At 44.2% G+C, this 63,995-nt stretch overlaps 1 protein-coding gene across 4 annotated transcripts; it reads right to left on the bottom strand.

The window, feature by feature from the left end:
- Positions 1–27,429: 27,429 nt before the first annotated feature.
- On the bottom strand, positions 27,430–63,603 carry LOC139410944 (transcription factor COE2). 4 transcript variants are annotated; one of them, XM_071156632.1, is made up of 16 exons: positions 62,948–63,603; positions 59,913–60,069; positions 57,847–57,904; positions 56,674–56,729; positions 56,484–56,557; positions 54,905–54,973; positions 35,959–36,040; positions 34,357–34,498; positions 34,041–34,171; positions 33,665–33,791; positions 33,443–33,531; positions 32,269–32,334; positions 30,038–30,212; positions 29,657–29,842; positions 29,331–29,498; positions 27,430–29,111 (listed from the first exon to the last, which is right to left on the bottom strand). In XM_071156632.1, the coding sequence occupies exons 1-16, from the start codon at positions 63,079–63,081 to the stop codon at positions 29,080–29,082; spliced, it is 1,746 nt and encodes a 581-aa protein (XP_071012733.1). In that variant the 5' UTR covers positions 63,082–63,603; the 3' UTR covers positions 27,430–29,079. The 4 variants fall into 4 exon arrangements, with proteins under 4 accessions (XP_071012733.1, XP_071012734.1, XP_071012731.1 ...); XM_071156633.1 differs by having other exon boundaries at positions 27,430–29,137; positions 62,948–63,595; XM_071156630.1 differs by having other exon boundaries at positions 27,430–29,137; positions 57,847–57,910; positions 62,948–63,585.
- Between the last annotated feature and the right edge of the window lie 392 nt (positions 63,604–63,995).

Below are 63,995 nucleotides of genomic sequence, written 5' to 3'. Positions count from 1 at the left end.
GAGAGCAGGAGGGGGAGAAAGGGAATGTAGCAATTCAATTCAGTAGAAGAGTTTTTTTGTTTCCTTCGTCATTCTCTCAGACTGTCCTGTGGTACGGACCTCTGGAGGGTTGTGCGACATCATTGGCACAAACACAGGATGCCATCGCACCATCATTATTGACATTCTCTCTCTTGCTCTCTCCTTCTCTTTATCTCTCTCTCCTTCTCTTCTCTCTCATTCTCTGAATTTCTTACCATCTACCAACATTTCTTTCCATTACTGCAGAATGATAAACGATGCTGTACCAAATGTGCATACGACTTATTCCTTAGAGAGAAGGAAAATGACGTTCCTCACGTGAATTACATCTTTATGTAGTGTCAAGGATATGCTTTAAGATCTTTCAAACGTTGAACCCTCGCATTGTGCTACTACATCCCTCCTCAATTCATCAATTCATTATCTCTCTCTCTCTCTCTACCCCCCTTTCTCCTGCAAAGGCATCCCCTCACCTGATATCAGCTCACTATTCTACAGCAGCATACAAATGAACAGGACTGGTGTTACTGTCTTCTGTCTGCAGTGCTACTGTTCACATCACTCTCATTCACACAGCACCAGGCAGACGCACACATTGTCTATCACACAATAGATTACAGGTATTGGAAAACATGGAGGCAAATTACTACAGCCCCAAACATGTGTAAGTTGTGTGCTGTGTTTTCTCTGAGCTAATAGCCCTTCATGTTTATAGAGTAAACCCACTTAATGTACCCTGACCATCTCAGACTGAACATCTACCCACTGTCCTGACCCCGAGGAGGAGAAGCCTCACCAACACATTACGTCCTGATACACAATATATCACACGATCATTCGATATAACCAAGTTGAGAAGCTACGATTACACCAAGCATTGTCTCTGTGGTTTGTACCTGTGGTTAGATGGTCCTACCTAGGTTTGAGTCTGGGACTGAGGGGGACAGCACTGAGTCTGGGGCAGAGGAGGACAGAACTGAGTCTGGGGCAGAGGGGGACAGAACTGAGTCTGGGGCAGAGGGGGACAGAACTGAGTCTGGGGTAGAGGGGGACAGAACTGAGTCTGGAGCAGAGGGGGACAGAACTGAGTCTGGGGTAGAGGGGAACAGAACTGAGTCTGGAGCAGAAGGGGACAGAACTGAGGCTGTGGCTGAGGGGAAAGGACTGAGGCTGTGGCTGAGGGGGACAGGACTGAGACTGTGGCTGAGGGGGACAGGACTGAGGCTGTGGCTGAGGGGGACAGGACTGAGGCTGTGGCTGAGGGGGACAGGACTGAGGCTGTGGCTGAGGGGGACAGGACTGAGGCTGAGGGGGACAGGACTGAGGCTGTGAATGAGGGGGACAGGACTGAGTCTGTGGCTGAGGGGAACAGGACTGAGGCTGAGGGGGACAGGACTGAGGCTGTGGCTGAGGGGGACAGGACTGAGGCTGTGGCTGAGGGGGACAGGACTGAGGCTGAGGGGGACAGGACTGAGGCTGTGAATGAGGGGGACAGGACTGAGTCTGTGGCTGAGGGGAACAGGACTGAGGCTGAGGGGGACAGGACTGAGGCTGTGAATGAGGGGGACAGGACCGAGGCTGAGGGGGACAGGACTGAGGCTGTGGCTGAAGGGGACAGGACTGAGGCTGTGGCTGAGGGGGACAGGACTGAGTCTGGGGTAGAGGGGAACAGAACTGAGTCTGGGGTAGAGGGGGACAGAACTGAGTCTGGAGCAGAGGGGGACAGAACTGAGTCTGGGGTAGAGGGGAACAGAACTGAGTCTGGAGCAGAGGGGGACAGAACTGAGTCTGGGGTAGAGAAGGACAGAACTGAGTCTGGAGCAGAGGGGGACAGAACTGAGTCTGGGGTAGAGAAGGACAGAACTGAGTCTGGAGCAGAGGGGGACAGAACTGAGTCTGGGGTAGAGAAGGACAGAACTGAGTCTGGAGCAGAGGGGGACAGAACTGAGTCTGGGGTAGAGAAGGACAGAACTGAGTCTGGAGCAGAGGAGGACAGGAATGAGGCTGTGGCTGAGGGGAAAAGGACTGAGACTGTGGCTGAGGGGGACAGGACTGAGGCTGTGGCTGAGGGGAAAGGACTGAGGCTGTGGCTGAGGGGGACAGGACTGAGACTGTGGCTGAGGGGGACAGGACTGAGGCTGTGGCTGAGGGGGACAGGACTGAGGCTGTGGCTGAGGGGAAAGGACTGAGGCTGTGGCTGAGGGGAAAGGACTGAGGCTGTGGCTGAGGGGGACAGGACTGAGGCTGGGCCTGAGGGGAAAGGACTGAGGCTGTGGCTGAGGGGAAAGGACTGAGGCTGTGGCTGAGGGGGACAGGACTGAGGCTGTGGCTGAGGGGGACAGGACTGAGGCTGTGGCTGAGGGGGACAGGATTGAGGCTGTGGCTGAGGGGGACAGGACTGTGGCTGAGGGGGACAGGACTGAGGCTGTGGCTGAGGGCGACAGGACTGAGGCTGTGGCTGAGGGGGACAGGACTGAGGCTAGGCCAGAGAGGGACAGGTTGCGTTGCCCTGTTGGGAGAGAGCACGCTGCTGCCCTCCTTCAACGTGATGGCTAGCACCGCCAGCACATTAACCGCTCCACTGGCCCTGTTAAAACACAGGCCACAACGTGACAGGCCCTCACACATGCACAACCAGTTCTGCCCTACAGAGAGAAAGAGAGAACACAACATCAATATCACACCCAGTCAAGCCCAGCAGGGTGATGGTTCATAGTTTAGCATGACACATAGGATACTGTCAATCAGTCACAAGTTAACAAGACCGAAATAATACAGCGTTTGTGCAGCCATAGAGAACCAATTCCCTCTCTTACTGGCACTGACTTTTCTGATCACTACAATGTTGAGGGAAAATGTACTTGCTATGATTGTGATATGTTGTCTCATTTAGCTATCTTAAGATGAATGAACTTATGTAAGTCTCTCTCGCTAAGTGTCTGCTAAATGACAAAATACAACATTTAAAAAAATTATCCAGAGAGAGTGGTGTTAGTGGTTAGGAAAACTGACCTGTAAACATATACTGTAGGGTTGCTAAATCAGTCATGAACCTTTTACTGCAGTGGCTCCCAAGTGGCGCAGCGGTCTAAGGCACTGCATCTCAGTGCAAGAAGCGTCACTACAGTCCCCTGGTTTGAATCCAAGCTGTATCACATCCGGCCGTGATTGGGAGTCCCGTAGGGCGGCGCACAATTGGTCCAGTGTCGCCGGGGTGGGCCGTCATTGTAAATAAGAATTAATGTTTAACTGGACTTGCCTAGTTAAATAAAGGTTAAATAAAAAGTTATAAAATAATAAATTAAATCAGTGTCACACAGATTGTTTCTTGCTAGTCTTAAACAAAACTACTTTGAAACAAAAGTATACACCTCACACACATGGTTATGGGCTTAAAAAAAGAAGACACCTATGTACCATGTCAGATATAGAGTTGAAATGTATTACATTTTGCATCCCAATATTACACTTTAAATACATCACAGAAGACTGAAATATAACAAAACTATTGACATAGAAACAATTGACATTTTTTGTTTTGTTTTCTTCATTTTTTTAATTTGCTGAGGTATACCAAACCTTTTTTGATGTACTCAGAGGACTGTTATTTGCATGTTTTAGCCACTACTATAAAATGGTAGATTATCAGACACTCAACAAGGTCTGATTTCATTATTACTGAAACAAGACTCAAGTGGTAAATATAAAGATCCTATAAGATCTGTAAATCTATTGTATGAATCCTATGAATTGAAATAATAAATACTTGAGGTAAAAAAATGAATTAGATAAATAAATTAGCCTCTTATTGCCAAATTGTTGATGCACATTCATGGGTGTAAAGGCCCATTGGTTAGGAGTTCAGAAATGTCCACCGCTGATTTTTTCCATGTGTCCAGAGTGGACACCTTGGCCCTGTGGATCCTGGCCGTGGAGAGTGGACACCTTGGCCCTGTGGATCCTGGCCGTGGAGAGTGGACACCTTGGCCCTGTGGATCCTGGCCGTGGAGAGTGGACACCTTGGCCCTGTAGATCATGGCCGTGGAGAGTGGACAACTTGGCCCTGTGGATCCTGGCCATGGAGAGCTTCACAAGTACAATTTCCTTAAATGTGAGCAGCCATTGTTGCAATGGTAACTGATGAGGTGGAATCCACCTTGGTACAATCATTTTCTCAGCAGCTGTGGTTCCTGCCAACCACACTCTCCGTTGGCGTTCTGACAAGTGCCAATCAGAGTCATCACAGAGCAACATCACTATTGGATCTAATGACATTATTTTATCTATAAGTACAGAGATGACATTGTTAACTTTCCCCCAGAATTCAACCACCCCCTGGCATTTCCACAGCACATGCTGAAAAGTACCAAGGTCCCCTGTGGTGCAGAACTCACATAATGGCGATGGACTAATGCCCATGTTGTCTTTTTTGAGGTGTTAGGTTCTATGGCAAAGAAATATATTCATTCATTGGTGATTGGGGTTTCTAGATGAGCCACATATATTTTTTCATACTGTCTCCCAATTTATTTGTCTGTCATCAAGTGTAAAATCCATAAAGTGGATAGAGTTAATGGTTTTTGTGCTGCTATAATTAATTGACTACAGTTATCAGAAACAACTATTTTTGAGGGGCGTCTGTCCGTTAGAAGTTTGACCAATGGGTGTACTACTAGTTCTGCTCCCCAGGGGACCCCATAGGCTTGCATGGATAGGCGGAGTTGAAGGTAAAGACAAAACGATGAACCTGGGACATTAAAACACTGGCAGATTTCCTGGAAACTGAGGAGTCCGTTCACATTGAATATGTTAGCTATTAAAATCAGATCCAACAATAATATGAAGGGGCTAGAAATCCATGGTCTAGAAACAAAGGTGTCATTCATGTGTTCTTTTAAAACCACAATCTGGATCCACAGCCTCATAGAGGATCTAGATGATGTTTCTAACCTCTCTGGATTACAGCCAAATGATGATAAGTGTACTATATTACGTAATAGATCACTAAGAAATACAACTTTTACATTACTGTGTAGTTTACCAATAAAATGGTTAGACTGTGTAGTGGACATACTCGCCACCATGGAAAGGAAAACACCTGTCAATTTGTGAGAAAAAAAATCACCTTGATTAACTATTTAGTCATATCCCAGTTTACATATTTGCTTATGGCCTTGCCTACACCTAGTGACCTGTTTTTTTAAAATTACATGAGCAAAAGGTATTACATTTTATTTGGAACGGCAAGCCAGATAAATTTAAAACGGACCTATCTATATAATGAATATGAATTAGAGGGCAGAAATGATTAAATATTAAAGCATTAGACCTCTCACTAAAGGCTTCAGTCATACAAAGGTTATACTTAAATCTGAACTGGTTCTCCAGCAGATTAGTAAAAATGTCTCACCCCATGTTTAAGAATAGCCTTTTTCCCAATATTCAGATTACAACCTCTCCTTCGCTTATTTGAAAATGAAATAATCTTCAAAAATATTACTATTTTAAAAACCAGCCATGGAAAGTTGGTTCCACCAGAAAAGACACAACAAATATTCCATGAACTGGTACACAATTACTGGTACACAATGAACTGGTACACAAAACAACGCTGCATTCAAAACATTCCCAAAAATGATTGCAACCAATAGAATAGTGGTATATATATATTGGGGATACAACCATACCAGCTCTGCAGATTTCACTGCAAGAATCATTAGATCATTTGTTTTGGTACTGTCCATATGTAGCTTGATTTTGGTCGCAGGTTCAGGAATGGCTGAAGAATTGCAACATTTACCTCAAGCTAACTCTGCAAATAGCACTATTATTTTTTAAATAATAGTAAATTAATAATATAATAATACTCTTAGCAAAAATGTTTAACTTATATTTAAAATCTGTATAAACAATGAAAATAAAGGTTCAGAAGTTTTGTGAAACATCACAGCACAGCAGTTGAAAAATATATAAAATAGAAATCTAAACTGGATGGTGTCAGAGATAGATGGGAGTTTTTATTTTTTACCTCTATTTAACTATGCAAGTCAATTAAGAACAAATTCTTATTTTCAATGACAGTCTAGGAACAGTGGGTTAACTGCCTTTGTCAGTTCGGGGATTTGATCTTGGAACCTTTCAGTTACGAGTCCAACACTCTAACCACTAGGTTACCTGCCGGCTTCCTGCCCCGGCTACCTGCCGGCTTCCTGCCCCGGCTACCTGCCGGGTTGAGTGGAACTGAAGGGTGGGACTAAAAATAACAACGTCAACAGTGAAGAGGCGACTCCGGGATGCTGGCCTTCTAGGCAGAGTTGCAAAGAAAAAAACATATCTCAGACTGGCCAATAAAATTTAAATATTAAGATGGGAAAAAGAACACAGAGACACTAGGCAGAGGAACTCTGTCTAGAAGGCCAGCATCCTGGAGTCGCCTCTTCACTGTTAACGTTGAGACTGGTGTTTTGCGGGTACTATTTAATGAAGCTGCCAGTTGAGGACTTATGAGGCAAATTAGACACTCTAATATACTTGTCCTCTTGCTCAGTTGTGCACCAGGGCCTCCCACTCCTCTTTCTATTAGTACAGAGCGTTGTACGAGATCTTCAGTTTCTTGGCAATTTCTCGCATGGAATAGCCTTCATTTCTCAGAACAAGAATAGACTGATGAGTTTCAGAAGAAAGTTATTTGATCCTGGCCAGCTTGAGCCTATAATCGAACCCACAAATGCTGATGCTCCAGATACTCAACTAGTCTACAGAAAGCCAGTTTTATTGCTTCTTTAAATCAGCACAACAGTTTTCAGCAGTGCTAACATAATTGCAAAAGGATTTTCTAATGCTCAATTAGCCTTTTAAAATGATAAACTTGGATTAGCTAACACAACATGCCATTTGAACACAGGAGTGATGGTTGCTGATAATGGGCCTCTGTACGCCTATATAGATATAAATCTGCCGTTTCCAGCTACAATAGTCATTTACGACATTAACAATGTCTACACTGTATTTCTGATCAATTTGATGTTATTTTAATGGACAAAAAATGTGCAGACAATGAGATTGATGGAAGCCACAATCTATCTTCAATATTAAAGCTGATCTACCCTCCCTTCAAAAAAAGAAATATATATATCTCTATATATATATATATAAAATGAAAAATATTAATAACATTCCACCCATGAGGCCACTTTGGTCATTCGACTGCAGGAAAGGCGTAGATTCATATTTTTTATTGAAGAGACGTTTTGAAATTGCTGCAGTGTCCTGCGTTATTTTCATTGTTGATCACATTAGGAAGGAAAAACAAATGTGGGCCATTGGGAGTTTGTGGTTGTGCAAGTCGATTTGGCGCCAGCCATTTTCTTTGCGACTCCACTAGTAGATAGTTACTCTTTACATTCATGTAACTACAGTGCCTTGCGAAAGTATTCGGCCCCCTTGAACTTTGCGACCTTTTGCCACATTTCAGGCTTCAAACATAAAGATATAAAACTGTATTTTTTTGTGAAGAATCAACAACAAGTGGGACACAATCATGAAGTGGAACGACATTTATTGGATATTTCAAACTTTTTTAACAAATCAAAAACTGAAAATTGGGCGTGCAAAATGATTCAGCCCCTTTACTTTCAGTGCAGCAAACTCTCTCCAGAAGTTCAGTGAGGATCTCTGATTGATCCAATGTTGACCTAAATGACTAATGATGATAAATACAAGCCACCTGTGTGTAATCAAGTCTCCGTATAAATGCACCTGCACTGTGATAGTCTCAGAGGTCCGTTAAAAGCGCAGAGAGCATCATGAAGAACAAGGAACACACCAGGCAGGTCCGAGATACTGTTGTGAAGAAGTTTAAAGCCGGATTTGGATACAAAAAGATTTCCCAAGCTTTAAACATCCCAAGGAGCACTGTGCAAGTGATAATATTGAAATGGAAGGAGTATCAGACCACTGCAAATCTACCAAGACCTGGACGTCCCTCTAAACTTTCAGCTCATACAAGGAGAAGACTGATCAGAGATGCAGCCAAGAGGCCCATGATCACTCTGGATGAACTGCAGAGATCTAAAGCTGAGGTGGGAGACTCTGTCCATAGGACAACAATCAGTCGTATATTGCACAAATCTGGCCTTTATGGAAGAGTGGCAAGAAGAAAGCCATTTCTTAAAGATATCCATAAAAAGTGTCGTTTAAAGTTTGCCACAAGCCACCTGGGAGACACACCAAACATGTGGAAGAAGGTGCTCTGGTCAGATGAAACCAAAATTGAACTTTTTGGCAACAATGCAAAACATTATGTTTGGCGTAAAAGCAACACAGCTCATCACCCTGAACACACCATCCCCACTGTCAAACATGATGGGGGCAGCATCATGGTTTGGGCCTGCTTTTCTTCAGCAGGGACAGGGAAGATGGTTAAAATTGATGGGAAGATGGATGGAGCCAAATACAGGACCATTCTGGAAGAAAACCTGATGGAGTCTGCAAAAGACCTGAGACTGGGACGGAGATTTGTCTTCCAACAAGACAATGATCCAAAACATAAAGCAAAATCTACAATGGAATGGTTCAAAAATAAACATATCCAGGTGTTAGAATGGCCAAGTCAAAGTCCAGACCTGAATCCAATCGAGAATCTGTGGAAAGAACTGAAAACTGCTGTTCACAAATGCTCTCCATCCAACCTCACTGAGCTCGAGCTGTTTTGCAAGGAGGAATGGGAAAAAATTTCAGTCTCTCGATGTGAAAAACTGATAGAGACATACCCCAAGCGACTTACAGCTGTAATCGCAGCAAAAGGTGGCGCTACAAAGTATTAACTTAAGGGGGCTGAATAATTTTGCACGCCCAATTTTTCAGTTTTTGATTTGTTAAAAAAGTTTGAAATATCCAATAAATGTCGTTCCACTTCATGATTGTGTCCCACTTGTTGTTGATTCTTCACAAAAAAATACAGTGTTAGATCTTTATGTTTGAAGCCTGAAATGTGGCAAAAGGTCGCAAAGTTCAAGGGGGCCGAATACTTTCGCAAGGCACTGTATGTGCAACTACGAAGTGATCATATTTAAGAATTGAATCTGTGTGGTTAAGTGAAATGTAGATCAATTGCTTACCTGTTAATTGTGGAGTGGTTTATCATGATCAGAGTTTGACAGGCCAATGGTAGTGTGTTAGCACAATGTAAACTGTGGTTTTACACAACCTGTTGGGGGGAGACGGGATAATTGGTGAACATTGAAATGTACTGTATATAACGGAATGTTCCACGGTAAAATGCATAATTTCTTGTTGTGGCCAGACATGGGAATGTTGGTCTATACTTGTGCTGCTTATGCTAATTGATATGGTGTTATTGATGCCTGGGTTAGGTCAGTGCTGTGAAATTGATCTCAGTCCAGTTTGTTGCGCCTCGTCCTATTTATTATTTTGAAAATATTGTAAGTACTTTAGCAACCTATTCTTTACTCTCCACGTTGTCAAATAAAAGCCCTCAACTTTGGTAGGAAAATGTACCGTTCTTATCTGCCTCATCACTGCAACATTCACCGCAACAACCTACCACACAATGACCTTTGTGCCTTTCCAGCTATGAGAAAGACAGAGAACTGGCTTAGATAGAGAGGACCTGTGAGTCCACACTTTATTGATGGGGGTAGAAACTTAGTGTCATTTTTACACTAATTCATATTCACTCCACAGGGGAAAAGAGACATAGACAGAGAGAGAATGGGACTTGGGGGAATATCTCATTAACTTACCTAATTTAATCATGTTCTTCATCAAAGGTGATCACATGGCCATAGGGGTCTGTAGAGTATTTTTGGAATAAACACTTCGTTAAGGTCAGAATGAACCAGCCCGATAACAGACGAAACAATAACACCTCTTCCTATCAGTAGCTTCTTACATGTTACAGTCTTTGACCTCCTACACACACTGTATACAGACAGATCAGTGTGATGCGTTTGTTATGCTGCTCATGTGGAGTCCGCATCACATTTCTATACAGTGTCTCTAGAGTATAGTGGTTGTTCTGGCAGAGGTCCATCAGCCTACAGTACATGGTGCCTGTCATCCTCTCTCTGCACGTTCAGCTGCAGCACTGCTGGATACCACAGTTATTTTTAGGTAGTATTAGTCACCATTAGGCAACCAAAATGTGGCATACAATAGCCCTCGTGTATTTCACAAAGACTGACTGACTGAATTGGTTATGAATTGCAGTGAAAACAGCCTTTCATCAAATTATTTCAGTTATGTCCAGTGGATCAAATGATCATAATCCTGCCATTCCTTAGAATAAAATAAATATAGTTGTTCACTGCATTTCCCCTCTCTCCCATTATATTACCCTCAGGGACTAACAGTGTGAGTTGTGTAGAGTAACTGGCCCATCTAGTGGTGAGTGTAAGCATTAATGAGACAGGGGGTACAGGACAGAGAGAAGACAGTATTGACAGAGTATACAGTACACCAGCTGACCAGCCCCAACAGAATAAAAGACAGACTGTTTAATGATGCATTTATCTCCATTTGTGTTATCACAGAAAACCTGTAGGCCTACTTCTGATCAAGAAAATATGACTTTTCAATGAATCTGTGATCTCAGTCTGACTTTGACTGAAAACGTAATTGAAAGAGCAGAGAAAATGTGTGTTGCAGTGGCAGGAGTGTTTTAACCTGCTGTCTGGCTACGACTCCTTAACCATTGGCGCCCCCTGTGGACAATACTGGAAGCGTTATCCGATGGTGTATTTTAAACAGCAGGAGGCTCAGCACTGCACTGCACCACACAGCAAACCCAGAGCACAGTTTCAGTAAAGAGCACCGCTTAACCCAGCCAGAAAAATACATACACACCGTGTCCTTCATAAAAACAAACACACAAAGTTAGACTAATCAAACACTATAAAGACAGTACAATATTATGACATTATTAAAACAGAGGTGAAGCCACGACTGGCCCACCAAACTGGGCTGGCTTAAAATATATATTTTTTATAAATCATAAATAAATAATAATTTGATTTGTTGTTTATATTGTCTCTTGACTAATCAGAAATATTGAAATGCCATAGGTTTATGGGATCTAATTGGAAATATCGTAATCATAATCATATGGTACCACTAATCCCCCCCCCCCCCCCCCCCCGGAGAGGAATTGTCAAAGGGGTTCTGGACATTGTTATGCTATGCGCTGAACAGGTCATAGCACTATGTGGAGGCAGGGATAGTGAAGAGGCCCTTAACAAGTGCAACGTTTAGGATTTTTTTTCATTCGTATCCAAATATCATATGAGCTGAGCTGCACACCCGGTTCCAGGAGGATTAATATGGAAGAATGAGACCAGCAGCGGCCTGTCTTCCTGGGTCTAGGACTTTTGAACTAAAATAATCACTGCTGGCCCCATGCAATCAATATTATCCCTTTGGGCACAGATGTCAATTCAATGTCTATTCGACATTGGTTTAACATAATTTGGTTGAAATTATGTTGTAACAACGTTGATTCAACCAATGTATGCCCAGTGGGATATCTCTGTTGAGGATGCTGAATTAAACTTGCTTTGGAAAATGGTGGGAGGTCAGAAATTCACATCCCTTATTGAAATGTTGGACAACTGCAGCCCTGACATTTTCCCTAACATCAATAGACTACTAAGGGCCATCACCCTTCCGATTGACTTCATGTAGTGTTGACAGACACTTCTCCACTACAGTCCATATCATAGCATCCAGACCTTGAATGCTGACCAGACCTTGAATGCTGACTGCATACTGACTGACTTAACAATCTAACCTGTTGTCAGTGGCTCTTTTGACTATGACGACATAATCTACATCTTCAACACCAAGCTTAGGAGTGGTATTATGTATAATGATTAATGATGTTTTCATTCCTGAATGCCTATACAGTAGCGTTTGCTTATTCAAGGTAAGCTATTCATTTCATACCCGCAGTACAGTTCAAGATATAGGCCTAAAGCAGTGGTCACGAACCAACCAACCGGGGGCACACTGCCTGTCCTTCAGGACACCTACAGCATCTGATGTCCAGGAAGGTCAAAAAGATCATCAAGTACATCAACCATGGCCTGGTCACCCCGCTATCATCCAGAAGGCGAAGTCAGTACAGGTGCATCAAAGCTGGTATGGAGAGACTGAAAAACAGCTTCTATCTCAAGGCCATCAGACTGTTAAATAGCCATCACTAGCCGGTTACCACCCGGTTACTCAACCCTGCACCTTAGAGGCTGCTGCCGTATATACATAGACATGGGATCACTAGTCACTTTAATAATGGAACACTAGTCACTTTAATAATGTTTACATACTGTTTTACTAATTTCATATGTAGAAACTGTACTCTACTGTAATTTAGTCAAAGCCACTCCGACGTTGCTCGTCCTAATATTTATATATTTCTTAATTGCATTATTTTACTTCTAGAATTGTGTGTATTGTTGTGAATTGATAGATACTACTGCACTGTTGGAGCTAGGAACACAAGAACTTCGCTACACCCACAACAACATCTGCTAAATATGTGTACGTGAACAGTAAAACTAGATTGGATTTTTCTGAGTCAAGATCACTTTGAGTCAAGATGTATGCCGAGACAAACTGCTCAGATTTTTTTTTAAACATGACTTACAAAGCGCAAGCCTATACCACATTAACCAATTGTAGCAATGAGGTTTGTGCAGTAGGCTATAGGCTCAATACATTATTATATCACTGCATATTGGCTATGCTTGAATTGCGCTGTCAATGTTGTTCTCAGACCATTTAAAAAATGTAAAAACATGTAGGTATGCAGCTAGTGACTGGAACGACCTGCAAAAGACACTCAAACTGGACCGTTTTATCTCCATCTCTTCTTTCAAAGACTCAATCATGGACACTCTTACTGACAGTTGTAGTGCTTCGCCCGATGTATTGTTGTCTCTACCTTCATGGCCTTTGTGCTGTTGTCTGTGCCCAATAATGTTTGTACCATGTTTTGTGCTGTTGTCTGTGCCCAATAATGTTTGTACCATGTTTTGTGCTGTTGTCTGTGCCCAATAATGTTTGTACCATGTTTTGTGCTGCTGCCATGCTGTGTTTTCATGTGTTGCCGCCATGCTATGTTGTTGTCTAGGTCTCTCTTCATGTAGTGTTATGGTGTCTATTTTCATTTTATTTTTTTATCCCATCCTCATGTCCCTGCAGGAAGCCTTTAACCTTCTTGTATGCCTTCATTGTAAATAATAATTTGTTCTTAACTGACTTGCCTAGTTAAATAAAGGTTAAATAAAAATACAAAAAATATGATCACACTGGTAATAGATCATTTGTTGTATTACTTGTGAGGCACGGCTAAGTGAGCATAACAATTAGCTTATTTTTTTTCTGGACTGACGGCCTGCATCTAATGGTCAGTCTGAGGGGATGATGGATAGCAGCGGTTAGGCTGCCTCTCACCCGACTCACCATCGCTCCACTCTCCCTCAATCTGCTGAGAAAAGGGAACGCAGTCTTCCAGCTGATGGCACAACTCAAGTAACACTGCATTATTTATGCCTCATGCACCAATTCATGTTGTTACTTGTATGAACAGAGAAAGGGAAATATTCATCGACATTAAAAATTGCACGACCCGATAATAATAACGTAAGCTTTTCGGAACACTTTGCTATACTCCTTCATTGTAGCTGGTTGTAGAGTGCGTAGAAGAGAATGCCATTTTATGGCTTATCAAAGTGTTGACAGTGCTGAATAACAACTTAAACATGAACGTACTTATAAAAACAGCATCTCTTTGCTCTATTCGTTGAGTCTCTCTCTAGTCATGGTTTTGAAATCTCACAGTATGCTGTGTTTTCAAGGTTTCTTTTTTACAGTCTATGGCTCTGAAACTACAGACACTGGTGATCTGAGCTATCAGATTGGCTAGCGGTAGGCCAATAGATGCACTTGATTTGCACTCTGGGCCTGACGGGTAGGCGGAGTTCTACCTTCAGACAGATGAAATGGTTCAAAATGGGAACACTTTGCCTTTCCGGCGCCAGATCTGCTGAATCAAGTGCACCTACAGTCAACAATTCGCAAATCCAACTTCTTTCTGTGAAAACAGTCAGCTACTTATTTTTATTAATATGCGCCATATCTTTCATATTAGAAAACTAGACCATTTAATACCCATACAGCCCCTCTGACATGTATTTCCTTTTCTAAAAGCATCTCTGACATTTGTCTGTTTCATGACGCAGCATAAAATCCTGGAGCTCATAGCCTCAGAACCTTGGAGTGTCTCCTCTGGTGAGGCTGGCAGTGCTGGGCAGCCTGGGCCTGGCATAGCATCAATAGAGGGGACTGATTGGGAATGCCATATGGTGGATAACAAACCAAGGGCAGGCTTCGCATCCATGGTCTCACATGGCCCAGGCACTCTGCCATGTAATCTAAAAGGCTGATCAGTCACTAACACGGCAGTGCGTGTGTGCGTGTACGAGTATGCTGACCAGTGGCCAGCGTGGGCAGGCCTAAGAGTGTTATGATAACCACAGGATCAGCGGTGGGCATCGTCGCATCACACCAGCTGGGAATGACAACAGCCTGGGGCAGCTTGGCAACAACCACTGTTCTGTTTCATGCCTCTTATGACTGTGGCCTGAGTACCAGTACAGTATGTGGTGCTGCTAAGTGGTGGAGAGAAATGTATATCAATAGAGGGTGGGGCTCTACAGGCTTGGGTTGTTACGGCCAGGGCTATTCTACTGCTCTGCCCTCGAGACACAGTAAGTGCTGCTTAACTCACAATGCCAGAGAAAAATGCCTTATCTCACTATAAACACATGTCCATTTTCTGGTCAAAACAAACAGCTTTATAACATGGTTAGCCTTTGTACATTTTGTTTTAAGCTTAGGGAATGAGTACAAACAAGCTGAGAAATGTTCAATAAAACAGAACTGCTCAATGATTGGTAATGAATGGAAAGATCCAGCTTGGCTTTAGTGAAGAGCTGTAATTGGAGAGCTGAAGAAGTTTGTCTAAACATTCTCTAATCAAGAAGCTTCAGTCGCGTAATAGAGATCTCTGGGGAGATGTTGTTTCCAACACCACTCAAAAACAGACAGTTACAAAGTGATCTGAGACTCTCCGGAGTGCCAGCTATTGACACTAAGGGACAAACGTTGCTATGCAAAAGCCCTGTCTACTAGGCGTTTGCTCCACATTTCGGCCTCTGTTTGTTCCACCATAGAATACACTCCATTACCAGCTGACCAATTATAAATGACCAGGGAAAGGGAGAATAAGGCTGATTGGATGAGAGGAAGATCTAGTGGTAGATTTGAGCTCTGATTCTAGAAATGGTAAAGGAGTGTGACAGCAGGGGAAAATGCAGAGCTGAGCTGGTATGGATAAAGATACATCAGCTTGCTCCTGCCACCTAGTGGTATTGCATTGCATGGGTTTAAATAATGTACTGTAAAATGTCATAGGAGGTAGCAGAGTGGTGCTACTTGTCTCAGAGACTTAGTAAGACTATGTAGTCCTCGTGCGGGAGTTGTAGCGATGAGACAAGATAGTAGCTACTAAACAATTGGATACCACGAAATTGGGGAGAAAAGAGGGGTAAAAATTCAAAAAACAAAACAAAAAAAAAGACTATGTAGTCCCTTCAACTAGCAGAGGCTTCACACAGGATCAACTGCATCACACACAGGAACCTATCCTCCATATTCACACAGGAGTGCCTTACATGGGAAAATATAATTGGTTGTTTTTACAGAGTCGTTTCCTTTGGTAGAGGGCATGGCTGTCTGGCGATGTTGAAGAGACCGAGTTGGACGATTCCAGGGAAAAGTCAACCTGAGCATGCGCAAATAAAGTTAGTAACTTCCAAATGAAACCACGCTCATAATTATCCGGAAGGTCTCAAAAAAAAAGTTCATTTCATGGCTTTATGAACGAGCTCACATAGCTTGTTTCTCCACTCACAGCTGTCCCCCAGGGTTCGTTTTGAAGATGAGATGTTAATGAACCAATACAAACCAAATTGAAGTGTATTGCGTTTTGTTTGCGTGTTCTATAGTTTGTAAAGATAGAAGGGTGACTGGGACATGCGATGTACCATCCATAACGTTGTTTTATTTAAACATGCACCTTACATTGGATCATCTTGAAACTTTCTCTGTGAAGCTTTCTTTGATCAAGGTGTCATATAGTCTAGGATATGATACCCGTAGCATCCATAATGGTTGTGGATGTGGCGGATATTTATGTATCATATTTTAGCTCCAGAAGCTTGTGCATTCGCAACATGTTGTGTGCTTGTTCTGATATGTATTTCTCAGACTTTTACCGAAGCAATTGCTGTTATGTCTTGAAATGATGTGCTAAGATTATCATAAAGAATATATGCTGAAATGCATTTCTCATACATGATAGTACTGTTTTTTTTAGATAGGTAGAAATATGAGAAGAGTGTTTATTAACAATCTGTGAATTGTCCTGGGGTGTCTTTTTCAAATGAAAGCCCCCCCGAAATATACCGACTTCATCCAGTGACCAGAAAAGTGGATTGGCAGTATAGGCACATGTGTATTGTCTCATTTGCATCTTAATTAAACGGAACTTGTGACAGCAAACGTCCCACTTTAATTATTTTAAGAATGATTTCTGACTTAAAGTTATTATTATTTAGAACGCTATTCCTCGGACACTGTTTAAGCTAGAAACGGCATTCAGCATTTAAAACGTGCAGACCTTGTCTGGGATAGTGTGATATTATACAACTTTTTGGTCAAATTGATATCTTTTAAACAAAAAATCTGAACAGGAACCAATTCTGCCAATCAAGAGGTAGAGCTGTTTAAATAACAGCATCAACTGCTTTCATTAAAGTAACTTCCCACCCTCATGTCATTTCGTTGGTGACACTTCCCTGATTCCAATAGCAACATTTGGTCTCGCTGTGTATTAATAGCCCTCTATCTCAATATGTTTTAAGTGTCACAATTATCCTTTTCTACAGGTAAGAAGTCACAAACACTTTGAAACCAGTACACACACATACACTTCTTCCAATGTCATAGTTTAAAGGCACATCAACGAGGATCTGCGGTTGAGCAAGCCCATCTTGTTGTTGTTTCACGAGAGAGGGTACGTGCAGTTGATACAAGCTGCTACCACAGAAAATAATACGCTGCTGCTGGATCCAGTGTTCATTTCTCGACCACAACGTTGCATCCATCAAGTGTGCTACCGACGTACGACAGCTATCACAACCCAGTGTACTGTACATTTTTTAATTCAGACTCTCAGATCTCAGATCTCAGATCTCAGATCTCTCAGATCTCTCAGGTATGAATCTTGACCAAAACATTGGTATCACATTTTACTGCTTGCATTAGTTCTGTCTTCATGTTAGTGTAAAAAAAAAAAACAGACGTGAAAATACGTCGTGAAAGCAGAATAAATGTTAAACATGCTCAGGTAAAAAAAAATAAATAAATGCATTTCAAATAATGAATATCAGATGTATGCTATGCTCAGTTAATTTATGTGTCCCCCTGGGGGCAGAGGTGCGCCGGGGGAAGGGATTCCCACTTTCCCGCCAGTGTGTTCCTCTTTCCACTGATCCCCCTCCAGCTCAGAGAGGACTTCATGAACATTCCGCTGTCATCCAAATATGTTGTGGAATAAATATCATTTTTTATTTAATTAAAACTTCAACAATGCCTCATCATCTTCTCTGTCTTATTATTCGTTTGCATATACTACAGTATTCTAGTAGGAGAGTTTTTAGAAGTGTAGTAGTCCGAGTATAGTTATTTCTGATGAAATGTGTGATCTGACTGCCCCACAATTCGAAGTAGTAAGGTGGATATAGTAGTATATCAAAGTAATCAGACCAATTATTTTACTACATTTAACTTAGACTATATTTAAGTGCTTTGTTTAAGTTAAACTTTTCAAACTCCTCAACTACCACAAAATACTTTAAAACAGGTAAATTTCCAATTTTACTTCATGTACAATTACCATCTATTTTGTTACAATATTTCCGAAAAGTTGTGACACAAAAACATATTATATTTGTGTCTGCGTTCCACTGGTAAAGGTACATTTTTACATAAATAAAGTGAAACAAAATGTAATGGTAGGGTATGGTGACTGGCCTGTAATTATTCAATCATCCATAACGGTTGTTTTTTTCCTCTCTAAAGTAATAATTGAAATGACAAACAAAATGGCTATTCGTATTTTGACCTAAGATTTACAAACTTACAGACCTTTTGCTATTATGTTACGTGTCCCCAAAAAGCTTGTCCATTTCATGTAACATCCATAACGCTTCTAATTTGCTTTATTTCTGCAACATGACAATATTTAAAAGTCTGCTTTCTTGGATATACACATCAACATTTTAATGTATATTTTGTTTGTCCATTCTGTGAGACATTAAAGTAGCGATTTTGCATGCAAATGTAATGTCCATAATGCCGGAATCGCCCTGTTAGTGCTGCTGTGGTTCACTCTGAGGTCCAACTGCAGCTCCTGGCTGCAGACCAGAGCAGAGGGTGCGAGGGTGATTTACAGACCGGGGAAGGTCCGTAAATCAAAAAACAAAACAAAAAACACAGGGAGAAGCCCAGAGGATGTCAACGCCCCAGGAGGTTGTCCAGTCAGCAAGGGATCAGAACTCCTACAGGTGTGTATATGTGAGGGTGTTTGTGTGTCTATATTGTTGTATAAGTCAGGGCAAAGGATCAGAACTCCTACAGGTGTGTATATGTGAGGGTGTTTGTGTGTCTATATTGTTATATAAGTCAGGGAATGCGTTTAAATTAGTGGGAGTGCATGTTGAGGACAAAACAGAGGGATATGGTTTGTGTCCAGAGAATGAGAACGATAAAGAGGGAGAGAAGGGGTAGCAAAGAAGTGAAAACAGAGAAAGTGGAACAGGAAAGAACAGGGGAAGAGGCCGGAGGTAGGTGCCACTCTAAGGCCCCGTGCAGCTGAGACATGTCCCCCAGAGTCCCATTTCCAAAATGCCCTCCCTCCTTCCCCCTTGTCCCGCTCCCTTTCCTCACCTCCTCTCCTCCACTGCCTCTTTTCCTCTGGGTGTTTTTCTTTCTGCGCTTCCTTCTTCCCCCATCAAAAAATATTCCATCCTTCTCCTGTACCCACCCCCTCTATTCTTTCCCTCCAGGTGGCCATCCTACCCTCTAACCCCTTCCTCTCTACAACCTGCTCAGAACTACCATGCTCCACTGCCCAAACTGACATCTTTGGTCAATTCACTTTTTCATAGATCAGATATTTGAATACATGGAAATGACAACCACTGCCTCTGGTGAGTACAAAACTCTGCAGTGTGGTAAAAAAAAAGTTAACTGATATAAAGTTTACTTCGTGATACATGTGGAATACATTCGGAAAATGTAATGAGAACTGTCATTTCAATTGACAGCTAACATAATAATACTCAGTAAAGCTTCAGGAAAGCCCTCAACAGGACATTTTCTGTGACCAGTAAGAGAGAGGATTTATTTTGCTGCATTGTGTGATCCACGCCGTTATAACACCAGCAACAACACACACAATACCACCTGATGCCCCGTGTTCTCCCTCTACCCCAACCGTTTCCTTAAGATTTGCCAGCCCTCCTCTCTCCACCTGTCCCTTTTTCTTCCTTTCTAATCAGGCATCACTGCCAATCAATAGAATCGCTGTAAAAACATCTCCTGCTCCACCCCCATCCACTGAAAAACAACAGCACAAAAAAATGATGTCATTCCGACAGCTCAGATTGATGAGGGAGAGTCCTGTCAAAGACCTGAGATGAGATTAGGACTGGAACACACACACACACACACACACACACACACACACACACACACACACACAAACAACATTGAGGTAGCAGGTGCTCCTGGTTAAACCTTAATTACATGATCTCTGATTTCTCTAATTGATATGGTAATGACTATGTAATTAATGCAAAGGAAGAAATACCAGCGGCTCTGTTAATGAATGGATTTGTTTGATTAGATATCCTGCTGCATATTTATACATGTTGGCATTCAGTTGGTGGAGCGGAGATGCACTTGTTGTTTGTGCCACACACAGATGGACACGGACCAAATCATTACTATACACTGAGTGTACCAAACATTAGGAACACCTTTTGCCCTCAGAACAGCCTCAATTCATCGGGGCATGGACTGGTAGACCATTCTTGATACACAAGGGAAACTGTTGAGTGTTAAAAACCCAGAAGCGTTGCAGTTCTTGACACAGTCAAACTGATGTGCCTGGCACCAACTACCATACACCGTTTAAAAGCACTTAAATATTTTGTTTTGCCCATTCACCCTCTGATTGGCACACATACACAATCCTTTTTCTCGATAGACTACCACAGTATTAGTCATAATACCCATAAAACCTAGTGGTCTAACAAGGAAATGCTTCCAATCATTTGTAATTTTTCCCATAGAGTATTTTAGAAACACTTAAAATAAGGGCTGTGTTTCGTGTAGGTATACCCTGGCATGACGTTTTGATAACTATGTAAATCTCTCTCGAACAAGGTGACTTTTATCAATATATTTGCCTGTATTTACCCCACAAAAAAGAAATGCTAATTAGCTGCTAATGTGCCTATCACAAATAACTACAAATGCCATGATGATCTGGATGAGACTGCCAAAACGAGGCAAAGGTAAAACTCTCTGGATTAACAATCTAATGTTAGCTGCATTTAGTAATTAATACATTGGCTACATTTCTTTAAATGAACAATTCTGTGAACTGTCTTGTGCAAGTTTTAAATTGACACAATACCTGTTAACAAAGGTGTCATATAGAGATGGCGTGCAGGAGCTTGCAGGGATTTGTAGTCTTGCATGATGTCTACTTTGATGCTAATTAGCATTTTCAAATCTGAAAGTAAATAGAGCCAATTTATTGATAAAAGTCACCTTGTCTGAGTGAGATTTACATGGTTATCTAAACGTCACGCCTACACAAAACATAGCACTTATTTTAGATTCTAAAATTCCCAATGGGAAAAATGAATGGTGGAAAAAACGATTGGAACCATTTCCCTGTTTGACTGCTAGGTTTTATGGGTATTATGGCACCTCCGCTGTGGGGCTCTATTGTCTCAAGGCTTAAAATTCCTTCTTTAACCTGTCTCCTCCCCTTCATCTACACTGATGTGACATCAATAAGGGATCATTCCTTCCAACTTGATTCACCTGGTCACTCTATGTCTTGGAAGGAGCAGGTGTTCCTAATATGTTGTACACTTAGAGTATCTTTGACGAGAGAACAAGAAAAACGTTGAACATTTAGCGAGATTGTTTTCTTTTACCAGAAGGTGGCACTCTACTGCTTCTTTGAACAGCTTAAAACTACATCAGCGTATACATTTTAAACTGTGCAGTGCAGTGCAGTCCCTTCCTTCAGGCTCTGAATGGCACAGCAGCATAACCCCAGCTCCCACAGTTCAGACTGCCTGCTAGATACCATAGAACAAATGTAGATTGCGAGAAACTTATCATCTATTACCCAGGCCCATTACACCCTCATCGCACTAGTGCTGGCTGTCCAAACATTGCTACAGAAGAGATCTGCTGTGTGTCCACAACACAGATTCAATACAGTAATTTGCGGCCCACTATTAAACATATAGAATATTCAAAGACAGACAGACCGAGACATATAATCTCATTGAACAAGAAGACCTATCTGTATCTACTCCAACTGCTCTCGCTGTGTGCCTCTGTAAACACTGAGCCAGCGTTCTCGGTGGGAGAAAAAGTGGTTATTTTGGGAGAGTTTCTGGTATGACTGACATACCCTTTGGGGATGAGAAATAATTTGTCCTGTTCAACCCACGGCTCACCATCTCCAATATATCTCTCCCCTCCTCTCCCTTCTTCTCGCTGACTGTCCCTCCGTTTCCTGAGGAGCAAAGCGAAACCACATGTGGGTCCTGACCAGACCAGGTGTGAAGGAGAGAGAACGCAGGCCCTTCCATCTCTCCCTGTCTATCTGCTCTCTTCACCCAGACAGACACATACCACACTGCACTGCTGGGATCTCCGACCCTACAGTTGCCTACTGTGTACTAAGGACAGGGAGGGAATGATTCAAATCGACAAAAGACTGAAAAGTACAAAGCTAACCAGGCCTCTGATGCAGTATCATTGTATTCACATCAAAAGTATGACATGACCCGAGGGGCCCAACTGACTGTAAAAACAGTAACACCTCTTTAGTATTTTAGGTTGATTGGAAAATAAATAACGGTTTATGAGGCTTTCTAATGGAAGGTTATAAATACATGTAACCTACTGGGGCTACACAGGTGTGCACCACTGGGATTCACATAAACCACCATTCCATTTAACCCAAGGCCCCGTTTTACAAAACATTTAACCCAAGGCCCCGTTTTACAAAGCATTTAACCCAGGGCTCCGTTTTACAAAACATTGAACCCAGGGCTCCGTTTTACAAAACATTTAACCCAGGGCTCCGTTTTACAAAACATTTAACCCAAGGCCCCGTTTTACAAAACATTGAACCCAGGGCCCCGTTTTACAAAACATTGAACCCAGGGCTCTGTTTTACAAAACATTTAGCCCAGGGCTCCGTTTTACAAAACATTGAACCCAGGGCTCCGTTTTACAAAACATTGAACCCAGGGCTCCGTTTTACAAAACATTTACTCCAGATCAAAATCATCCTGTGTCGTGTTCAACTCTGCTCCCCCTTCAGATGTGATCCCTCCTTGTTTTCAGACACAATTTCAAGAGAAAACCTTAACCAAATCTCGAACATGGCACATCATATGCTATAACAAAACAACATGTTATATGATCTCAAGATTTGGGGTGAAATGTTGTCTTTCACTATCTGAAGGGGGAACTAAATTGAATGGGGGAACATGATTTAGACATTATTTGGATTAAATGTTTAGAAAAACTGCTCCACATACCAACAGCATGGATACAGATGAGAGGTCTCTTTCTTATCATGTCGTCAGTCGTTTCCTCAGGAGGTACTGCCAGACAAAGGCTTCACAGTCGATACAATTATTTGAAAGGTTTTATCACATTTTTACTGAGAACTGAGGTAAAAACAGCAAACAGCTTGATAGGCAGAAATGATTATTTTTAAATGATAGTCTATGAATAATCTCATTAGTTAATGCTTGGCTGATGAACAGTGATAGGTAGATATTGAAGGTGTGTAACGGGACTAACAATTGAGCCAGGGAAAACTCCTCTAAACGCACATAAATTGAAGATGTTTTCGACCGAGAAACTCATGTGTATCCAAACACACTGTTACTGGACCATAGAGAATGATAGAGGACTCTTCTTTGTATCTGTCCATTATGGCATTTTGGAGCGCACGGGCAGTGCCATTGATGCCATTTCCATTTTTAAGTAGTACATTTTCTTCTTCTTTCTACTACTCCTATGAGTTGGTAAGCAAACTGAAAGGGTGCATACTGCCACCTGGAGTGTGTTGTTTGAACAGGTATAAAGCCAACTGCCACCTGTATGTATGGAATGTTTGCTCATGAGCATAATTCATTAGCTGATCCCTCCCGATGACCAGGATGAAATTATGTGATCCTTCCTTAACCCATAGGAAGTCCCACCCAGTTGACTACTTCAAAATGGTGAAAGTCCTCAATGGCGGGAGGTTATGTCTATTAGCCTACTTAGAATATCAGTGCATTCACATTTTGACACTTCCCAGTACACAACATTTCTTTGGGCAAACAACCCAACACAATTTTATCTAACTAGCCACGTGCATGGAGGAGAAGCACGCACACGAGAAAAGCTAATACCATTAATGAAAGGTGGAGCAATAGTTGGTTAACTAACTTATCCCTGAATAATGTGTTTCTTACGGGGGCACTTGGGCCACCGGTGATGGATGGCCTAACAGAAGCCGGGTCAATTAGCCAGGGTGGTTTCCCTCCGTGTCGGTTGGAGGCACCACGTTGAGAGATCCCACCACTGTCACCTGCCGTGGGTGTAATTAATCACCGGTACAGGGCCTTCTCACCTCCTCAAACCTCGGCTCTGCAAAAACAGCCAATATGCACAGTTAGGCCAGATTAGATCCTCACTGATTCTACTACACTTTTGCCAATATTAGAATTAGACAGAGTTCAAATATAATATTTTTCATAAATGCAAAGTTTGTCCTGTAGGCTAGACCACCTTGAGGAACCACCTGATGTGGCTCAAAATGTAATAAAATCCTCAACACTATCATTTGTATTTATGTATTTTTATTGAACCTTTATTTAACTAGGCATGTCAGTTAAGAACAAATTCCTATTTACAATGACGGCCTACCCCAGTGAAACCCGGTCGATGCAATCCCAATTGTGCGCCACCCTATGGGATTCCCAATCACGGCCGAATGTGATACAGCCTGGTTTCGAACCAGGGACTGTAGTGACGCCTCTTGCAGTGAGATGCAGTGCCTAAGACCTCTGCGCCACTCTTAGAAAAGAAGGTGCTATCTAGAACCGAAGGGGTTCCTCGCTGTCCCCATAGGAGAACCCTTTGAAGAGCCCTTTTAAGGTCCAGGTAGAACCTTTTTGGTTCTAAGTAGAACCCTTTTGGTTCTAAGTAGAACCCTTTTGGGAGAGTTCTACCTAGAACCAAAAAGGGTTCTACCTGGAGCTAAAAAGGGATCTTCAAAGGGACCCTTTCGGAACCCTTTCGGAACCCTTATTTCTAAGAGTGTATATTTGTATCTGTTGCCAGTATTCACAACTGCCGTTTTCTACTCAGGCTGCAATTACATGTAGAATGTTTGCCCTAAAAATAACATTTTGTGTCCACACTTTAAACCAACTGTGCATCTTCCCATGTGTTTTTAGGTCAGACATAGTTTCTGAGGTGGCCCGACATAGAACCTGCACATCTGGGTCCTCCACACAGTAGCCACACATCATGAACATCAGAATGAGGTACCATATGGCACCGTGTGTACATGAATTAAGAACATGCAGTTCTGAATATAATGATTGAGTACATCTGGCTTCATCCGAGCATCGTTCACCCCACACTAATACTCTGCAAGTGTCATTCAACACACACACACGCACATACACACAAATTGAGACAGAGGGGCAGAGTCGTCCCTCTGTGTTCACAGAGCGCACTTTTCCAAAGTGAACAAAAGCATAGGACAGACAGATGAGGTCTGTGTCTGTGGAGGAGGGTTGTTTGGGGGGGGTTGTCTTATGGGCCAGCTATCTGTCTATCCCATCTGTCACCCCACTCTACTGACACCCAAGGGAATGGGGATGGGGGGGGGGGATCATTTTGGAAAACGAAAGGGGTTTCAGTAGTCTAATGCAGGGTTTCCCAAACTCGGTTCTGCCCCCCCCTCGGTGTATGTTTAGTTTTTTTGCCCTAGCACTACACAGCTGATTCAAATAATCAAAGCTTGATGTTGAGTTGGTTATTTGAATCAGCTGTGTAGTGCTAGGGCAAAAAAATGAAACATGCACCGAGGGGGGGCCCCAGGACTGGGTTTGGGAAACCCTTGTCTAATGGGCAACAATATAGGATTTGGTGATTGATTGGCCAAAGGCTGCAGAGAGTGAATGGGTGGGGTGGGGTGGGGTCGAGCCAATCTACACATCTATTTGACCAAACAATCCCCCTCTCAAGTCCCATTATAGACTGCCTTTAGCTGGTCATCATCTAAGATTCAAATGAGAAGGGGATGAACACACACACACACACTGCACAAACTGCACACACTCTGGGATAATGTCAGCTTAATGCCGGGCCATGCTGTGGCCCGAGGGCTAATTGGGTAAATAAACACAAACACATCCCTTGAAAGGGGGGGTGGATGGACTTTTGTCTTATACTCCCTACTTTTCTTTGTCTCATATTTTGTTCTATTCTCCCTTGCTACACGACGAGCAAATTCATATTAAAATATCATCCATTTATTTATATTTACATGTAAGGCTTTTGTCATGAAAATGGTGACGCTCCTTAAAATAAGAGATTGTGTAAATCTGTGAGAAGTGCTCGATGGCAGGTGGTGAAACATCCTTCCTTAATTGAATGTGTGATCAGAAGACAGTGAAATGGCACCTGTGATACAGCAGCCAAAACAATAACAACTAAACAGTCCTGAGGAAGACGAGCATATGGCTCCTGCACCACTGGGCAGAAGGAGCACTCATTGGGATGAATGCTGAGGTTCTGACAACAAAGCTGACTTAAACTTGTCAAATTAGCAGCATGTTTACAGTGAGAGAGGGAGAGAGATGGAGAGAGAGAGAGAGAAATAGGGGCAGAGAGTGAGAGACGGTTAGCAGCTTTGACTTCTTTGACAAGTGCCACTTGATCGTGACAAAGAAATCAAACAAAAGCTAAGACTAAACGGGGGCCAGAGGGTCCTCTCACAGAGCAGCTCTGCCTTTTGTGTTCAAAACCGCTATTACTCCATCCTTGAGCATATTTATCTAAATACCATACTGTAGTGTACACTCAGACTGTAGAACACAACCACACACATTGACACACACATGGATATGAATACACTCAGACTGTAGAACACAACCACACACGTTGACACACACATGGATATGAATACACTCAGCGCTGCCCCACCCCTTCACTGCTTTGAGCGCTGTGTTAATGAAACAGTTGCTGTTTCCTGGCATAACATTAATTACCCCATCAAAAAAAGAGCTGGTAATTAACTGCCCTCCTTTACCAGTGCTAATTACATTAACAGAGAGAAGCCATTACAGAGGGAGAGAGGGAGCAGGAGAGAAAGAAAGAAGGGATGAAAGGGGATTGAAACAAAGACTGACAGAAAGAATGGCAGGGTAGCGGAGAGAGAGGGGGAGATGGGAAAGAAAGTGGGCACACGCCAGAGAGAGAGAGGAGGAGAGGCTCATGTGGTTCTCAGTGGGGCCCCCAGAGGCCTTGTCCTTAGAGGAATAAGCAAGGTTGCCGCTGGAGAGGAGAGTGATGGGGGGATGTTGTTTATCTTTAGAGGCAGTAGCTACACAGTCTGCAACGCACACTCCACAATTAAGATGCTGCGCCTCATCAGCTATGTATACAAAGCAGTGTCAAAATACACAAGCATACAGGTGAGTCAAAAACTTGTCCTGGTGTATTCCTGAATTATAGTCCCATAATGCTGTAGGTAGCAACACCTCACTTGCCTAAATAGTTTTTAATTGGTCATATTATGGATATCTGTACATTTTTATTGATGTCTAATTGGCATAGATGCAAACACAAAGTCAGGTGCACACACACAAAAATAGACCTTGTTTCTTCAACCTTCCTCATGTTTCAGTTATGAATACCAACAGTGAGCTCTTACTGTGATTTTTGCTTTATTTGGGAGGACAAAATATAATTACACCTTATGATATACAAACCACAATTTCAGACAATCATGTTATTCTGTACCATTAAAAAAGAAAGATGGCTTTTGAACCAAAAAAAATGTGTGACCTTACATTTTACTAACTGTTATCAAATAAATAAAACCAGTCAAACACTGGAAACAACTTTGAATAGAAGTCAGCTGAAAAACAATAAATGTATTCTGTGTTTTCTAATCCTGAGCATGATGTTTGTATTGTGCTGCAACAGTCAGTAAGAACACTGTTGCATGGGTTTATGACAAATCCCCAAATATAACCCTTTGATCTCAGTTTGTGCTTGCTACTGTACTGCATAGTGACCAGAGACTGTGGAATGAAACACATCAAATCAATCAACAATGAAAATCATAATGTTCGACATACAACTTCAAATTGGCCACATGAATGAAACAATACGAGGGAATCAGTGTTGAAATAACATGCATACAAATGAATAATAATATATGCTAACTAGTTTTCCTTTATAGAGAACAGCAAGGTAATTTGCTTTCTTTGACATTGGACATAATGGTTCCATTTTGTTATGTGACAAACCAGGAAAAGAGTATTGGCCAAGGAATTTATTTCAAATGAACATTGGAGTACTACTTCATTCTCTCTTACATATTAATCAACAGTCATGTCTAATAAAACCCTCAAAGATTTCAATAAAAACAAGAATAATGACAAGATAGAGATAATCATGTATATAACAATTGCAAAAAAGGAATTAAAACACGTTTATATTATTCCCTAAACTAAATGTAATAATAAGTTAAATTGCTTGTTTTTTTCTTCTTAAATAAATCAATATATGAATTACTTTATTACTTTTTATTACCAACACTGGAGGACAAAGAATTTGCCCTTGTAAAATCGTGGAGATGAGAACAAAAAATAAAGGGTCTCTCATTCTGGAATGTAAATCACCTTCAAAAAGTCTACGACAAAAACCTTGGAGTCTTCAGATGCCTTTGACAGTGTCCTTGGAGACAAATATCACCCTGGTTCATTGAGTTTCGGCACATAGTATCAGAGTTTTCCATTGTCCGTTCAGTTCAGTGCTCTAACAACAAATCATCAACAGACATATTCTTCTACCACACCTCTGCTAGCCAAGAGGTTGATCAGTTTGGGGTAGGTGTTGTTGGAAGAACCAAACGCTGCATAAGGTTGTAGCATTGGGTTGTATGAGTGCTTTTGAAGCTCGCGAAGGCATCTTGACGCTGACTTCTGCTTTCCTTTCAAAATACAGAGACACCCATAGTGCACCCTATAGGGCTCCACTGTGTTGTGGTGTGGCCCAAGAAAGTCTCATGTCTTTGCAGCTACTACAGACGAAGAGGTCTTCTGTCTGCATCTGGAGTGACTGGCTGGTCTTTGGACTCTTTCTGTCCCATTCCCTTTCATCCAGATGAATGATACATGGACTCAACTAGTGGCAGGGCATCAGTGAGGATAGTTGTGGGTGGTTGAGAAATCAGTGTGTGTTCCATCATCATCCCTGCCCTGTCAGTGCCTGCAGGGGGGTGGCAGTGTTGGAGCAGTGGTCTGGTCTGGTCTGGTTTGTAGATGGTGGATGGGAGTTGGTGGAGTACTGCTACATCGGGGGAACTACCAGGCCGGTCATCGCTATAGAGAAAGAGAATAGTAATAATCTAATATGTTTTAGATACAAACTTATTTTTGAAAATAGCAATCATTATTATAACCCAAATAACAGCCAGACATATTTGTATTGTCATGCATGCCTAGCCTATGTGCATGTGGGTATGGATTTGCTTTTATACAGAAAAATGTTGGGGGGGTTACACAGAAAGGGGTGTTCCTAAGATTGTAGTTTGGTTCTACCTCTGAAGCTGTTGCCTCCTGAGGTGGGGCAGGCAGGAGAGGAGGATCCCTGGGGCCGGAGAACGGGAGCAAAGGCACTCTTCTGTTTGGCTGAGGACGGGAAGGAGGAGAACGGCAGGAGGGAGGAGGAGGAGCTGGAACCCGGGATGGTGGGACTAGATGGCATTACTGTGGAGGAGAGAGAGAGAATAGTTGTTGTTACTTTATAACAGAAGGATTCTATGCACTGGTCAACCTTTGTCAACGGTGGGCAATGATGTTTTATTGTAGCAGGGACAGGAAGAAAACACAGGACAGAGTGATTGAGTCAGAGGAGACACACTCACTGCCATAGGGAGAACCAGTGGGGGAGGCACTGCTGAAACCAGGGGATCCTGGCACCCCCAGACTAGTCATGGGCACTGCCCCATACCCGCCACTCATGCCTCCACCTCCCCCATAGCCCGACTGCTGAGGGATGGAGGCAGAAGGGTATCCCCGTGGGGACAAACTGCTGGAGTTACGAATATAACCTGGAGAGAGAGAGAGAGAAACAAAGAGAGAACCCGATAGAGTGTTAGAACAAAAAAGACAGAGGTAAGGAAAACACAGGACGAAAAGTGATTTTCCCACTGGGGATATCACAGCACCACCTAGAAGAAAATCGCAGAGGGACAGACTCTTGTGAATATCACTATAAATCACATAGTAAGTCAAGTACTGCTCACCCTGGCTGGTTTGTCCTGGCTCTCCGATGCTGACCCCCAGCTGGGAGGGGTATGAGCCTAGGCCCATGACACTGCCGTGGGCTGGGGAACTAGGCAGAGCCTGCAGCTGGTTGTGGGGACGGGGAACACTGTACAGGGCCTCAGCAATGTCCGCTGCACGCTTCAGCAACATGTCCTAAAGAGACAGACAATACAAACTGTTAGCCAGAGATTTATAGTAGTTATTGATAAGAATAACAGTAAAAGAGACAAGAACAGCAGAGTTGTTTACTTCAGACTTTAGTCACAAATTTGATGACTTGAGACTTGACTTTGACTTGGAGCCTCATGACTCGGGACTACCCTCTTATACTTGAGACTGATGACTTGAAATGATCTGGCTAGGTTTTGTCATGTTTTGTCATGTTTGTCACTCATTTTGTGGCACAGAGAAGCCATAGACAGAAGCCGCAGCATCGCCCTTGCAACAACAAAAAATGTGCAACAGATTGGCTAGTGAAACGCACACTTGGCCCTCTGATTGGACCAGAAAACTGTCAATCAACACCAGTCGGGTGAGCTAGCCAACAGATTGCTGATTTACTGTACAGCCATAGGATCGGGTGCAGCGCAAACGTCAAATTGTAGGGAGAGAGGACAGCCATGATAAATAAACATGCAGCTCCAAAAATAGTTTGGTGATCAAGAATATTAACTGTTTTCTTTGCAAGCTCGGCAGCAATGGGGCATCAAGCGACAGTTAGACTACTAGCATAGGCTTACTGGTCTTTTGGCATGCTAAAATGGCTTGACATTTATAATTTACTTATACTTGCATTTGGAATTTGTTGTTAAAATGAATTATTACTGTGGCGAGGATCCCCCACAGGGGCTCTCCAACTCCTTCCAGTGGAGAGCCGCTTTGTTCAACTCTTTAAATATCTACTGTTGTTTTCACACATTTAAATGCATGTGTGGTAAGTCTATATTCCATCTAATCCTCCAATAATTACTAGCGTTTCGTTATTCCATCACCATACCATTTATTGCAACACTTAGACATTTCTATTTCATGTTTCATATGATACATTTTCATTTAGCCCGGGCGCTGTGTTTATTGTGCACATGAACATTCGCAAGACTCATGAGGTAGAAGTTCTGTTCATTTAATTCAATGTATGGTTTCGGGTTGTGTCGGAGTTCTGTGTGTCTGTGTCCTATGTCTCTGTCATTCTGGATGTGCGTAATAGGAGAACGCGCACCTCAGTGCAGATAGAAATAGGGAAAGGGAAAGGGGGATACCTAGTCAGTCGTCCAACTGAATGTATTCAACTAAAATGTGTCTTCCGCATTTAACCCAACCCCTCTGAATCAGAGAGGTGTGGGGGGCTGTGGGGGACTGTGGGGGGCTGCCTTAATCGACATCCACGTCTTTGGCGCCCGGTTAACAGTGGGTTAACTGCCTTGCTCAGGGGCAAAACTATAGATTTTCACCTTGTCAGCTCGGGGATTCGATCCAGCAACCTTGCAGTTACTGGCCCAACGCTCTAAATATAGCAATGTGGCCTGCGTGCCACGCTTTGGAGTCAGTATGTTGAATAAGAAGAAATTATTGTTCTATGTATGAATGGTGATGAAATTTCAGTAATAATCATTAAGTCTGATTAAGACAAATGTACCAATGTAACAATGGATGTGGAATTTGCCATTTAAATATAGAATTAGAAATTAGAATTGGTTGTAATTGCCAATTGGGTAATTGTATGGTCCTGGGAGGGACTCCTGTTAGACAGATTCCATTTGGCTTCTCAAGGGGAGGATGTGCAGTCTTGCCCTCTACCTGTGTCTGTTCAGATAGGACAGGTTGAGCCTGATACAGAGGCTATGTATTTTGGACCTTCTATATTTATTTGGTCAATCTATTTTGTATGATATGGCCCTTTAACATTGGATCACCAAGACCTGTAAATAAATCAACAAACTGAGCACATCAACCTGCCTTGCCTGCTGCTGATGTCATGACCTCACGACTGCTACAAGGTCATTATTTTACAATGACATCATCAAAATGTGTTGCAGACAAAATAATGAAAAGGGCTGTCTGGTAGCTTCAATAAATAGACCAAGATTTGAACAAGTTATTGCATGTATAGATTCATGTTTTACTCGACTTGAGACTTGACTTGAAAACTTGTGACTCGATTTGACTTGCTTGTGACTCGGTGCCACCTCTGCTGAACAACGCTGGTTACCTGATTACTGTGTGGGTTTCCATACAAGGCCTCTACCAGATCAGCTGCTCTCTTCAGTAGCATCTCCTACACACAGACAGAGAGACATGAATTAGCCTCTGGTGTTACATTGTGTGTACTGTATGTAATGTGGGGTGTGATGACAGAAGTCACCATGTGTGCTGTGGTCTGGTGTGGTGTAATGTAGTGTGGTGTTGTGTAGTGTGGTGTAATGTATTGTGGTGTTGTGTAGTGTGGTGTGGTGTAGTGTAATGTAGTGTGGTGTGGTGTGGTGTAATGTAGTGTGGTGTTGTGTAGTGTGGTGTGGTGTGGTGTAATGTAGTGTGGTGTGGTGTGGTGTAATATAGTGTGGTGTTGTGTGGTGTAATGTAGTGTGGTGTGGTGTAATGTAGTGTGGTGTGGTGTTGTGTAGTGTGGTGTGGTCTGGTGTGGTGTAATGTAGTGTGGTGTTGTGTGGTGTAGTGTGGTGTGGTGTAGTGTAATGTAGTGTGGTGTGGTCTGGTGTAGTGTGGTCTGGTGTAGTGTGGTGTAGTGTGGTGTGGTGTGGTGTGGTGTAGAGTGGTGTGGTGTAGTGTGGTCTGGTGTAGTGTGGTGTGGTGTGGTGTAGTGTGGTCTGGTGTAATGTATTGTGGTGTGGTGTGGTGTGGTGTGGTGTGTGGTCTGGTGTAGTGTAATGTTGTGTGGTGTAGTGTAATCTAGTGTGGTGTAGTGTGGTGTAGTGTAGTGTAATGTAGTGTGATGTAGTGTGATATAGTGTGGTGTGGTGTAGTGTGGTCTCGTGTGGTGTAGTGTAATGTAGTGTAGTGTGGTGTGGTATGGTGTAGTGTAATGTAGTGTGGAGTAGTGTGATATAGTGTGGTGTGGTGTAGTGTGGTCTGGTGTGGTGTATTGTAATGTAGTGTGGTGTGGTGTAGTGTGGTGTAGTGTGGTCTGGTGTGGTGTGGTGTAGAGTGGTCTGGTGTAGTGTAATGTAGTGTGATGTAGTGTAGTGTGGTGTAGTGTGGTCTGATGTAGTGTAATGTAGTGTGGTGTAGTGTAGTGTAATGTAGTGTGGTGTGGTGTGGTGTAGTGTGGTCTGGTGTAGTGTGGTCTGGTGTAGTGCAATGTAGTGTGGTCTGGTCCAGTGTGGTGTGGTCTGGTGTAGTGTAGTGTAGTGTAGTGTGTTCTCACTCACCTTGGCCAGTTTGTCAGGGTCACCAGGGTGTCTGGGGATGACCTTCTGAAGTCTCTGGAAACCGTAGTCTATGGTGGGCTCATTCAGCGCTAAACACAAACACAGATACATCAGCACTAGGTCCTGACTCATCACATGTAATGTTTCTGTTTGATATGTTGTTGGTGAATGGCTGCTGGCTGGGGTAGGTGTGGCTGTGAGGTAAATAAGAGGTGTGTTTACCTGTGTAGATGAAGCGCCCAGGTGTCCCCTTGCAGAACTGTTTGGATTTGTAGGACAGCGTGACCTCCACGACCCCTGGGATGTGGCGAGGGGGCGTCTGGACACGGATGGCGTGGGGCGTGATCAACTAAGAGAAAGAGGGAGAAACAGAGACAAGACAGAAAATGAGCAACAGACTATTTGATCGTCTACAGTATCTGATATAATAATATGGTCTGCTCTCATAATGCCAACATGTAACAGGCAGCCAACAAATGACTGTGCTAATGAGACAATCCATATGCGTTTTCTACCTTGTCCCTTATGTTTTCAATCAGTAACAGTCTCATTAATGAGTTGTTTTAAAGAGACAGTTACAGTGAAGCCACATAGCTACCTCGCTCCACACCAGCATGCTGCCGAACACCACCTGCAGCCCGTCAAAGAAGTTCTCCCCGATCACAATGACCATGGCCCCGCCCGTGGTCCAGCCCTCACTGGGGCTGATGGCTTTGATACAGGGGGTGGCTGTAGAAGAAGAGCAATAAGGTCATTTTCATTGAACTCATTCCACATCCTGGCAATGTATTTAGTGTCTGTTTTAGGGGGTCAGCCCTAGACCTTTAGCCATTGTGGAGCACAGTGAAGTGGATAACATGAGTAAGCTACAGTATGCATCAGTACATCAGGGTAGGTAGTGGTGTGTGTCTTACCGTATTCCATGCCGTTCTCCACTGACTCTCCCGGCTCCAGCCTGCGGGCTCTCCGGCCGTGTTTGGAGTTGTTGTGGACAAACATGTTGTCAGACACAGCTAAGACATGTCCGTCTACACTAACAGTGCTGGACAGGACCACCTGAAAGACAGGGGAGGTCAGGAAAGAGGAAAAGATCAACTCACGGTGTATCTGGGTGCCTAAAGACATGTTACGTCACTTTATGTGAGATTTGGTGTCCTGCTAAAATAAATCCCTTGGCTACAATCAATTTCAGCATCCAGTTCATATAAATATTTCTCAACGGGTAATGTGACGACCCTACTAGATCATATTTTTACATCACCGACCCTCTCTCTGTGGCCTCTCCCTCCTATCCCCTCCTGAGGCTGTGGTTGGAGTTTCAGGCCTCATCCCTCACTGACACCAGACATATGGACTGAATCTCCTCTTTTTACTGGGAGTTAGAGTATGATAAATGGTGGCCATAATTTGATTTCTGGCCAACAGCATGTGTGTCCCTTCCTCTCCACAAAGTACACATGTTCACCATGGAGGACATGAAATCAAAATATGTGGATGTTCTTGTGTGCTTGCCTTGGGTCTTCGGGTTTAAGAGTGTCCATATGTCTATATGTGTACATGCAGGAAGGGGTGGCGGTAGTTGCGTGGTGACTATGAAATGCTGATGGACATTCATTTCTAGATATTTGGAAATAGGCTTTGTCATACGAAAGTGGAGTGTTAAGGACTTATCGGTATTGCAGAGCTGCATATGTAGAGACTGGAGCACAGACGCACAGAAAGAAAGAGAGAGAGAGGGAGAGAAAGCAGATGTTCTTGTAGATGGTTGACTAGGAGAGGAAAGTAATCTGAAGGAAAATAACAGTAAATTATCGATCAAGCAGCAGCAACGGGCTCCTGTCCCGCTCTGATCGTCTTTTAACCTGGAGGTGAGGGCCTTGGAGCGGCCAGCCGCTCATAACGTCTCAGCATGTGTCACCGCGCGGGAGTTAAAACAAACATGGTGGAAAACAGGGAGAGAGAGAGAGAGAGAGAGAGAGAGCGAGAGAGAGCGAGAGAGCGAGAGAGAATAGAGAGAATAGAGAGAATAGAGAGAGAGAGAATGCCAGACAGGGGCTCCTGTGCTGAAAGACAGCAAAGGAAGTGAAGCGGGAGTGTCCCCTGTGACCACTTCCTGGGTCACGGAGCATGACCTCCCCCATCTGGAGCCAATCACTCAATTCTTGACAACTTCCTGAAACACCTCAGCCTATTTCCTGCCTGCCTCCCCCCTCCCCCCTTGTCTCTCCCACCCCACTACCCCCTTCCCTTTCTCTTTCCATCTATCCCTCTTTGTTTCTCTATTGATTTTTAACTTTCCCCTCCATTCCAGTGCTTGAGGTTCTGATATGGAGAAATGTGGTCTCACCTATACCTGGGCAGATCCTGGATAACGAAATACCCTCTTTGTGAAAGTAGAGTGGAAAGAAATGCATGTTTTAAAAACCTCCCTCCCTCCCTCCCTCCCTCCCTCCCACACATAGGCCTACATGAATACACACAAACACCCCTCTCTCTCTATCTCCTACTCTCCATACCTGAAATCTCCTCATGTCCCTTGGGTTCCCTGCTGTCTTCAGGCAATTTTGGTTACACTTCAGGAAAAACTTCAAGAAGAATCTGCAGGGGGAAAAGAAAAATAGGACATCAATAACTCAATAGACAGGAAGACATCACATGGAAGAACAACACATTCATTATTTGTTGGCCTTATTTAGTGGCATTAATCATTTCAAATCAGTCAAGAAGACGCTGATTGGTGTTCTGGTCATAGAGATGCATTATGAACATTGAGTGTGTGCGTGCCTACACGTGTGTGAGTCTGCGTGTGTGTGTGTGCATGTGCGTGTGTGGTTAATGCTGCTTCGTGATATCTGCCCTTGCATTAATCACTGCTGTTTAGTTTAGCATTAGAGTCAATGTTATTACACTTTAAATCAAATGATGAAAATGTGTAATGCAGTCCAGTGAAAACTGCGGCTGTGTTTCAAAGTGAACAGGAGCCCGTGATATATGCCAGGGGACTCTGGGGACCCCATGGTATCCCACTATGCTGCATCTGAACCTACACATGGGAACAGTGGAGGATGAGAGAAAGGCAACTAGAGAGAAAGTGAAAGGAGGACAGAGACAGAGTGTTTGTATGTACGTTTGCATGAGGTTTGTGTGTGTATTTTCTCATGGATGTGTCTCATTAACGTTGTGTGTGTGGGGGGGAGATCAGAGCGTGGAAAGAGAGAGACGGGGTGCTGATAGCCTCCACTAGAGCAGAGAAGAGGAGAGAGATGGAGAGACTGAGATGAAGATGTGGAAAGGAGGGAGAGACTCCAAATCCCAGGTGTACACAGTTCGGCAACATAGCCCGCTGCCATGGCAACGCGGCTCTGCCGCAATCCCAAAGTCCCCACGCTGAGAGGGAAAGACAGAGACGGGAAAGAGAAGGCAACCACAAGGAACACACATTCCATCACAGAGAGCGAGGGAGAGAGGAGGGGGGAGGAAGTGATAGAAAGGGGATAGGCAGGGGAGATAGTTGAGGGAGTAATGAAATGGTCTGAAGAGAAAAAGAGAATTAGAGTGAAATGGGCGTGGTGTAGAGATCAGGACTACTAACTAAACAAACAACAACAGTGATGAGGAGAAATGAGAGAGAGGCAGGAGCTGGGCGGCTAGCTATCCGATCCCACCCACATTGAGCTCACTGCAGATATAAGTCATTGTAATGGAGAGACTTTGTTTGGAGAGGGACTTCATATTGGCCCCGCAGCCCAGAACCCTCCCATTCAATGGTCATTTCTCCGTCCCTCTCTCAGCCTCTTTCTCGCTCTTCTTCCATCACTCCCTCCCCACGTCCCTTGTGAACAGGTCCTGGCTCAGAACTAGCGCTTGGTTCCAAGACAGTGTCCAATATTTCTTGATTTGAGCTATTTCAGCGGAGGACAATCAATATTGTTGTTGGCGGAGGGTGATTCTGATTTATCAGTGAGAGCTGGGACCTCCAACCTCACAGCTCCGCTACAGTTGGGCCCGGGGTGGATGTGTGCAAATGGCCACATCGCCTCTCCCTCCCTTTAACCACTTCCTCCTCTTTATATCACTATCCCCATCTCTCTCTCTCTCCCTCTCTCCATCCTTCCCTCCATCACTCCATCTCTCCGTCCTTCCCTCCCTCACTACCTCTCTCCGTCCTTCCCTCCATCACTCCCTCTCTCCGTCCTTCCCTCCATCACTCCCTCCTTCCCTCCATCACTACCTCTATCCGTCGTTCCCTCCATCACTCCCTCTCTCCGTCCTTCCCTCCATCACTCCCTCTGTCCTTCCCTCCATCACTCCCTCTCTCCGTCCTTCCCTCCATCACTCCCTCTGTCCTTCCCTCCATCACCCTCTCTCTGTCCTTCCCTCCATCACTCCCTCTGTCCTTCCCTCCATCACCCTCTCTCCTCACTCCCTCTCTCTGTCCTTCCCTCCCTCTCTCCGTCCTTCCCTCCCTCACTCCCTCTCTCCGTCCTTCCCTCCCTCACTCCCTCTCTCCGTCCTTCCCTCCATCACTCCCTCTCTCCGTCCTTCCCTCCATCACTCCCTCTCTCCGTCCTTCCCTCCATCACTCCCTCTCTCCATCCTTCCCTCTCTGGTCTCTCTGTATTGTATCCATCATGCTGTCATGATTTATATGTTTTCTTAGTCGTTTATGCTGTATTTGAATCCAGTTTGCCTCATAGCCACCGATGAGAGATATATTGGATAATGTTCTGCTGTTTTCATATACTTCTTTTAAACAGTGCACTTGAAGATCCTTCAGTATGTAATTTCTACTCTGGTATATGATGGGGAACATTCTATTAATTTGCTTCAAATTCATGTGGGAACCCCCATAAAGAGACATGGCAGAGTCATTTATAACATTACTGCGGGCTCCTTTGTTGGGCTAAATGACCGTGGCCATGGCCCTGCTCTATCCTAGACACAGACACGCTCCTCTCCCTGCCCAGCCACCTGCTCTCTGGATCTCTGGCCACTTCAAGTGCACCCAGCCAACAATGACCGCTCACTCCACCAAGTCACATTGGTGACTTCACAGCAGGGATGCGTGACATCCCTTTAAAGACACACTCCAGATGTAGCGACGACCCTCCAGGTTCTAGGCTGACATCCCCAGTGGACAGTGTGCATTGGCCTTCCCCTTTCCTATGACTTTCATTCATCATTCCCTCACTGTGTTTGTTTGTGTGACATTATAAACACTCATACACACTTCCATACAACCCCCCCCACCCACCTCACACCACCCCACCTCTGTCCTCCCCAAAAACCCATTCAGTCAACTTTCAGCCCCCTCAGTTCGGACGCACACAGCTGCAAATGCTGAAATTAAAGCGAGACATTGGTGCATATATTAGCATGCATTAGCCGCTTCCCCCTGCCCACTTAACATGCAAATCTCCCAGCCCCGTCGCCTCGCACCTTCTGCCACACATTCATTTGCTGAATTATAATTAGACTAATCTTGCATAATTAATAAGAAGTCGAGGACCCTCTGTTTTTCCCCCGCCTCTGTTGTGGTCGTAAAAGTTTAATATCAGGGTTGTTTGTTTTTGTTTTGGTAATGCAATACGCCCACACACCTCCCCACCCACAGGCTAGAGAGGAGGTGGACTTGTTAAGCATTGGAGGTGATCTGGATGTCAGAAGGAAACTGTGTGGAGAGGAATGTCCATTTTCAAAGGATAACTCCTTTAGCTACACTGTGGCTTAGAGGTGTGCATTTGCAGCTTTGCCTCTCATATTCAAAGTGGTTATTCCATAACCAACTGTCACTGGAATTCATATTTCCCCCACTAATTCAATTAGGAAATTCATTTTGGGGGAGGGGTAACTTTTTGTGACAAGTTGAGATGCAAGTTTAATATTTTATGAGTTGTCCAGTTGTCATTAATGTAAATCATGAAATATCTATGACCCCTCCAACTGGCGTTCCCCACGACCCTCCTCAAAGACCTGATTAGGAAACACAAACAAAAGGTAGGCCCAAGTCTTAAGCCTTGGGATCAATTTCCACACTGGCTCCATGGGGAGTCTGTTTTTTCCCCTCTGTATCTCTGTCAAGGCCTCCAAATCCCCTTTGTCTGCATCTGCTTCAGTTCCCAAGACTAAACACAGGCCTCACAGCATGGGGAGAGCAATCCGCAGGGTGACAACTTGCTTAACTAAAACTAGTTCAGAAAAAAACGAGAGTAAGTCATGACATTGCAATAACAGCAAAGTTACTAACTTAACTCCATAATTGTTTCATTCTTCCATGTTCACCTAGGCATTGACTGTCAGACAGACCACGTTTAGCCTCAGTCAGTCCTATCTGAGGCAACTGTTAAACATAGCTGAGCCATTACATATGGCCTTAATCATATCGCTAGCACATAAGCTGCACAGGACCCCTAACAATAACTTTCATTGGCATTTATCAACCTTCATTTCAACTGGCTTAAATTGCCATGTCACAGAGACACAGGACATATCACTATCTATATGCTGATTAGACACAGCTGTATCAGTGCCTGTATCCGTCTATTAGATCTGCCATGGTGCATGGATTTAGCTACAATACACACAACTGGACTAGTTCCTGCAGCCTTGTCTTCCTGTGGGACAGTCCCTTTATCTCATGTGAGCCTGGTCCTCTGTTTGGGACAGCTGCATTGATGACAATCATCTTTCAATAAAATACTTGGGAGGGATTTGAACCGTGAGAGACAGGACTAAAATGGAGAGCATTTAGTTTGGCAGGGTGGGAGAGGCTCTGTTCTCTATCTAGGAACACCGAGAGAGAGAGAGAGAGAGAGAGAGAGAGAGAGAGAGAGAGAGAGAGAGAGAGAGAGAGAGAGAGAGAGAGAGAGAGAGAGAGAGAGAGAGAGAGAGAGAGAGAGAGAGAGAGAGAGAGAGAGAGAGAGAGAGAGAGAGAGAGAGAGAGAGAGAGAGAGATGGAGTGACAGGTCAGAAGTATTTAGAAGACAGGCAGAGAGAATGAAGGAAGAAGAGAGGGGTGGGGAAGAAAAGGCTGAAAGAGCGAGAGAAGAGAGGGAGAGAGACAAAAAGAGGAGGGGGAATGTTGACGTCCTGTATTCGGGGCCATCACTCATCAGACATCCCCCCCATCGCCCCCCACCCTGGAAAAACAAAACAGTGTCCTGACATGGTGGGGGGGTAGGGGAAGAAAATTAGGAAACCAGATGTGAGGCATTAAAACATACTGACATGCTGAGGACCTTCCTCTGCCACACTCACACACTGAGAACATGAACTTATACACACACACACACACACACACACACGCACAAACACAAACATTACATACACCCAACAAACTCTATAATAAACGTACACATTCAAATGCATGTAAACGCAACTTGAAATATATGCACAAAATATGAGTATTGGGTCAAGTTTCAAGGCTATCTATTGGCCGAGTTCTGGATAGGCCAGAGTTGACCTAGGAATATTTTACACCGATGCAGAAATCTACAGATGGGTCGTCATGCATCAATGTATGGATATGCATCCAATTAGTATATGGAGTGGGTTGTGGATGGGGGTGTTTTGTTTTCCTCCGTGGGGAGATTTGGGGAGGGATGAGGAGGACGGGGAGGAGGGGAACTGGGGAGGAGGTAATAAATACCCCTGGATCCCAGGGTCCCCTGGCAGACTGGAAGCTAGACTGGTCACCAGGGTTAACACCCGGGGCACCTGACCTTTGACACTGCTAATGGGGCATAGAGAACCCTCCACGAACTGATACCCCCTCTGTAGCATACCACCGCGGGACCATTCACACCAGCCTACTAACTTGGACTAGTACGATTTCTGTACTAAAATACATCTCTCACCTTTACTTAACATACTTTATATAACCCTAACCCTCTCTCACTCCCCCTCTCTCTCCAAACTGCCTTGCATGTTTAAAAGTCATCGACAAACCAACCCTTAGCAACTTGTTTTAGCAGGGGTTTCACTTATTTTAGATTTATTTTATTGGGTGCACAGCTATGGGGGTGGCAGGTAGCCTAGTGGTTAGCACGTTGGGTCAGTAACCGAAAGGTTGCTGGATCAAATCCCTGAGTTGACAAGGTAAAAAATATGTTGTTCTGCCCCTGAACAAGGCTGTTCCCCGGTAGGCTGTCATTGTAAATAAGAATTTGTCCTTAACTGACTTGCCTAGTTAAAAAAAATAAAAATGCACCTCTGTCCTCTCAAATGTCTAGCACCCCCACCTTTCCTAATCCCACTCTGTCATAATCTATAATATGGCCCATGTTAGTCTCTCATTGACAGCTGTTTTGATCCAGGGATTAATCCTGTCTTCATGGTCTGACAGTCACACTAACAACCACACACTGACAGACAAGACCACTGAGTGATGGTGGAGATAGGTACACCAAATCAATGGAAAGAGAAATTGGTGCGCTTAGCTCAAATGTTTGTAGTGACAAAAGATCTTTGGGTGCTGGCTTCAAAAGGCATAAACAGGAAGGAAAAACCTGCACTTAGTGAAATATTATTTGTTTTAATGTATCTTTCCAGCAGCAGAGGTCAGAACAAACGGCCACATTTTGGCGGCAGCATTCGTCAGCGTTGGTGGAAGGAAAGCACTCACAGATAGACCTGTGGTATCAAAAATAGCGGCTAGATTCTTTGGAGAGGTGCCACACAGACTGAAACAGAGCATGGGGAACGAGGACTCCTTTTAAAGTTTGACCGCTGGATTGGATTTGCCCCCATGGCCCCTTCTCCATTTCAGCCCAGCCTCACCCCTGCAGCCCCAGACCAAAACCCAGCCCACCCGTCTCTAAACTTGACAACTGTGTCAAAGCCAAACATTTAAACCACTAGTGCAGATTTATAGAGCTTGGTAGTGCTGTACAACCATCAGGCGCAAAAGTGCCTCAGCTGCGGCGGGGCAGTGAGGTGAGAGAGGGGTGAGAAGGGGGGACAGAGTAATAGAGGGACATGGATGGGGGCTGATGGACCCTTCTGATAAGTGCGAACGTGGACCTTTTGAACATTGCAATACCTTGGTCTTAAAATGACCTAACAACATCACTGCTGGCATGATGGTATCGGTTGAATCTTTAAAATAGTGGAATGTTGTTCCAGCGTCCAGCACTTGGCACAATAAGAAAAGCGGGAGAGATAGAAAGAGAGAGAGATGTAGGTATATTTAGTTATATGGATCTATGGCTGGACAGACTGACAGAGACATACACAGAGAGATCCAGGCTAGAGAGAACGTGAATGTTCATCCAGGATAGGGAATAGACCTCCCATCAGTAGCCTGACCTTTCCCAGCATGCTTTGTGAGTCCTATGGGATGAAGATTCAAAATACTCTCTCCAAACTGTCACACTGGAGTCGTTGAGCAGCCCATTGTGTATGGGAAGGTCTCATACATACCAATAAGAACCTTTACAATCCCCACACAACACCGATGACCCAAAACTGGTATTTCTAACTGAAGCAGCATGAATAATGTCAAAATGCAGAAATCAGAAATGTATCAGGTGCTCCCTCCAATACACATAGCGATGATTCCTAGATACTGTCCTCCTAACACTGTCAAAACCAATAGGCTTCCATGAGCCGATAATCACCTTTGAGTATTAAATACCCACATACCACAGCACATCCCAAACCCGCCTCAGAGAAGAACAAAGACAGAGAGATGGACGTCAGAGAGAGGAGAGAAACAACAACAGCATGAGAAGAGATGTCTTCTTAATTAGCCAGTAATGATAAGATCTGACAAACAACATCTGTTTCCAGAGAGAGAGGGAAGGAGAGGGGGAGGGAGGTAGAAAGGAGAGGTGGGAGAGAGTGATCGAAGGGAGGAATAGAGACGGGGGGCGTGTAAAAGAAAGAATGCTGTGTAGCGTGACACCATAGAAGAACGAAGGAAGGAGTGAAGTAAAATGAAAAAGAGAGAGACAGAGAGACAGGGGGAGAGAATTCTGACAGGGTTGAGGGAATCTAGGAACCAGGACGGAAATGACAGATAGAAGGGAGAAAAACAGATCAGACTGAAGAGAGACAGACAGACAGACAGACAGACAGACAGACAGACAGACAGACAGACAGACAGACAGACAGAGACAGACAGACAGACAGACAGACAGACAGACAGACAGACAGACAGACAGACAGACAGACAGACAGAGCCAGACAGACAGACAGACAGACAGACAGACAGACAAAGAGAGAGAGACAGAGGGTAGAACTGGATAATGGCACAAGGGAGAGAAGGAGGGAGGGAGAGGTGGAACGTGTGTAGAGATCGGTATGGAATCACTCAGAGGTCCAGGGTGCTGTAATTTACTGTCCGTAGCTAATCCACAGCAAATGTGTGGAGCCATAGAGAGGAGCGGGAGAGAGTGGGAGGGAGGGCAGGAGGGAATAAGAGAGAGGAAAGGGTTGGAGGGGGATAGAGGAAGGGCAGGGGGACTGTTGGGCGCACAGCATGCCTGCTGGGAGGCTGTCAGCGGCCACATCACCCCCTGCCCTCAGCCCTGACAGATTCATCAAGAATATTTACACACACACACACACACACATACACACACACACACACACACACACACAGACACACACACACACACACACACACACACACACACATACACATACACACGACCATCAAAAACGATATCAGGAGAATGCATATACAGACGTGTGTTGCTCTAAGGGCTACTAGATATTATAGAAACAGCTGCCTCTAACGCACCCATTTCAGTAACAGGTTGTTATAATTACTCTATGACCATACTGTAGCATGGCATGCACGTCTAATATTCCATCTCTCTAAATACTTCTATATGCATGTTTTCGGGGTAAATAGGGCTATAGGCCTAATTTAAATGTGGTGCTTTGAGGCGGTAAGGGGGAGTATGTTGAGGACGACTGGGGGGATACAAGAGAAATCTGAGTCCTCCCTGGGAAATCAATTCTGTCCAGATTCCTGACAAACAGACAAACAAACAAACAAACTGGGTCCGGGCCAGCGCCAGGGGGCATCGTTAAATCCTTAGTGAAATTTAAGACCTTTATATGGGGGCTGACTGACCCCCTATCCACCCCCCACACCTCTTTGCCCCACCCATACGCACCAGCATCCAGCCAAAGATAACAGCCCCTGTTCCTAAATACCACTGCTAACTGGCCTCTGACTCTGGCCTTTGACACACATGCCTGCCTGCTTGGAGGCTCCACACACACATCCATGTACACACAAACTCTGATACACACACATCCATGTACACACAAACTCTGATACACACACATCCATGTACACACAAACACTGATACACACACATCCATGTACACACCAACTCTGATACACACACATCCATGTACACACAAACTCTGATACACACACATCCATGTACACACAAACTCTGATACACACACATCCATGTACACACAAACTCTGATACACACACATCCATGTACACACAACCTCTGATACACACACATCCATGTACACACAAACTCTGATACACACACTTCCATGTACACACAAACTCTGATACACACACATCCATGTACACACAAACTCTGATACACACAAACTCTGATACACACACATACATGTGCACACAAATTCTGATACACACAAACTCTGATACACACACATCCATGTGCACACAAATTCTGATACACATAAACTCTGATACACACAAATCCATGTGCACACAAATTCTGATACACACAAACTCTGATACACACACATCCATGTGCACACACATTCTGATACACACAAACTCTGATACACACAAACTCTGATACACACACATCCATGTACACACAAATTATCTCAAGTACTCTAAAATAAATCATGCTAATCTGGCCTCCTGAGAGTGCTGCCCTACCAAAGGTGAAACCCATTAGTGGCCAGACAAATGGGAAGCTGCTTTCCCCTCTCCCTGTCCCAGTAACACAGCACCCAGTCCCAGCCACTCATGGAGAGTGTGGCCATTTTCAGTGCTATGAGCCCCCTTCCAAACCCCATGTTTACCCCCCTCCCTAAATCCCCATTCACCCACATTAGCCCATTTGCAGTCCATTCCCATTTCCTGTCAAAACATTTCTCTGCTGCGCTCCGTTTCCGACTTCCCCCTCTGTGCGCTCTCCTTAAGAAAACAACATATGCTTGTTCTGAGTGTTAGGGTTCAAGCCACGACACCCAACCCAACGCAGTCCAACGCAGCAAAAGGTGACAGCACAATCCAGTCATCTAATCTGCCACTCATGGTTCACTTCCTTTCTGTATTTGAGTCGTGGGTCTTCCTGGTTCACATGAGACCACATCACAAAATGAATTCTGACTCCTGACTCTGAATAGTGTTCTCTCTCTGTGTTTCTTACAAGCAGTACCTGTCAGTGAGTATTTGATAATTCAGACAGTGGCACCCTCTCCCTCTGTCTGTCTGTCTGTCATTCTCCTCCTCTCATTGCCTCCTGGGAGGAGATGCCCCCCACTCCTGTGCCAGCTGCTCAGACTGGCCCAGCCTGTGGTGTTGTGTGCAGTGGAGCTGCTGGGCCCCGTCTCTGTCTCCACTCACTGCCAGTCCCCTGTCTGAAGGGCTCCTGACAGAGGTCTGGAGGGACTGGACACTACCAGCCACCAGGGAGACGAGGTGCCTGTGACAGGGAAGTGAAGGGACTGGAGGGATTGTGTGTGTGTGTGTGTGTGTGTGTGTGTGTGTGTGTGTGTGTGTGTGTGTGTGTGTGTGTGTGTGTGTGTGTGTGTGTGTGTGTGTGTGTGTGTGTGTGTGTGTGTGTGTGTGTGTGTGTGTGTGTGTGTGTGTGTGTGACATTACAGATGTGTAGCTGTAATAATGAGAATGTATAGAATATGCATGTAGGTAGATTGTGCCTGTAGCTATAGCTGGCTCAGTGAGTGCCTGTGAGGGGGATGTATATGCTTTGGCTAGAAGACATGGCACGCTACCAGAGGAGTGGAGATGAGCCTGTATGGACGGCTTGTCATGCCATTGATCTGTGTATTTCAGATGCAGGATTCCTCCTCCTTCCCCTAAAATCAGGGCTCTCTGGGACATGTAAAAAATGGGTCTGGGAAGGAACCACCATTGTGGAAAGGGTGTCCAGACTACACAGGGGTGGTGGTGGTGTTGGAGATGGTGGTGGTGGAGGTGGAGGGGGAGGTGGTGGTGGAGGTGGAGGTGTTGGTGGAGGTGGTGGAAGTGGAGGTGCAGGTGGAGGTGCAGGTGGAGGAGGTGGAGGTGGTGGAGGTCTTGGTGGTGGAGGTGGAGGAGGTGGTGGAGGTGGTGAAGGTCTTGGTGGTGGTGGTGGAGGTGGTGGTGGTGGAGGTCTTGGTGGTGGAGGTGGTGGAGGTGGAGGTGGTGGAGGTGGTGGTGGTGGAGGTCTTGGTGGTGGAGGTGGAGGAGGTGGTGGAGGTGGAGGTGGTGGAGGTGGTGGAGGTCTTGGTGGTGGAGGTCTTGGTGGTGGAGGTGGAGGTGGTGGAGGTGGTGGAGGTCTTGGTGGTGGAGGTGGAGGAGGTGGTGGAGGTAGTGGTGGTAGAAGGGGCCAATAGTTCTGTTAACTAGGATCTCCACTCTGACATGCACTGCTGCTGGAGACCATGTCATCCTACTCTGAGCTCCAAGGCTAAAGGAGTTACAGATTCTGTGATCGTGAGAAACAATCTCTAAAACTGACACTGTTCACATCTCCAAGAGGACAAATGATGAGGTAACAGGGCCATTTGGCTTCTACTAGGCATCTGGGAGAGGTGAGGAATTTGACCCCCTGACACAGTCAAAATGGTTGCTGTTTCCATTTTTTTGGCCAGTTGTTTAATGTTCCTTTCCAAAAGCTCTGCTCCCTGCATGTTCCCGGGGGCTCTGTTGAGAGGGGCGGGTGATGTTCCCCTCCATTAAAATTACAGTGAGAGGCTAAGAGGCAAGCTCGCACAGGGAGCAGGGACCTGCCAACACAGATGTACAGGAGCTCAGAACGCAACAGAGGCAACACACAGAGGCAGCACACAGAGGCAGCACACAGAGGCAGCACACCGAGGCAGCATAACTAACACACAGATATATCTTACGTATAGGGGAAAAGAGAGAGAGAAAGGGATAGAAGGAAGGAAAGAAAGAAGGGAGAGACAGGCTGACAGTCAGACAGACAGACAGACAGACAGACAGACAGAAACAGACAGAAAATAAGATCCAGAAAGATTGTCAAACAGTCCCTTAGAGATGTGGTTGTTGAAGATTCAGACAGATTGTCAAACAGTCCCTGACATGCTGACCACACCGCTCACGTCACAAAATACATTTACACATACATGTTATTCAGTCATTGCACCCACAATGCTGGTGTGCGTCAATGAGCGTCTGCGTTGCCAGGCGCTAAAATAAATGTGGCTTCTATTTGTGACGTAGAATGCGATGCAAGTCCTGCCTCTCTCATCTCCTCATTGGCTTTTAGAAGCATATACCCATATACCTCATTGGTTATACCCACGTGGGTGATTGAAAGATGAACTGAGCGGTTATGGTAATGCACCTTATTATGAAAGTTAGTTGCCAATCGACATATAAAGTCCAAAGAAAAAAAAGCCTGGAAGGAGGAGAGATGACTAGACAAATTAGCTAGCAACTGCATGCTAGCTAGCTAAATTGCCATAAATGTTTAACGCTTTTCAAACTGTCCCCAAATGAATATAATTGGTTCAGAGTTTGTTTTGATATTGCAACCTGCGTATCGTGATCGTATTTGGTGTGGGGGGAAGCACGCGGAAGCCCACAGAAGCACACGGAAGCATGCGCGCGTCCGGTTTGGGCATGGTGATAGAGATGTGGTTGTTGACGAAAGGCATTCAGATACAAATTAACAAATGATATCTGAATGCTATATTGTCAAACTGTCCAGAGGAATCCGTGTGGATTCCAACAGATAGCACGTGCAGAACATTCACTGAAATAATCCTCATCTAAATGAAGACATTAGAAATTGACCCAAATGATTTTCTAGAAGTAAAAGCAATTTAGTGGAAATTGATTTAAAAGCAACCGTGTGCATACTTTCATTCGCTGCTATGTGGCGGCCAGATAAAACAACCAAACGTGCACATAACTAGAATCAGGGGTAGAAGATCAATACGGCCCATAATACAAGATGAAGAGCAACGGATTCCTCTTAGGGTCAACTATTTGAAGTCTTCGCAAGGGAGCTCTAATCACATTTCTAAAAGTGGGCTTGACCACAACCATTACTGCTGCCTATAATAAGTATTTTTTATCATTTAACACATAGGAAAGGATTTATCTGGTCTAATTGATGAGAAGAAAAAAACTTGCTGAGGAGGATTTTGTATGTTCTCATTGACAGAAAGGAAAACTAATGTATCTCTCTCTTGCATCCAGGCTTTGTGAAATGGCTTGTCGTTTTGAAAGGGGGAAGGGAAAAGCGATATTGACAAAATTGGAAAATTCCCATTGATTATTCCTCTTTCCTCAGAGTGCTGGCTTGTTAAAAAAAGACCCCTCTTGAAAACACGATCAATTAGTGAGATAGTGCATGCCATTGATCCCCTCTCCGGACTCTCTCCTCCCCTGCCTCCCTTCTCCTCCCTTACAATGGATCTTTCATGCTTTCCTTATGACCATCTATTGATTCCAACCTCCTACCCAAATGTAAAACCACGGTCATACACTCCAACCCTGCCCCCTCCCATTAACCAATCCAAACTTCCCATTCCTACAAACACTAACACTAATACTGACTGTCTGCCTCTGTTGTAAAGCATGCTCCTCTATAAACACAGAGGCTAGCGCTCATATAGTTCTCTAAAGGTCAGGGGTCATCTGGCAGTAATGCCACTGTTAACTGACCTGTCTGTCTCTGAGTAGAGAGTAGAACTCCTTAGGTTGGAGGAAGGAGGGACACACACAGGGATGTGTTCTGGTATATGTAAGTTAGACAAGCACTGAGAAAATATCAAAGCCGGACAATGCAAAAGCTGTGACAGTAAGGCCTGTAAAAACAAACAGAATATATCAGAGAATGGAGTATGGAGTTCTATGCTACAACCATACAGTCAGTTCTCTTTGAAACAGATCATTTAATCACAAGTTTGTCATTCAGCAACAGGGCACGTGTGAACGTAATCCACAATTTGAAATTGGCAAAACAGAGGAATCAATCAGTCAATTAATCAATCAAAGATCATTTACATCTTCAAAACAAAGAGGTCCCCCTCGATTGCATAAGATAGTCAGTGAGTGAGTGACATATTCAACAATGACAAGACTAGTAAACGCTGCAAGCAGTATGACCTGATCAGTGCTTTATATGAAGAGGAGTAAGGGTGTCTTAAAGAGTCCTCTCCCCATTCTGACTAACCCCCAACACCTCCAAGCCCCCTACCCCCACTCCTGCATCCCGCCATCCCTCCCTATGGATCAGCTGTGATCTCCTCTCTCCCCTTTCACTCAAATCAGGATTAGGGAGAAGGAGGGAGCGGAGCAGCAGGAGGGGATTGGGAGGGGGGGGGGGGGACAATATGGAAAGGAGATTAGAAAATAGGGGGTTTGGGCCGTTTGGGGAATTGCAAAAATCCCTTGTACTTGGGTAGGTGTCCTAATGACACTGCCTAATTATCACAAAATTTGATGGGCTAGGATGAGGGGGGGATAGGGATAAGGAAACACGAAGCAGAGGAAGAGAGAAAGACAAGGGCAGAAAGGAAGTGAAAGACAGATAGAAAGAGTCTGGGTTGCCCCCCCCCCCCCCCCCCCCCCCCCCCTTGGGTTGTGCCGTGGCAGAGATCTTTGTGGGCTATACTCAGCTTTGTCTCAGGATGGTAAGTTGGTGGTTGAAGATATCCCTCTAGTGGTGTGGGGGCTGTGCTTTGGCAAAGTGGGTGGGGTTATATCCTTCCTGTTTGGCCCTGTCCGGGGGTGTCCTCGGATGGGGCCACAGTGTCTCCTGACCCCTCCTGTCTCAGCCTCCAGTATTTATGCTGCAGTAGTTTATGTGTCGGGGGGCTAGGGTCAGTTTGTTATATCTGGAGTACTTCTCCTGTCCTATTCGGTGTCCTGTGTGAATTTAAGTGTGCTCTCTCTAATTCTCTCTTTCTCTCTTTCTTTCTCTCTCTCGGAGGACCTGAGCCCTAGGACCATGCCTCAGGACTACCTGACATGATGACTCCTTGCTGTCCCCAGTCCACCTGGCCGTGCTGCTGCTCCAGTTTCAACTGTTCTGCCTTATTATTATTGGACCATGCTGGTAATTTATGAACATTTGAACATCTTGGCCATGTTCTGCTATAATTTCCACCCGGCACAGCCAGAAGAGGACTGGCCACCCCACATAGCCTGGTTCCTCTCTAGGTTTCTTCCTAGGTTTTGGCCTTTCTAGGGAGTTTTTCCTAGCCACCGTGCTTCTACACCTGCATTGCTTGCTGTTTGGGGTTTTAGGCTGGCTTTCTGTACAGCACTTTGAGATATCAGCTGATGTACGAAGGGCTATATAAATACATTTTATTTGATTTGATTTGGTAGAAACACTGGTATAAGCATGAGAATCCAAGAGAATCCCAAAGAGAAAGAGTAAGAGAGACAGAGAGAGAGAGAGAGAGAGAGAGAGAGAGAGAGAGAGAGAGAGAGAGAGAGATAGAGAGATAGAGAGATAGAGAGAGAGAGAGAGAGAGAGAGAGAGAGAGAGAGAGAGAGAGAAGCACAGAGATTGAGAGAGAGGGAAAGGGAGAGAAATTGAAAAAAAGAGATGAGAGCGATTCAGCGGCAGTAGGGGTGGCAGTAGGGAGGGTGGCAGTAGGGAGGGTGGGCCCCGGGAGGGTGGGCCCCGGCACGCTGCATGTTAATTGGAGAACAGGTGTTGGGGCTGGGAGCAGGAGGATGATTACTGCACCCTCAAAAACAACCCACACCCCCACCCACCCACCACACACACACACACACACACACACAAATCATTTAGGCCCCAAGCAGTGACTGGGGTAAAAGTCAGGCAATGGGTCACATACACACAATTGCACATACACTATAAATGCATAAATAAATAAACATCAGTGCACAACCATGCACAAACACACACAAACAGAAACATACATTAATTTATGTACACACAAACAATGTACATATTCACACAGACACATTCTCCCTCTCTCACACATATACACATACAAACCCACAATAAATACATTTGGGATTTCTGCAAGGACACAGTGCAACAAATTCCAACAGCTTATCCCAAATTACATAGCTGCTAATAGGCTGCTCCCCAAGGAGAGGGATCCATGAGCCTGTCAAGAGGGAAAAGCTCCTATCAGGTCTGGATGGGCACAGTGTGATTAGGTCAACGATCCCATTTAAAACCATCCTCACAGCACCACCATCAGCCTGCACAGGCTCACACACTGATACAGATCCTCCAATTCACAAGCCCCCTGCACTACTTATGAACAATCTTTGGAGAGGTTTAGCCATGGAAGATGGAGGAAAAGGATAGTTGGGAAAGTAATGCACTAAATGAGAAAAACAGCTGCTCCTAGGGATTCTGGGAAAATCCAAAAGACAACAGCCCAATTTTTCCGTTATATGAAAACTATCTTCAGCAGAGATCCTCTGAGACACACTGTCAACAGCCAGCCAGCTTGAACAGAGGAGAAAAAGAGAGAGAGAAATCTTTGACATGTATGAAGTGAGTGTATTTTAGGAGGGAGGGAGGGAGGGAGGGAGGGAGGGAGGGAGGGAGGGAGGGAGGGAGGGAGAGGTGCGATGAAGGTTGAAGAGATGACATCACAGAAAAACTATTGTACATAGGTCTGCTTAAGAGCATTCATCACAGTGGTTAACTCCATGCAGACCCTGTGTGACTTCCAAAATCCCTGGGACGTGGAAGCCCTCACACATGCCGATTAAGGTAACGCTCTGTCTCCCTAAAGCCTGATAACTGGCTGTCAGTTGGGGAGCCTGCAGACAAGACATATGTGTGAACCCTCACATTGCATGATAGACCCTAACTCTTCATGATTCTGACAGGGATGTTTTTTATTCATACAGTATATATGGCAGGAATTTAGGACTGTGTACAGAGGTTTTATTTGTAGGACAGTGTGGACTAAGTGCAAGGGGCAGTCACAGTGTTCTGTGTGCTGACCACCAGTGCATAGGAGGCAGACAGACAGACAGACAGAGTGTACAGTATCTGCATGTGTTAGCAGCACAGTCACTAACAAACACAGATGCTTACATTAGCAGTGACAGGTATACTGCAGAGACGCTAACTATCACAGACGCATGCCTCAGTGTCATAAACACTCACAGGGTGGGTGCACTCCATTAACCCATTATAGTCTAAGCCCTGTCTAAGCCGGGGGAGGGGGAGGGGGGGTTCTACTAAGCTATGTGGAATTGTTTTAAGAAGGTCATACCAAGGATCATTTTGCTATTTGATTTAGAATTTTAAGACCCCTTGAAGTATATAAAAAAAAATGGATTTGGCCTTAGTTCTATTAGCCCATACAAACGCATTGAATAAGAGATTAACTACATGGAACAACAGATAGTCAGTCCCCAACAAAAAGGATGTTTGTTCTGAAGTGTCTGTTCTATATCCAAGATATATACTTTTTACATGTATTTAACAGTCCATATACTGTATACTTCCATTAATTTGTTCAACTGGTACCGCGGGACCTTCAGACGAGTCTTGTGAGGCAAAACAACTAACATAGAGCGAAACAACTAACATAGAGCAAAACAACTAACCTAGAGCAAAACAACTAACATAGAGCAAAACAACTAACCTAGAGCGAAACAACTAACATAGAGCAAAACAACTAGCCTAGAGCAAAACAACTAACATAGAGCAAAACAACCAACATAGAGCAAAACAACTAACATAGAGTAAAACAACCAACATAGAGCAAAACAACTAACATAGAGTAAAACAACTAACATAGAGCAAAACAACTAACATAGAGCAAAACAACCAACATAGAGCAAAACAACTAACATAGAGCAAAACAACTAACATAGAGTAAAACAACCAACATAGAGCAAAACAACTAACATAGAGCAAAACAAATAACATAGAGCAAAACAACTAACATAGAGCAAAACAACTAACATAGAGCAAAACAACCAACATAGAGCAAAACAACTAACATAGAGCAAAACAACTAACATAGAGCAAAACAACTAACATAGAGCAAAACAACCAACATGTACTTGTTCATGAGAGTCTCACCGTTCCACAGAGGGGTCATATTACAGTGTAGCCCAAACTGTTAGGACGTTATAGACAGAAGTTGGCAGATCGGCTGTACCGACTTCAGACGAATCCCAAGACGTTTGTGTAGTTTTGAGACGCATCCAATGCAAAAAAAAAAACGTATATCTCTAGCTTAAAATCTAGCTTATTTTTTACCCCTTTTTCGTTATATTGAATTGGTAGTTACAGTCTTGTCTCATCGCTGCAACTCCCATACAGAGGTCGAAAGCCATGCGTCCTCTGAAACACAACCCTGCCAAGCCACACTGCTCGCTTAACATGGAAGCCAGCCACACCAATGTGTCGGAGGAAACACCATCCAACTAGCGACGTGTCAGCGTGCATGCGCCAGCGAGCATGATGGGACAAGGATATCCTGGACACCCAAATCCTCCCCTAACCCAGATGACGCTGGGCCAATTATGCGTCGCCCAGTCGCAGCCTGCTGTGACACCTCCCAGGATCGAACCCGGATCTGTAGTGACACCTCTAGCACTGATATGCAGTGCCTTAGACCACTGCACCACTCGGGGGCCCCTAAACACATTTTTTTGATGGGAATGTTTTATTATGCTAATTAGATTTCCGCGGGGGCGTGGACATCGACTCCATGGGGTTAAAGGCATCTGGCACAGCAACACAGACCTAGAGGGTGAGCTCCCAAATACACACACACCCACAACAACACACACGGACTGTACACACTTGCACACATATTTAACATGCAGACATGTATGCACCTCGCCATCACCCTTACACATCCCCACCCTGCTCTCTGTCCCATTGCCCCCACTAACCATTCCTCTCCCACTAGGCCCTCTGTCCTTACTGGCCATAGAGACAACAGCTTATTTGTGAGATCTCATCACATGGATCTGGGTCTCTGCCCTCTCTCTCTCACTCCCCCCCCCCCCCCCCCTCTCTCTCTCTCTCTCTCTCTCTCTCTCTCTCTCTCCCTCTCTCTCTCTCTATCTCTCTCCCTCTCTCTCTCTCTGAGTAAATGTTAATGTGCATCCATGAATTGATGTTTGTGTGAGTAGTGAGTATTTCTGCATCTGAGTATGTCTGGACATCTTAGAGGCATGAGAGGGACAGTTGAGGGGGAGACAGTGGAACACAGGCTCAGTTAGGGTGTTTGACGTTGTCAGGGTTGTGTGAGCGGGTGACAGGTGCTGTTACCTGTCAATGATGACTGGGTCAGAGGGCGTCTCGTTGCGGTTTCCACAGCTTTTCTTCTCACAACAGCGACTGTGTTCCAAAAGAACAACCAGAAAACACAACAACACAGTGAGTGAAACAAACCAGCATGACAGGACTGATCTTTCCTTTGGCCCGTCCACCGTTCCAGACTGCACTGATCCAGGGAAACAAAAAGGGTAAAGGAGAGGAGGGGAGAAAGAGACAAAGGAATAAAAGAAAGGGGAGAAAAGGTACAACAACGGACCATACAAACAGGGAGACATTATTCAGAAGTGAAAAGCCAGCCTGGCAATCTGTCACATTGATTTCGAAATCAAACTCAACCCCCACCCAATCACCCACAGACAAACACATCAACACACACACACACCCACACACACGGCATCCTACAATTCGTCAGCAGTCCTGTCTGTGGAGCCTGCTGGCCCCCCGGCCCACCCTCCAAGTCCCCTCCGCTGCATAACAAAAAGTGCCCCCACCCCTAACCATCTGCCACTCCTACACCTCGCTTCACCCCTCTCGTGTCCCAGCTTGGCCCTGCCCCCCTCTGCCCCCCCCCCCCCCCCCCCTCCGCCCCCCTGTCAGACGGCCTCACTCCCCAGCTGTGACGCTTGCCCTCTGCCTCCCCGGCTCTGTTATTAGCCAGCTGTGAGTCACATTCGGGCATCTGTTGGCTAAACAATGGCAAAGCCCACTCAGTCTTAGCCCCTCTTCCCCTGCCAACCCCCCCTCTCCTTCCCCCTCCTGCCCTCAAACCCTGGGTCACTGCCCCACTTCCCCAGCAGTCACTCGCTCTCTCCCTCTGTCCCTCTCTTCCTACCTCCATACCTCCAAAAACATAACATGCATAGTGAGGAAGCCCAGTCTTACTAAAGCACCATAACGGCAGCCCTCTTCTTTCACCCTGACCCATTGCTGCCACACTGTCTTATGCCTTCTACACATTATGCATAGTTTCCATGCACTCTGTTAGAAACTAAAGCTTTCAGAAATCAGAGAAACTACTCTAATTCCTATGTTTCAACAGGGTTCCATTGTGGACCATTGTCCACGTAAAACGTAAGGGGCTGGGGTGGTGATGGGGGTTGGGGGGGGGGGGTAATTATACCCTGAACATGTTTCAGTGGAGGTTCAAGGAAGTCTGGCCCCCGTAGCTCCCCATGTCCGTGAGGGATGCTCCAGAGAGAAACAGGAGCTGGTAGGGGACTCGGGGGCTACAGGAGAAGGCGGCAGGGGGCTCACACTGTAACAAGCCTGAAGACAGACAGGCTATACTTTCACTTCAACCCCATTCAACCCCAGTCTTATTTTCAAATGGTATACCACATGTCAGACACATCAAGACAAAACAAAGAGTCATGGGTGATGGATATTTTGAAGAATATGATTTCCTCCATCTGTTTGTGTGTGTGTGTGTGTGTGTGTGTGTGTGTGTGTGTGTGTGTGTGTGTGTGTGTGTGTGTGTGTGTGTGTGTGTGTGTGTGTGTGTGTGTGTGTGTGTGTGTGTGTGTGTGTGTGTGTGTGTGCGCGTGTGTGTGTGTGCGTGTGTGTGGCTCACCTGCACATAACCTCGTGAGTGAGCAGAACACGACACATTTCAGGATTCTTGTTCTGTCCCTCATATGCTATGGGCTGAGAGAGAGGGAGAGCGAGTGATGGGGGAATTAGATTTCATGTGCAATCAATCAAGCTGTAATCAGGAGTTCCGCAGCAGGCTAAATCCAGTCAAGGCAAACAGGGCTCCTTACCTGTTTAGTGACTGAGTCAATAAGTCGTGCATAAAGATCCTGTTCCGTACGAACCCCTGCACACAGACACATACACAATCAGTAAAGGAAACTAAACTGGACTCATCTCACAACGACAACCTAATCCTGAAGGGATGGGATATGAGTGTTTTAGACAGGACATTTGTTTGATTCCCAGAATGGCCATTCCCTGGGTCATCCATACAGGTCAGATGAGGAGCAGTGGAGGGCTTTAGGAGCTATGGGATCTGACAGAAAGCCTCCCAGCATGCTTTTAGAAAACACCTGAACCTTTGGTCTCTGGGTGCTTCAAAACTACTGGTTTTACTTCCTTGAAAGCTGCCGTCGATGTAATGAATTGCGTCTGAAGAGCACCACGTTTTATCAGAGGGATTTTCTTATGAAGCCTATGCAGAATACTACTTTTAAAACGGGTTCCTTTCATCAAAGTCTCAATCTGGAGGCCTTTGATATGGCTTGGGGGAAGGGGAAGGGAGGGTGTAGAGGCAGGCATGTGTGTACAGTGTACAGTGTATGTGTATGAGTGTGTATGGTGGGGGTCTTTCTGGTACATGTCTTTTATCTCCTCTCCCATGGGTGCCACGGCGATATCAGAGGAGGGGCAGTGGAGGCTAATGGGAACCAGAAATCTCTTTGCATATCCCTTATCTGATGTTGTAACACCCTGTGGGGCACTGTGTACCTTGTTTCCCTGTTTATAGGCAAGGAAGCAGCTCCACACACAACTAAATCTGGGGCTCAAAAAACTAAGAAATTGGATGAGTGGATAGATATTTAGAAGAAGGGTGAGGTGGGATGAGAGGCAGAGGAAGTGACAGGGAGAAGACCACTGGAAGAGAGGGGGGGGGGGTTCAAGTGGGCTTTTTGCTCTCATATTTGGAATGCATGAGAAGTGGTTATGTCCATATCATGTCCATTCCATGACCATACCATTAAGATGCGGAATAGTGTTTGGTCAGTAGTCCGGCTCAGGACAACCTGTTCCTCCTCCCACTCTGAAGTGGTCAGACACTAAAATGTCTCTGGGACAAAGAATCAAGAGACATGAAACCACACAGAACATCAATACCAGAGTGGCCACGTTCTCACACTGACATGAATGGGACATGCTGCTATCTGATGCTATGGCTGATGATTTGAAGGTGCACTCACCATTGCTGTAGAGGAGCTGTATCTTGTAGTGCGTGCCGTTGTTGGTCTTTTCTCCCGTCTGCTCCTTGGAATGAGACGACAACCAGACAAACAGACAAACAGACAAACAGACAAACACACAGATGCAGTCATGCAGTTATAGCACCGGTGAGGGCACAGTTAAGCACAGTTAAGTACATCTGGGCATCACTAAGCACAGTTAAGCAGAGTCAGGCTCCTCTAATCCTGCACTTCATCCTTCCCTGGGAGTGGTGTGGGGATCTCAGGGTTGTAGGCTCAAACCCCCAGATGGGACCCTGCACTGGGCTCCAGAGCTGGGTGCTTAACCTTGAGTTAGCTCCTCTTTTTAGAAGTTGAACTGCAGCACATCTGACGTGAAATCCTAAAGCCGTGGGATCTGTATGATCAAATGAAATAGAGTGTACCCATTATCATGTATGCTATGAAACAGTGAACGTGTGCATAAGCTCGCGTGTGTGTGCGTATGTGTGCATGTGCGCAATGTGTCTGTCTGTGTGCGTAGGCCTACTCTGGATATTCCAGTGAGTGGAAACGACTGTAGTGCTGCGAGAGTGAGCAGCAGTTCGACCTTGACAGAGAGACTTCCCTTCCTCCATCCTTTCTTCCCCATCCTTTCTTCCCCCATCCTTTCTTCCCCCTGGCTCTACACCACCCTCTTTCATTTTATCCATCTCTTTCTTTCCCTTTCCAGTCTCTTGCTAACTGGTCTCTAAGGAATCCTCCCTGGTCCAATAACCCAGGGAGCCGTCATCTCTGAGCAAAAAGAGAGGAAGACAGAGATAGGGAGAAAGTAAGAGATAAGAGAGGAAGGAAAGAAAGAAAGAAATGAACATATTAAGAGAGATGAGCGAAGGTAAGAAAGAGAGAAATATACCATTTACAGTAGAGACTGGAACATAATGTTTAGTAAATATTCACAGAGGAACATTTATATACTCGTATCACCCTTCTACCTCTGAATAACAACAAAACCAGATGCCAGGTTAAACATGCAGAAAATGAACTCCTCTGCAGCCGTCATATCATTCTGCCTTGACATGGCTGTGTGTGTGGCGCTATGGGAAACACTGACAGCCCTCAGCCCTGGCATTAGCACTGACACTCTCTCTCTCTCTCTGTCTGTAAAACAAAACCGTGTTTGAACTTCCTTTGACAGGACAGTGCCCTCTTTTCTCTCTCTCTCGAGGGGAGAGCTGTTACCAGTTTGGACCACAAGCCTCACACTCCCAGCTCGAGTTTAACCACAAGGCAAAACCATCCATCAACACTGGGCATAAGGCTTCCACCATGCAGTGTACCCCTCCCCTGCCCTGTCGCTCTCTGTCTGTCTCTCTTGTTCTCTCAAAACTCTCTCGCCTTTTCTTTCTCTCTTTCTCTCTCTCCCTCTCTCTCCCTCTCAATCTGACTGCCACTCTGCACCTCTTCCTCTCCTTCTTTTGACCCAATGTCTGACCTGAGGAATGTACTTCTCCCCCCTCCGCAGTATTTATAATGTGAGGGTGGGAGGAAAAGAGACTTTGATGATTTGGTCACGGTAAAACTTAACAGAGGCGAGCGTAATTTGCATTTTTACAAGTAGTGATGTCCCACTAATGAGCAGGGCTGTTAATTAGTCATTAGGTATTAGTTTTCAATCGCTCACCATCAGCTCAGCTCATTGGGAGGGAGGCTTGTAACATGGAGCTGTCAGCTGTTCAATAAGCTCAGCTTTATAGGGGACATGGAGGGTCAAGTTAAACGCCTGTACACTACAGGTTGCATAGAAATGTCCTGCTATGGGTTGGGTAAATGTGTAAATGTGGTCCGCTTAAAGTTGTGCTGCATTCGCTGTAATAGCCAGAGAAATCTTCATTCTATTTCTATAGTAAGAGCTACCACCTTTTCTTCACTCTCTCTTGTAAACTTATGGAAACTAACTTGAGACGTGTGATTTGATTTCAATAATAGCGAACACAGAGGACATGCGTAATAAAGAGAAATCCATGGAGAAATATGCACAAATATACTCACACAGTCAACAAACTGAAACAAACAAACACACACACCTTGTCCTGTTCCACAAAGTCCACGAAGGAAGTCCTCTCCACCTCTACAGGCTGTCCGTGTCTGTCATAGAGTGCCAGGACGAAGTGGAAGAAGTTGGACTTGCGCAGGTTAGAGGGGGGCTGCTTCTCAAAGTGGGCCCTGGAGAGAGCTACACCACTGTAGAGAGGAGAGGAGAGGAGAGGAGAGGAGAGGAGAGGAGAGGAGAGGAGAGGAGAGGAGAGGAGAGGAGAGGAGAGGAGAGGAGAGGAGAGGAGAGGAGAGGAGAGGAGAGGAGAGGAGAGGAGAGGAGAGGGAAATTCACTTACACTACATCACAATCCTCAGTCACACATAGCAAACACTCTTAAAATCTAATCAAAATCACATGTTATTGGTCACGTACACGTGTTCAGCAGATGTTATTGCGGGTGTAGCAAAATGCTTGTGTTTCTAGCTCCAATAGTGTAGTAATATCTAACAAGTAATATCTAACAATTTCACGACATATACCCAATACACACAAAACTAAGTAAAGGAAAGGAATTAAGAATATCTAAATATATGGACGAGCAATGTCAGAGCGGCATAGACTAAGATACAGTAGAATAGTATAGAATAGAATACATATGAGATGAGTAATTCAAAATCAGTCAACATTATTAAAAGTGACTGGTGTTCTATTCATTAAAGAGGCACAGTGATTTCAAGTGCATGTATATAGGCAGCAGCCTCTAATGTGCTAGTGATGGCACATTACAACTCCAATCACTGTTTATTAAGGTCAACTGTATAGACTACAACAGAATCATTCCGTTTTAGATTTAACATTGCAACATGAATTAGTCAGGAATGGCAAAATGGAGAAAATTTGTTTTGAAAATACTCACTGAACAAACAATGTGAGGAAACCCATTAAAGGAATTATAGACTATTTGATTTAAATGCTTCATTAAGATTGTAAGAATAAACAGCTTATATAGCCTAACTGTATGATGCAATCATCTTATGCTTAATTTTCACAAACGGTCATTTAGATTATTTGTTAGCAACAATTCAAGAATCGCATTGGGTTCAATGACTAACTTTCTATGCATGACCTACCTAGGAAATCGCGAATTATCGATGGTGGAATGAAATCAAAATGTTGACATGTACCAAAAAATAGCATGAAGTGCTCGCAGTGTTTATGTAATTAATGGGTGGGTCAAAGTTTGTCTTGCTCCAAGCGTGAAGGCCTAGAGCTTAATTAACAATGATTGTTTATTGATGCTTCGCCTCTTATACTGGGTGAGATAAAGGCTGTGTTTCTTTCGACGCTGCAAAATATGAAAAAGTTTAAAACGTTTTTCTTATAGGTCTACTGTGAAAGTTATTTTGGCACTCATGCTGATCTTCATCCTTGACCTTCGAAAAGTGAAAGGAGAAAGGGTCCAAAGTCAGACATAAATTAAAATGTACTTTTGATAGGATAATTGTTTCTAGCCTACATGTATCCATTATTTTATCGCTGCATAATTTAGGCTTGGAAGAACACGGAAAATTCTAATTTTCTTACAGGTTAAGAAGCATCAGAGTACATTCAGGGAAAGTTATGTCTGCTATCTATGTATTATGAAAAGGTGATATTCATGATGTGACCAATTGAAAAGGGTTTCAATCAACAAATGTGTTTCGGTTGCATAAAATACATGTAAAATAGGAAAAGACTGTGATCGGACGCCCATTTGAAACATCAGCCACAACCTTATTTAATCGAATACACCAAAATACGAAGGTTTTCAAATTACTACAAAAGTTTGTTCTGTTGCCAAAAAACTGTTTATTTAGGCAAATACACATTTGAAAGTAATGTTAAGCTACCTTGTATGCATGCTTACTTTTCTGCATGTTCTCCTTTGAAAAGAAGGCTACATAATTTATACCAAGGCTATCATAACAGCCTGTAGATGTAACCTACTGGAGTATTTTAACATTAAGAATACACAAAAGTTCATTTTAAACCAGTATGAAAAACACTGTCAAAGTTTTGAAAAACTTTTGAATAAGATAATGGTAGACTAATTGATTTTGGGGGAAACAAATGATAATACGAATATGAATTTGTCAAGTGATTAATATTTCAGTAGACAGTCCAACATAATTGTATTATTATTATCATTATTATTGTTATTGTTATTATGATTAGGCCTATTATTATTATTTCTGAGCTATTATCATCAACTTAAATCGTTATTATTGGCTATAGGCCTAATATATGGGGATAAGAGAATTTCTGGATGGAGATATCGAATCTTTAGTAGATAATTCAACATGGATAAAATAACAGATTCCAACCGTCAAAAGCCTTACATGCGCGTCCTATAGGCCAACAAATCAATACTCAAGAAGTGGAATCCTCACTAAAATAACATTATTCCGGCCCGTGCTGTCACTTTCGTGACAGAATGCGTTTTTGTTTTGTTGTTGTGTTTTGTTGTATCCCTTTCATGCTGCTTGTGACACTGCCACCACTCGCTATTGACAGCGCGCGCCCGGGACAATCAGGACTCAGCATACAGAAAGACAGGGATGCTTGAGATAGACTTTTTCTACACAATTGTCAATTTTACGCCCGGGGCCACTTACTCCCAAAGACAACCTGTTGCTTTTTCGTTTCATCTCAAGTCTGGATAAGTTTAGGGTAAATGAGTATCACACAAGAGCCATGAGCATAATCAACAACAATACTTTATATTTGACTGCTTTGCACCACAGGTCACTTTTATAGGCTATTCTATAGGCTATGTTACGGTGATCTGTGCGCCATCTGGTTGGCTATTTGTCATTTACCTTTATCCTTTTTTACCGATCATAGTATTGTTTATGATATAGAAATTGTTAAAACCATGTGCATAATACATTGACTCATCTTGCATGCTTAAAGAAGTCTAACCTAATCATCCTATAAAGCAATTTCTTATACGTGCGTTATACTGTTTTATGTTGTGCTTAGTTGCCAATAGAAAAGATAAGTGTATTTCGTCAAAATACCACAGGACATGAAGGTATACATTACCTCTGCGCTGCTACGTTAGCATCCACAACACCGACATTACGCACCCAGGACCGGACTGGATCCATCTCCTCTCCTAGAGTTCTTTCTTTTAATCCGCTGACGTCTCTTATCAGATGCTCCTGGATCCCGTACATTTAATACACAAATCCAATGGTGTTCTTTTCAGAGTAAACGAGAGAGCAATATCACTTTGGCAAAATAGAACTGGGAGGTACGTTCCAGGATGCTGTTATCGAGCACTTGGATGATGATTGAGGCTTCAGAGCTGCCCAATGGAAATAATAGGCTGCGTGTCCACTATTCTGTCTTCAAACGTGCTCTTGAAGGAAAACACGCAATAGATGTATTTTCCCGTGGACTGCAATCATTGTCCACAAACAGGGGATATGTAACGTCAAACGTCGGTTCGAACATAAACAAGGGTCACCTGTTTGGTGGACACGCGCGCACTCCTGGACAGTCTCGTGCACACCGTAGTCTATTCCACAGATATGCATGCACACACACTTCCACACGACAGCTCTAAAATCAGGTGGCAAAATCTTTCTCCAACAAAGTAGCAGAGACCTTTTTCGCTTTGAATGTATGGGCTAAAGAGCTGGCAATAATGCTCCACTTCACTGTCCTGGAGCATGTATGAGTTCCTCTGTCGGGATAGGGTCTGGAGGAGGGGCTACACTGCCATATGTGGGACCGATTGTTGAAATGGATGCTCTCATTGGTGTAAAATGTCCCCGTTAGTTGGACTTTTTGAGCATCCAGCTAGCCAAATAGCTCTCTTGTCTGTTCAAACTTTTCTTTGGTGAAGTCCTACCCAAAGTGTGCTTCAGATCTCAAATGAAAGTGCCATAATATGAACAAAAATTAAGGCTAATAACATTATTATTTATTTTTTATCCTTTCATTTGAACTTTTAAATATTTGGTCACATATTCAGACAACAGACCTTTATTATTTTCAGCAGAAAGAGTAGATTTTTGTTTTTATAGACTATCGAACTAGGCTACATTGTGTTAATGATTATATTATGTTATTATTCTATGTTGAA

This window comes from Oncorhynchus clarkii, chromosome 6 (genome assembly GCF_045791955.1).
Source record: "Oncorhynchus clarkii lewisi isolate Uvic-CL-2024 chromosome 6, UVic_Ocla_1.0, whole genome shotgun sequence".
Taxonomy (NCBI): domain Eukaryota; kingdom Metazoa; phylum Chordata; class Actinopteri; order Salmoniformes; family Salmonidae; genus Oncorhynchus; species Oncorhynchus clarkii.
Note: the sequence above shows the minus strand (reverse complement) of the source record. Positions and strands in the feature narration are given on the sequence as shown.

Excerpts from the sequence above, each read along its gene's own strand:
- LOC139410944 (XM_071156629.1), bottom strand. The coding sequence starts at position 63,081 with ATGTACGGGATCCAGGAGCATCTGATAAGAGACGTCAGCGGATTAAAA. Across the intron at positions 60,070-62,947 it reads GCTAACGTAGCAGCGCAGAG|TGGTGTAGCTCTCTCCAGGG; the intron begins GTAATGTATACC and ends TCCTCTCTACAG. Across the intron at positions 33,792-34,040 it reads GCATGCTGGTGTGGAGCGAG|TTGATCACGCCCCACGCCAT; the intron begins GTAGCTATGTGG and ends TCTTTCTCTTAG.